Source organism: Agelaius tricolor, unplaced genomic scaffold, assembly GCF_023055355.1.
Source record: "Agelaius tricolor isolate 1412-34295 unplaced genomic scaffold, bAgeTri1.0.p SCAF_7, whole genome shotgun sequence".
NCBI lineage: Eukaryota > Metazoa > Chordata > Aves > Passeriformes > Icteridae > Agelaius > Agelaius tricolor.
Window position 1 is genome coordinate 5831964 of NW_027269267.1, and position 69633 is coordinate 5901596.

At 42.2% G+C, this 69633-nt stretch overlaps 2 protein-coding genes across 6 annotated transcripts; one reads left to right on the plus strand and one right to left on the minus strand.

The window, feature by feature from the left end:
• Window positions 1–2606: 2606 nt before the first annotated feature.
• Window positions 2607–35960, minus strand: HSF2BP (heat shock transcription factor 2 binding protein). 5 transcript variants are annotated; one of them, XM_071430236.1, is made up of 9 exons: window positions 34690–35960; window positions 32447–32597; window positions 29684–29877; window positions 27929–28032; window positions 24059–24208; window positions 20077–20215; window positions 18632–18749; window positions 14078–14181; window positions 2607–3322 (listed from the first exon to the last, which is right to left on the minus strand). In XM_071430236.1, exons 3-9 carry the CDS (start codon window positions 29838–29840, stop codon window positions 3114–3116), a joined length of 981 nt encoding a protein of 326 aa, XP_071286337.1. In that variant the 5' UTR covers window positions 29841–29877; window positions 32447–32597; window positions 34690–35960; the 3' UTR covers window positions 2607–3113. The 5 variants fall into 5 exon arrangements, with proteins under 5 accessions (XP_071286337.1, XP_071286334.1, XP_071286336.1 ...); XM_071430233.1 differs by lacking the exon at window positions 29684–29877 and having other exon boundaries at window positions 34690–35487; window positions 35662–35955; XM_071430235.1 differs by lacking the exon at window positions 29684–29877 and having other exon boundaries at window positions 34690–35955.
• Window positions 35961–35966: 6 nt separating this feature from the next.
• On the plus strand, window positions 35967–59008 carry RRP1B (ribosomal RNA processing 1B). The gene is made up of 16 exons (XM_071430232.1): window positions 35967–36179; window positions 40457–40539; window positions 41422–41479; window positions 42187–42272; window positions 43327–43388; window positions 44735–44864; window positions 46083–46147; window positions 46648–46811; window positions 47042–47136; window positions 47960–48057; window positions 48486–48505; window positions 48926–49054; window positions 49711–50453; window positions 53273–53419; window positions 54134–54200; window positions 55695–59008. Exons 1-16 carry the CDS (start codon window positions 36047–36049, stop codon window positions 55883–55885), a joined length of 2271 nt encoding a protein of 756 aa, XP_071286333.1. The 5' UTR covers window positions 35967–36046; the 3' UTR covers window positions 55886–59008.
• The last annotated feature ends 10625 nt before the right edge of the window (window positions 59009–69633 follow it).

The window sequence follows — 69633 nt, forward strand, 5'->3', positions numbered from 1 at the left end:
GCCTAATTTCTAGCACTAACCACATGAAGATAAATTAGGCCTTCAGACACTCTTCTCTTCCAACAGGGATCTCTGGAGCTTATCAACACACAAGATTATAAAATGCTGTCTGCAAACAGTAGGGCAATCTGAAAACTTGCTCTTATCTGTTATTGCAAAATAGACACCACAGGGTAGGATTCACCTCACCTAATTTTAGCCATCTAAAAAGTTGGCATCTCACCTCAACAAGTCACTGCAGCTTCCTCCATGGCTAATGGCATGAGATTCCCTCCTATTTTAGCATGGAAAAAAGAACAGCAAAGAAGGCATTGATGCTGCTGGTGGGGGAGAACAGATCAATAGTTTATGACAGATGCCAAGGTCTGGGAGAATCCCACCATCACATGTCCAAGAGGATGCAGGGGGTGTAACAGACTCCTGTGAGGAAAGCTGCAGGCCTCACTCCACAGAGATTAGGTTCAACTGATTGTACACAGCCCTAGACCTGTGGGGGAGCAGGAGGGGCTGGTGGCTCCATCAAATGGGGGATCAGGGAAGGAAGGAACCTGAAAAACAGCAGAAGGATCTAACAGCTCATCATGCAATCTGCAACTACTAATGTCCAATTCATTTCATTTCATTTCATTTCATTTCACTAAAACATTTAAATATGAGACACTTTGAACATTTCAAATACTCTGGAATGTTTAAGGGTCAGGCTTATCCCTGGCTTTTATCCACTCACCTTGTTTCAGCATCATTTGACTATTACACTTTTTTTTTTCCAACCAAAAAAGTATTATGAATTTGCTTCCCGGTGATAAGTTTCCCTTAAATGCTGCCTTTTTCTTTTCCATAAATTCAATTAATTGTGAACACCTAGAAAAAGTAGGCTTAGGAAAAACACAAAGACTCTCCTAGAAAACTGCTTGTTTTCTAGGAGAAAAACACAGGTTGTTTTCTAGGAGAAAAACACAGGTTCTTCTCGGATGTTTCTGATACTTTTCCCCTCTTGTATTTTAAAATATACACTGTATTTCACAGATGAGGCGACTTTTTCTTATTTTTCAGTCTTGCATAATGAAACACTTTGTACAGAAAAAAAACTTTCTTGAGGTTGGTGGGTCATTGATGATTTGGCTCTGAATAAACAGTCCTGGCAAGCTACATCTGAAAATAAAGTCATCTGGGAGACACTGAAAGATCATCATCAGATCTGAGCAGCTTGCTGGGGAAAACTGTATCTCAAATCACCACTTTGAGCATGGCTGACCATGCCAGTGGACACACAATTAAGATGAACAGTCCTGACTGCTTTGTTTCCTGATTTCACATGGAAATGAGGTGCAGATGCACTCACTGCCAGTCCCTCTCATAAGGTTGAATTTGGCCCATCACCAGTTTGCTGACCTGATCATGGGCACCTGTGTGACCCCCAGCTTGTGCACACCACACTGACCCTTGCAAGGTCTTGGTTTCAGGTTGGGAAGGGCAGGGAAATTTTCAAGAAATATCTCAAATCCACAGGACTGAGGCTCCATCAGCTTTTCTGCTTGCAGAACTACTTTTTTCTTTTTCTGTTATTTACTGGCTTCCAAGGTTTGATGAAAGACCTTTGTGAGCAGATAATTCAATGCAAAGTGGATGATGCCCTTCAGTGTTTCTTAAAATCAAACACTTTCATGAGCTGATATTCCAGGAAACTACCAATTATCATTTTGATCCCTTTAGGATTAAACTCTAGGAGGATTAACTAGGATAGCAAGATAAGAAAACAAATCCAAAGAAAGCACACTTTACAGAAGATTTAAAGCCTTCCACAAATCTGCACTTGGTAAGTTCAATGTAGTGCTGAATCAGACATGGCAGAACTCTGTGCAACCCACCCGTGTATGTGAGATCTTAATCTTCATTTTACAGCCCCAAACCAGACTGTTACCATCTGCAGCATCTGAGCCAAGTAATTTCAAGCTGATTTATTACATTTCTAACTCTGAACATCCATCATTCTGCAAACAGCCTAAAGGGAGATGCCCTATACCTTAACTCACACTTTTTACAGTGGTCTCCCTCTAAAGCTGTCTGCCAATCATAATATTTAAATTCTATGAAGTTTACTTCATGTTTTCTGTAATTTGAAGTCCACACTGTATTTTGTTAACACACTGGGTTCCCAGATGAGGTGCAATGACTTTGGTATGCAAAAAGGTGCTACCACAGCACTGCACATCTCATTTGCTGTTCCCTTAAATAGCCTCACTTAACTAGCTCTGTTTCTGACATCATAGAAATTAGTGCTATTATTTTCTAAAAACATTATAAATTCTACCAATATCCAGCACCAAGTGTTTGTATTTACCCCTGAGATAAGCAAGCTGTACTCAGAAGCTCCAACAAACCCCAGGGTTGTGAGGGGATGTGATGCTGCTCACGACAGAGCAGCAGCTCATTTCAGCCTCTTCAGCACACAACCGGGTACCACAGACAACAGCAATTTATTTCCCTTCTCAGGGCTTTTCTAGAAACAATAGCCCAGTTTCTAGCATGCCTGGCAGCAACAGATCAGCTTGACTTGCAGTTAAGAGTGAAGCTGAATACAAATTTTGAAAGCAGAATCCGTTACATGCTACAGAATTTCAGTTTTCTTTTATTACAATAGAGAGAGGTGAGAAATAACAATAAAACTGGAACTTGGGGTGCATTCTGACACAGAAGAGTTATGAAAGGCAACAGAGTTTTTCTCACAGTGCAGTAATTCTTGAGGATGCAACAAAAGGATTATTTACCTCTGCAGTGAACTGTTATCAAGGAATGAGAATATTTTATCCCATCTAGACAGTAAATATACAACATAATCACAGACCGCTTTGGAAACCCATTATCAATAAAATTCTGCTCAAAGAAATTAAGCCAGTCCCATCTCTACCAGACCACCCAAGGTTTTATTTGGGTATCTAAAACCCATCAGGCTTTCCCAAGTTGGATTTTAGTCGGGTTCATTCAAATTCCCAAAAAGGATTTTGTCAGAGGAACTCAGGCAGAGGTCTGGGTTTTTTTTCAGTCAAGCCCATCTCCAACAACTCTTGCAGCATAAAAATCTAGGAGAGACGCTTTGGTGTCGTGGGGCTCTTCTACGCTTCGTACTCAAATATTTTCAGGTCCTCGAGGAGCTCTTTGGCGAGCGCCTGCAGCTCGGCGTGGCGGCTCTGGGCCAGGGCCACGATGCGCTGGAAGGGCAGCGTCTCGCGCACCTCGGCGCCCGCCCGCGCCAGCACCTCCGGCTCCAGCAGCACCGACTGCAGCAGCCGCAGGGCGTGCAGGCAAACCTCGCTGTCCGGGTCTGAGAGCAGGGGAGAAAAACAGCCAGGGCTTGTTAGTGCTGGGAGCCAGGACATTCCTCTCTCAGCATCTCTGCTGCTCAGAGTGACTCTGAGATACCTACGAGATTCTTTATTTCAGCCCGGCCTTCGGTCGGGATTCTTTCGTTCTCATTCTCAAAGTTGTTTATTATTTTATGTCTATAACATTTTTTATCTATAATATCCATAGATCACTTTTATCTATAACATTTTATATCTATTATATAAAATATAATATCTATATTTTTATCTATATTCTTTTTTGACCTGCCGCAGGTCGGGTTGAGGCATGCTGCCTGCCTCACAGGCGGTGTTATCTTTTTATACTAAAAACTACATGTACATTATTTACCATAACTTTCCAATACCTATCATTTATGTTAGACAGTGAGCTTCTACTCAAAACTAATCTAAAAGTGCCAACATCACAGCAGAAGATGGAGGCCAACAAGAAGAAGAAGAAGGAGAAAGACTAGACACATCCAAATTCTTCCATCTTGCCTCCTGAACTTCTATTCTAAAAACTATTATTTACCATAAGTTATTTACCATAACTTCCCAATACCTATCACCTATTATTAAACAATTATAAACTATTATTTAAATAATAAATATAGATTTATTAAAATAATATTTAATATTTTTAATAATATTTATTATTTACATTAATTTAAATTATAAATATAAACTATTATTTAAACTAATATAAACTGTTATTTACCATAAGTTATTTACCATAACTTATATAAGTTATTTACCATAACTTCCCAATACCTATCACCTATGTTAGACAGTGAGCTTCTACTCTACACCAATCTAAAAGTGCCAACATCACAGCAGAAGATGGAGGCCAAGAAGAAGAAGAAGGAGAAAGGCTGGACACACCCAGATTCTTCCATCTTGCCCCCTGAATCCCCATTCTAAAAACCTCAACAAATCTATTTTTCACCCTGTGATAAATTCACTATCATTCTACTTAAACTTTTGTGGCTTGCAATTCTTCATACAAGGTTGGTAATTGTTTGTTCCAAGGGCTGAATCAAAGGCACAGGGGTCTTGGGCTCTGTGCCAAGGTCTCTGAGCACCCTGGGCAGGGGCTGCAGCCCTCCAGGGCAGCCAGAGGAATTTCCTGGGTTCCGAGATTCTTCTGGCTGCCCTGGAGGACTTGACACCCTGGCAGGAGGCTGAGAGACCTTGGCATGGAGTCAGAGATACCTGTGCCTTCGATTTTAGGCCATGGAAACAATTACCAACTTTGTGTGAAGATTTACAAGCCACAAGAGTTTGAGTAGAATGATAGTGAATTTGTCACAGGATGAAAAGTAGAATTTTGGGGTTTTAGAATGGGGGTTCAAGAGACAAGATGGAGGAATCTAGGCATGTCCTGTCCTTCTTCTCCTTCTTCTTGTCCTTCATCTTCTGCTGGGATAATGACACTTTGGGATTAGTTTAGAGTAAAGACAAACTATCTAACATAAGTGATAAGTATTATAAAATTATTGTAAATAAAGTACATGTAATTTGTAGTATAAAAAGTTAACACCACCCCAAGAACAGCTGCTGTACCACAACCTGACCTGCTGGACAAACCTCAGCAGGTCAAAAAAAAAAAGTAATAAATAAAAAAAAATTAAACAACCCTAAAAAGCAAAACTGGCAAATCTCAACTTCTTCTTCAGTTGTGGGGCTAAGAAAAAAAAGACTTTCTAATACCTCAAAAGTCATCTCAACCACAAAAACCCAAGAGTTAGAAGTGGGTCTGGAAGGAATAATGGAAGTGTTGTAATTCCCAGGTGCTGTGCTGCTAGCTGGCTGGCTCTAGGAGGTACCTGCAAACCACATTTTTGTCCTCCCTCAGCAGCTTCTGCCCAGCAGTGTTTGTGAGGGAGAGATAATCAGGAAGCTTTCCCTTGTTTTTCAGATGTTGAAACTGCTGTAAAGCAGGGAATTTATCAACCTGAATTTATCCAGTCAGTACCCAGGATGTACTGTTGGATGCAATCCAATTTAAGAGCAGAACAAACTGCATCCCATGATTATTTAGACTTAAAAAAACAAACAGACTAACAATCTGCACTAAATCATCAGGCTTTTCTTTAATTTCTTTTTATATGAGCCTTTGGATTTCCTCAAAGCTCAATAAAATATTAATCTTAATAAAACTTTCTAGCAACCACACATCAACCTTCCAAGTGTTTAATTCAGTCTGCACAAAATTGAAATGGGTATTGAAGCACTGCTGCTCAGGAATGTGCCAGGGAAATGCAGCAAAGACCTTTGACTGACTTAAGCCAGGAAGACATGTAATAACTCCACTGCTAAGAACACAGGATGCATTTTTAATTACTGAAACATTAGGAGCATTACATTTTAATCATTTGCAATGGCCCATTTGCATTTAATGGTTTACAGCTTTATCAAAAGCATGTGGTAGAAAGACTTCCCTATTCTGCATTTTCCAAATGAAAACATCTAATATATTTTTACAGCTGAAGCAGTTATTTGTCCCACGTGCCATGCATTTTTAATGTGTTTTTCATTAGCATACCTAGTCTTCAGCAAGCATTTGATAAAGGATTGTGCAGAAAGGTTGACAAAATTAATTCAGATCACTTTGAGCACAAAATCACCAGAGAGACCAAAATCTCACTGAAGGAGCATAAAACCAGTGCAGTGCTGAACCAGAGTGCACTGAGTTTGGAGGTTGTATTTGGTAGGGTTGAGACAAGTTCTTTCCTTTCCTGGCTTATTTCACATGTAACACTGGTGACCTGAAAAAGGACTGAGAATTATTCATTAAAGCATAAGGATTGAAAGCACCCAGTGGGGCAGAGAACAGGATGTGATGGAGACTGAAGAAGACTCTGGATTTCAGCATGAAACTCACTGCTCAGATGGTGATTTTTAAGTAATTCCCAACAGCACAAGGCTGAATATTAAAGATTGTGACATCTGATCTACACCCAAAAGCCAGGCACTCTCTCTCTCTTCCCCCATTTTCCATCATAAATGGAAATTATCAAGTGTTAACCTCTTAAGAAAGGAGTTCTACTTTCTCCTGAAAACCACCAGAGTGGGGTATAAGCTGAGGACATGGGTACTGTCCAACCCCAAAAAATAATGTGCATTTTCTCCTTTTCTGTGCAATGAGAACCCTAGCTGTTGGGCATGCTGGACAATTTTAAACATGTCAGATCAATAAAGGCCCTGTGATTAGTGCTGCAGACCCATGGCACAGCCACTCTTATTGCTGACACCCAGGCTGAAGGCTCTAGGGAGTCTCTTTCCATCATCACCTCCAGCAGTGCCTGCAGGTGCACCTTTCTGAGTGATGAGCACTTGTAACTCTTGGGGAAATGCTGCAGCTCAGCCTCACAGGCAGCAAGACTTTATGTCCAATTTCCTGGCCAGCAACACTTCAGTGAATCCTTTTGAAAAAACCTAGCTACAACTTTTGGTTTTCAGTCTTATTCTGACCTAATCAAAATATGACTAAAAGCCTTGAATTTGTCTTCTCTTGCCTTCCATTTTTGCCTCCATGACTTCCACCCTGTGTATTTTTTAATGCCTATTTATTTGCCTGATACAATGCTCAAACTCTGCACAGATCACCTCCCCCTCTTTCTGTTCTTAGTATTATTCTTTATTTATTCATTGGAAATAGCAGCCACAAACTACAGCCCAAATAGGTAAGAAGAAAGAAGCTTTGGGGAGTGAAATCTATGTATTTCATTTACAATCTTCCTCTGTGTGACATTATTCCTCCTTGAAATAAAGCCACTAATACTTTTAATGGCTTGCAGTACTGCTGGGAAGCTTCATATATGTAAGATGAAAAGAGCTTTGTTATTAATACTGTTACAGGAATCAATATTAATATTATCTGCAAGTGTTTAAAGGCTGTAGAAATTAAAGAATCGATCAGGGGAGATGCCTTAGCAGGGGAGCCAAGAAAACGAGGATCTGTAGATCAGGAAATGATTTCCAGCTTGACAAACAAGAATGTTTTCCAGTAAGAGCAGAGAGGTTCTAGGAAGAATCCCCAGCAGCAGCCAGGGGAGCTCAACAGCTTGAGTCACTCAAATGAAGAACAGATTAGGCACGCGGGCATCCAGCAAAGGAAGGAAATGATCCTGCACCAGAAGATGACTTAATACACATTTAACCTCAGATTGCCATTGTTTTGAATGTATTCTGAGATGTTCTGAGTTAAATAAATACATATGCCTTAAAATACACTCCCTGAGGATTACATGTGGTTTTGAGACTACTACTTATTGAGGATAATCATGCTTCCTAAGAGGATTTTAAAAAAATACCAGAGAAATCATTCTCTTGTTTCCAATATCATTAAGGACGTTTTCTAAAAGCCCTGTCTACAAAGCACTCAGAGAAATGTAAGGAATCTTCATTATTCAGCATTATATTTATGTCAACAGCTTCCAGATTTAGTCATTTCTACACTAGCTGCGTAACATTTTGTTTGTACAAGATCAAAAAAAACCCTTTAGCTGTAATCAAATCAGTGCATCACATCCTCCCAACCACCAGCACACACATCTCCAACGACAATTTCAAAACTATCACCATTATTTCTGGAGAAGAGGGGGAGAAATCAAGCTGCTTGCCTCAGCCAGGATCACAAACCGTAAGGTGCTGATGTAATTTTACCAAGGTGTTGAAACTGCTGGAGCTGGCTGACGTCCTGCAAGCTGCCAGCTCAGTTTGATGTCACTGGCTTTCAGTCACCAACAAAAGGCAGCTGATAACGTGGATGGATTTTAGTCACATCTGTCATTAGCACCAGCCTCTCAGATGAACTGTCCCCTACAGCAGTGTTTAAGTAATTGCATTACATCAATGCTGAACAGCTTATCCACAATTGGCTCAGAGTTGTGAGAACTCAATTTACACGTGGCCACACCATCCCCTGGCCACCTGAATGCAAGATTTACTGCCAGCACCCTGTTTACAGCTGTGCCTGTGTACAAGAGCACAGAAGTTCTCAAGGCCGAGTGCAAGGTCCTGCACATGGGTCGGGGCAATTCCAAGCACAAGCACAGGCTGGGGGATTGAGAGCAGCCCTGAGGAGAAGCACTCAGGGTGTTGCTGGATGAGAGGCTGGATATGAGCTGGCCATGTGCACTGACAGCCCAGAAAGCCCAAATTGTCCTGGGCTGCATCCAAAGCACCATGGGCAGCAGGGGAGGGGGGGATTCTGCCCCTCTGCCCTGCTCAGGTGAGACCCCACCTGCAGAGCTGCCTCCAGCCCCAGAGCTCACAATATAAGAGGTGGATCTGTTGGAGTGAGTCCAGAGGGGGGACATAAGGATGATCAGAGGGCTGGGGCACCTCTGCTATGGAGACAGGCCGAGAAATTTGGGACTGCTCAGCCTGGAGAAGGCTTTGGAGACACCTTAGAGCCTCTTCCAGTGCCTAAAGGAGCTACAAGAGAGCTGGAGAGGGACTTTGTACAAGGGAATGTAGTGACAGGACAAGGGCCAATGACTTTAAACTGCAAGAGGGGAGGGTTAGATTAAATATTATGAAGAAATTCCTCACTATGTGTGTGATAAGACACTGGCACAGGTTGGCCAGAGAAGCTATGGATATCTCATCCCTGCTGGAAGTGTTCAAATTCAGGTTGGATGGACTTCTGAGCAACTTGGTCTAGTGGAAAGATGTCCCTGCCCAGAGTAAGGGGGTTAGAAGGAGATGCTCTTTAAGATTCCTTCCAATTTAAATCATTCTATGACTTCATAATTTCAAAAGCTTCCCAGCACTGCTGTAGATATGTTTCAATTCAATTCCTGTCTGATTCCAGCAGGAAGGAGCAATCTGCCTCTCAGCCTTTCCTTGTAATGAGCCTGTCAGACTCTCTGTGATCACAGCACATCCAACAGAGACAGCCACAGCCATGGCTTCCCTTGAGTAAAATCTCTTTGCATTTCAGTGCTGGAAGGGCTGAGGCAGCATCTGCAACAGCAGTTTTCCAGACATTTCTATACTATTGATAGGTCTGAGGAGACAAGAAATGTTGTGATGCTCTGAGGGAAAGGAGCAGGGAGAACACCAAAGTAGAAAAAAAAGGCCAAGCTTTGCTGCTGCAATTCTTACAGACACAAATGCACTTTCTCTCTGCAAAGTGTTTGCCCCAGCTCCTGTGTTACAGCTGGGTTTCTGTCAGTCTCCTCCCTGGCTGCGTGGCCTGCTCCCACATGGAGTTCAGCTAAGGAGAATTGCCCACTCTCCTACAGAGACATGTTTGTCATGCTTTTATCAGGGAAATCCTTAAGAGAGACGCCCAGGATCCAAACTGAAGCAGCAATTCAGTCCCAAATTGCCTGGCCTCTACTCAGGGGATGGGAGTGAACAGGAGTTTGCACAGAGCCCTGCAGCTGGTGAGTAACACTGCTCCTCACAGAACATCAATTTGCACGAGCTGTTAGGCAGGGCAAGGACCCTGTCAAGAAGCTCCTGCTCAGATGGCAAGGATGGTCCAGAGCTCCATGTGGGCAAGCAGCTGAGTATGGAAAAGGGCAAGCATTCCATGAGACTTGCCCTGGCCACTCTTCCAGCATCCCAGATAACTGAGGCTCAGGGAATGAGCTGACATCCCTGCATTTACCCAAATGGATGTGCTCTTAAAGGGCAATCCTCTCCTTAAGATTAATTTCATCATCTGAAGAACAACATGAAGATGAATCAGGGGTAGTTTAGGTTGGGTATCAGCCAGAGGGTGGATGGGCACTAGAATAAACTCCACAGGGAAGTTGTCAAAGCCCCAAGCCTGCCAGAGTTCAAGGAGCATTTGGACAACATCCTCAGGCACAAGGTGGGATTCTTGAGATGTTTTGTGGGGTCAGGAGTTGGACTCAATGATCCTGATGGGTCCTTTCCAACTCAGCATATTCTATGGTTCTATGACAAGAGGATGAAATTGTTGAGCACTTGAAAGACTGGGTTTGATTTATGAACCAAAATTTGTTTTAATACAGACATCAGTTTATAAATATGATGGTTCTGTTTGTCCAGATGTATTTAAATAACAGGCTGCCATGCAAATAACCTGAAATTTCAAAAGCTCTCACAGCCATAACAAATTCAGACAGAAAACCTTCAGAGTTAGTAATGAAAAGCAAATATTGAGGGTGCAGGCAGCAGAGTGAGAATATGCTTCATACAAGCATTTCTAATAGAGACCATCATTTGCAAAGAATTTGGATAAACAAGGTTGGATTTCCACATGGAACTGTGGTGGAGGAAACTGAAGGGCAAGATCTAAAATTAGTCCTATTTCTCTTTTTGTGTTTTGTTTAATGAAGTACCTGGAGCAATTTCCCAGCTATAGACAAGAAATGTCACTGACAAAGTGTCTCTGAATTCCACGCTTTCTCAAGTATCCAAAGAGACAAATTTTTTAAACTGCTTGCATTCAAAGAAAAGTGGGAAAAAAACAAAATAAAGAACAAAACCCAACCAACCAGAAAGCAGAGAAGAGCCTAGGAGCCTAGACTCCTTTTCTCCAGCACTCATTTGCTGGCAGATTTTCTGCATGATCAAAACTGAAAAATTTTTAATTTAGTCTTTATTATTAATACCTCAGCTGATTGTTATTTCTTATTCTTCAAGAGATCCTTGGCAGAGTAATGGTCCAATACACTTCTTTGGGAGTTAGAGAATGGAGGTCTTATTGCATCTTTAGATGGAAAACACCAGAAAAAAAATATTGACAAATCTCAAGTGGATTTCTACCCAATATGATACAGGCTTCTTTTTCTGTGGCTGAGGACAGGGCTTCTTTAAATGTGACAGTTATGTGAAACCCTCAGCCAGGACACCAACACAAGGACAGCAGCTGATGGAGGAAACTAAAGCTGCCTGTTTTGTCCAAGATGGGAACAGCTGCTCTGCAACAAATGGTGCTCCACAAGAGGAGAACTCTACTGATCCCACAAGCTGCTCCATGGACAGAAATCTGAGTCATCATTCATGTGCTTTATGCTGGTGCCAGGCTGGGAAGGTGTAGGCAGGCACAGCTGATACCTACACAGAGGAGTCAGTGATCAGTGTTGGTTATTAAAGGGTGTCCATCTTTTAGAAAGTTTTAAAAAGGCAAAGGAAAAAAAGGAAGAAAAAGACAGCCCACTTCATGAAGTGATACAGCTACAGAGACCTGCATTATTTTCAAAAAATGTGTCAAACATTTGGTTTTCTCCTATGATGAGTACTAATTCTTGTTAGTGAACATGAAGTCACACCAGCTCATCCAGGTTTCCCAAAGCCAGCAGGACAGTTTGCTGTTAACATTCTTACTCCACTAGGAACCTTTATTAGATTTTTTCCCTTCTTTCTCTTCCAAGTGGTGTATTCAACATCGAGGCACATTTCTGTCTCTTCAAAAATGCTGTGAGACAACTTGAATCAAATCCCTCTTTGCCTCACATACAACAAAGGGAAATAAAGAGAATAGAGTCAATTCTTTTCCTCTCTTCATTTAATGGGAAAGACATTCTTCTTCAGGGGACAAGGAAAGGCAGAGCTAAGAGCTAAGAGCTCAGAGAAGGAGTTTGAGGGAATTATCAGCTGCATACAATGCAGTGGGAGAAGGATGGACCTGATGTACAGGCTGAGGTCATGGACATTTGGAGATTGACAATGGAAAAGCAAACAGGATGATTCTCTGAAAATAAAAAAAATTAAAATCAGAGGATGATTTCTGGGGCCTCTCTTAGTGGGAATGGTGATAAAAGCATACAAATCTGGAAAGCTGTCATGTCATAAGCCTTAATCAAAACAGGCTTTGAAGAAGCTTCCTGCAGGCAGGCAGCACATCCAGGATACTCTGCCAGCACAGGGTAGTGCTCTACTCTCCTGCATGGAAAAACAGGACCTTATACTGTGGCAGCTCCAGGTATTTGTGAGCTGAATCTTGGCTAGCAGGACCTGAAGATGCTGGTCAGGGAAACAGGAGAGGAGCAAGAGTGGGAGGAAGCTGCTGAATTTTCCAAGTAGAGACATTTAGAAATAGATTAAATGTTGGAAAACTATGGAGATCCCACACAAAATGATGGGAACAAGATCAGGTCTTGGATCTGACCCCTCATCTGATACCCAAACCTGGCAGCTCTCTCTTGACAGAAAGCAGACTTCCTCCAAAGTCAGGAATCTGAACCTGCAGAAGTGCTTCATCGGAGAATCTTCCTCCCTTGCTGTAACTGGAGAAGTTTATTATCAAAAAGTTAAAGAATTAGCCATGATCATCCTTCTTTATACAACCCAGCCATAAGCAATTAGCACTTCCAAATTGCAGAGTAGACTTTCTATTTATTATTTCCATCAGCAGCTGCAAATTAATTATAAATGTTTCCCATTTCATCCTCTTACTTGACCTAGGAGCCTTTTTCAGACAACAAACTGCATCAAATTATTACCTTTTTGTTTTATCACAACAATTGGAAGGGCATATTTGGGAACTCATAGCCAGACAGGATTCTTTGAGGGTGTATTGGGTTGGTATTTTTTGTTAGAACAGCTTATATATATATATTAGCCAACATAAATTAAAAGGAAAACCCGGACTAAGACATGTAAAATTTCAAAGCACAGCTGAACAAAGGACCATGTATTTGATGTTCTCTGAGGATCCCATTTTTACCAAAATATATTAAAAATCCCTATAGAAATGGTGTTTTCCCCTACAAGGATTACTTAATTTCCTGAGACCTTGGAAGAGAGAGCCTGTGGCATTTCACAGCAGGAAATTATTTGATGAAAAGCTTGAGCAGCTACATTTTCTGTAAAACAGTTAAGGGAACCATAAGCTACACAAATAGCTTTCAGTTTACCAACCCTAACCAAAGCTTTTTCAAAAACTCAGCAACAAAATGATGTCTGGAAAAAGCAGATGCAATCTCCCTCATTTCAGCTGCTCTAAGTATTTACCAGTCATACTCCAGCAAGGTTTAAGCAGCACAGAGGGATAATTAACCTCCCCAGTCCTGTCTGCACACCAAAATCTGCTCATAAATCTCAAGAAAGCACAGGCAGGGCAGTGTCACAGCTCTGTCCCCCTGCTGTCCCTCACGAGCTGTGCACAGCTGCCAGCCCAGTCCCACGTCAATCCCTGCTGGCTCCTGCTCAGGGATTTGAAACCTCCCAAAGAGCAGAGCCTTGATGTCACTCATGCACCTGACAGTGACAACACGAGTCCTTGACGTCCTTGGAGTCCTGCACTGGCCAAAGGCACAGCTGGGAATAGCTCTCCAGCCCTGGAGCCCCAAATCCTATTAGAGCACAAAGCCTCTCTTCAGAAAGAGACACTTTTGCAATGGGTCAGTGAAGTTACAGACTTGGCTTCTCCCCCCCAGATGTGTACATTTTCCTGTGCTAATGGTAGTGAACTGATATGTGGATTCCCCTTAAGGTTTATTTTAAAGTTGGTATCAAGAAACAAGTGGCTTTTTTAAAAACTACTTCACCAAATTTCTCCATTCCCTCTTCTTAAATCTCCCACCCTTAAACTTCACATTAATGGAGTATTACAAACAGTGTCAAAATTTTTGTGGGAAATACACATCTTCTCCCTCCAGCAATCTGCCCTTTATGTTTACTTTTATTCTGTCAAAAGCTAAGCAGGTTACAGATATAAATTTCTGGTTTGTTATTTGCAACATCTATTGCAATTCTACAAAGTTCTGAAAGTCACAGTTTACAAGGTTCTCAGAGCAACTTACCATTCAACAGCCACCAAAGCAGCGGAATAAAACCTGGACTTTCACTGATGTACTTCAAGCCTTTCAAGTTGATACTCACATTGTAAAGTGACATTAGCATTAGCCTAGAATTGAAAGAAAGGAGATCTGAGGGCCTTTGATTTCTTTGCATGCTTCAGCACCTTTTGCCATTGTGTCAAGTATGTACCAATGCAGAAGCCTGAGCTAATAGTTTATATTTTGGTAACCGAGATAAATCTCAAATTATATATAAACAATCTTGTGCAAACCTTTGTTTCTACTGTTAAACCACATATTCCAAACACGTGGGAAAGAGTAAGAAGGTCTCAGGGAGGGGCTGGAATGTTCTCTGTTCAGGAGCCAGCTTGGCTACTGCTCTCTCTCATGCCTGAGATAAACCTGTGTGTCACTGCCACCATGTCCAAACAAAAGGGAAATGATAATTCCAAATGGACTTCACACCTCACATCCAATTCTCAAACAAGATCTGATGGCTTAAGCTCCTATGCCACCAGTAGACTTTTGGACACTCTGTGGACACCTCCAGAAAGCAGAAAAGGCAGTGACCCATTGCAGGCTAAACTTTGTTTTAAGAGCTGTCATTTCTGTGCTCTCAGTTTGATTATTAAGGAGGAGAAGGAAGGAAGAGCAGATTTATTAAATCTACTGCACCAGTGGCCACTGCCAAGCAGGGAGAGGTGCTCTGGATCTGAAATTGCAGCTGGTAAAGGCCATACATTGCTTTTCATCCAGCCCCTGCAGCTCTGGCCTTCCAGAACAAGCCCTGACAAAAGAGCACAGCACTACCTATAATCACCCAGAATGGAAATGATCAATAAACCATCATCTTATAATGGCAATGTTAACATTTCTTGAGAATGTCTTTTACCCTTAATCTGTTTGACATTTGCAGTTAGAAATAAAGTGACGTAAAAAGGCGCTGCTCTGTTTGTATTTTTATTTCACTTGTTTGCTTTGTGCAGACAAAAGGGACTGGTGCTGGTGATGCAGGGAAGTGCTGAGGTTTTTGGAGTGCTGGAACACCCCACAAGCCAATGCAGTGGCATATTAATATATAACAGCATATTTACTTAAACACACTCACCTGGGCACAACAGAGAAGCATTTCCAGGCCCTTTATAACCACCTTCACCTCCAGTATCAGCACATTTTAGTAAATATTTTTTGTAATAATAGTTGCAAAAGTGCTTATTGAAGCAAACCTGACACAAATGATTACTGGATAAACAATACTTTCTGGTGTTTTTTGCTAAAATGTGAAGTGAGTCTTGATTATGCATTTCATACTCTTCCTACTTAGACAAGCCAAATTTAATTAACATCTTGTACTACTGTACCTGTCAATGCTTTCTTTAAAATCTAGAACCAAATGCACAGCTAAAGCCCCTTCTTGTCTTGCTAATACATGGGATTAGTATGTAAGATGTACTATTATGTTTAAATATATCTCTTTACTGGCTACTTTCAATTGCCACAAAAGCAAAGTTAAATGTTCTTAACCATTTAATTACAGCTACAATGATGTAAATGTTTATTGACTGTGTAACAATTACAAACATTGAACATACCCTACACTAATGAGAAGAAAAACCTGAAGTCTTTCACATCTGCTATTTCAGAAAGGCAAGGACAGCCTTGAGATTTCAGTCTCAGCACTCAGGTTGATGCCTGGGATATATTTATTCCATACTCACAGACTACAGTGGATATCACAGCAGTTTGGGAGTAAGCAACAGGCTCTCCCTGTAATTTATTTGTTTATATATTCATCCAAACAAAACACAGGATAGGTAGAACAAGAAAAGAGAAGCCCTCTCTTTATCAGCTTACTTTGATACTGCTGTGTGTAGAACTGGACTCATGGTTTCCCCTGATTTGTCACACAGCAATGAAAAATATTTTTGAAAATAAAAGCTAGAAAACAATTGTAAAACCTCAGAACTAAGCAAAAGACAACCACAGCATTTAAAATTAAAAGCCAAATTTTTTCTTCAACTGACTGGATTATGAGTTGATGTCTTCTCATGCAACACCATGGTGATGTTTTAAGAAAAATACATTGCATTTCCAGAATAATGAACAGACATTTTCATCTGTGAGGTGTAGTTTTAAAAATGTGTCTGTCTGTTTGAATATGTATATAAATGTATGTGTAAACATTATTTATGATGACTGCAGAGTCCATCTTCACCTAACTTTGAAATTGCACTAGAATTTATGGCAACCTTCATATCATTGTCTCACAGCTGTCTTTCATTTTGTCCTGGCTTATGCTCCCTATGGGAGGAGAAAAGGGAGTTCATCTGACACATCTGCTTATGAAAATGCTGATTAAGGTTAACCAGCAGCTAAAAAACCTTACATGCAAAGAACAATTTAAAAACAAAACAACCAACCCTCCAAAACCCTTCTTTTCTGGGCTGGGAAACTGTAAAACTCCCCAGAAGGATAAGAAAAAAATATAGTCTTAGTTAGTAACAAGTTTTCAAACTGAACAGGGACAAGGCACATACAGAGCTCTTAAAAATAAAAGGGGTTTTTTTTTTTATTATTATGGACATGAAAGACAAACACAGGGAAACATTTTGCACTAAAACATTTGAGCAAATCAGCCTCCCTCATTCTCTGACAAGACCATGAAGAAATGTCCTTTCTGGCATTTCCTCTAATGTCAGAATACAGCTTTTTTTTTTTTTTTTTTTTTTAATCCAATGGCAAGTTCAGAGTAAGGAAAAAAATGTTGGTTCTGTGGGAATCAGAAAATATAATCACTGCACTGCATTCAAGCTATTGTAACACATGCTTTGTATTTCTCACTCATCAACCACCTAGAGCAACCTCTTTTCCAAGCTTCCCTCCATTTGTTAGCCTACCAAACTGGCCCCTGTTGAATTCCTTGCTACCTCATGGGAGTGTTCTATGCATATTTTACCAGCAGTGCTGTACTGGCAGCCAAGTTTACAGCACCATGGGTAATTCTTCTGCAAAGCAGGCAGATTTTGAAGTGTAATAACAAGCAACCCAAAATATAAACTCAAAAGAAAGGCCCTCAAATCCAATTACATTAATACAATATGAAATGATCAAAAATAGTTTATCTGGACCCATAGACACATATCCACCTGAAATTCAGAGTGTGTGCATAGGAACATCTTCCCTCCTCCTCTCAAAGTCCTCTTTTATTTTTACCCCATTTACAGATGCTGAAACAGCATGGATCCTCTTTTCAGGGTTGTTTTTTGGTTGGTTGGTTTGATTTTTTTTTTATACACATGAAGGCACAAATTACCTTTTTTTCCATAAACTGAGATTCTCATACAATTCTTTCAGTTGGGATGTTCTCAAAAAACCCCTACCATTGACCTTCAAGCCCAGTGCTTGGGAAACAGAGTAAATAACTGATCTCAAATCATCAAGTCACTATCTACAGCACAGGCTGCTCAGCTTTGCCCTCACCACCCAAGAGGGAAAGGCAAACACCTTCAGAGGGCAACCTGCTCCCCCTCACATGAGCCATCACCTGACAGCACCAGTGAGTGTGGGAAGGAGCCCAGGCAGGCAGCAAATGCTTGACATCCCCCTCTCTGACACTGAGGTTAGGCAAGATAAAACCTCTCCAAAGTGAGACCAAGCCTGATTTCATGGCTATCACATCCAACCTGCCTAAATGTGTGCCTGGATGTGGTCAAGTTACTGTAGCTGACAGGGCTGCTGTTTGTCAGCTGAGCTGTGACAGCTGCCTGGGGCATGAATTGGTTGTGTATTTATGAAAAAATCACCACAGTGGCTCAAACCACCTTCATGAACAAATGAACCAGGTGTACAGGACCAGTGCCCACAGTTCAGCAGATGAGCCACTTGTTAAGCCACAGTAATTTGCTCAGCCAAGGCCATATACCCTCAGCTTGTAAGGTCTAGGAGAAAAAGGCAAAGACAATTGTTTATTTAATCTCTCCATCAGCTGAAAAGCACTTTTGCAGTAGCTGAACTGTGCAACAGGGCCTTGACTTTAGAGCTGTATTGCAAGGTCACTTTACAGGCATTGCCTCTTACAAACTGAAGTGTGTGGTGAATCTGGCTGCTAAAGAGCCTAAAATGATTTAATTTCTGCTCTTAGCACCTCCATAACTCACTTTCTTCACTAAGGACATGTGACATTTTACACTTCATATTAGGAGGGAATAAAAATGAGTTCACATCTCCTGTATCTTCTCCTTTGTAAAACTTGACCTCACACCTTCCTTATTTCACACCAAACTCATGACCCCCTCCCAAGCTAGAAGAGGGCACCCCTGCTCACCTTTACAATGTTATGGTGCTGAAGAGACTTCCCAAGAGACACAAAACCTGGATAAAGCTTTGTAGCCAACCCCAGTATATCTGCAAGGAACACTACTGGGAAAAGAGCTTCCAAAAATTATGTTTCCTCTGCAGGAAAGGAATAATGGGAGAGTGGGAAAACTACTGTAATTACTTGAGCTGCACTGCAAGATAATGCATTTCATTTGAAAGGGGCAAGAAAAGTCAACATACACTTTGAATTTGTTACAGAGTCCTGGCTTCATGTCTCCCAGGAGATGAATCATCGTGTCCAGCAACTCCCGACTGGAACTGACCAGGAACTCGCGGCCACACGCCAGAGCAGCCACATCTGGGGGAAAGCCCAAAACATCACCAACAATTATGTTTCAAACAGGAGCTTCTGCTAATTATCAGGACCACTAAAAAGATTGGTCAGCTGTGAAGAATGAACATTTACCTATGAGCATTGATATAAATTTCAGACTACATTCACCCACATAGTAAATACAGAACAACAAACACTGCTCAAGCTCCTTCAAAATTCTGCACTGCTAAACAAAGCATTTATTCAGAATGCCCAGTGTCCCAATAGCAGCACAGTAAATTGTGAAACAAAAGGCTCTATTCTTCCACAGGTAATGTCTGACTGAAACAAAGCTGAACATTACAGGTTCCACTTTGAAGGAACAGGATTGCAGAGTTTTACAGCCACTCAATTCAATACACCTGGCACATCACACAACCAAAACTCTTACGAACATCTACTCAAAAGTTTTTTTTTTCCTACCTCTCTGCAAGTGTGGCATTATTCAAGCACAAACCAAAAGACAAAATTATTTGCAAAGGCTACTGTTCCAAAGCAGACTTTCCTTTATTATTTTCTCTTATATCTGCCCCCTACTCAGTACAGTGGCATAATGCATCAAATCATAATTTAATTATTTTATCTTTATTGATATCTAAAAATCCCACAATCAGAAAAGCTGCTCATTCAAGAATCACTTATCTATACCAATACCCACTGTTTTGTCTATCTTGCATCATGTCTTTAGTGTCATTTTGATAGTTAGTTTCAGAGAAATTCAGATGATATATCAGCCTCCCAAAGCAAGCACAGTCATTCTACAACAAATATGTGGCTTTTTACTTATTTTCTGGACCTAAAAAAATATATTCAGCATGGAAGTCAGATTTACAACCTTCTCTTATACAGTCAAAGTGTGGTGTATCTGACTGGCAACATTTTTAAGCACTTTCAAAATCCTTAGTCCCTGCCTTAAACTGGGGCTGATCTACTTGCACCATCTGCAATCTGTAATCTTGTAGATGTTGGCAGCACTGGTGATTCACAAAGCAAATTGCTCAATGTGTACAAACTAATGTGAGCATACAGGACTGGTACAATGGTCCTTGTTTCATTCCAGACTGAGGGATGCAACAGGGAATTTCAGAACTGAAAAGCTCTTACCCATCTAGTCCTTAACAATGTCACAGAAGTGCCTGTAACAGAAGTGTCAGTAACAAAATTTGCTGGAACTTTAGAAAACCAGAAAGTCACCCAGGATATCAACGGTGACAACTTAACTTTGAAAAGTTGCATTTACTGCAGCTCCTATGAGGCAATACACATTCCCAGCAGGTGTGGAATGCTATTCTGAGACACAACATTAACTTACTTGTTACAATCCCTGCCAAAGCTAATACAAACTGATTTTCCTCAGAATCCAAATCCTGCTGTTTCATGTCTTCACTTAATGACTTCACAAAGCTCTCCATGGTCTGGGCAGTGATTGTGAAAAACTTTACTGCTTTACTCTGCAAGTATGGAGGAGAAGAAAGATTACACACACTACAGCAACTATAATTATTAGATGCTACAGTAAAACTGGTCAATCTTCCAAATTATTAAAACATCCAGTTACTTCAATAAACAACAGAAAATACCATGTATTCACTGAGTGACATGTTTGATCCCCTAATATTTGAAACCATTACCTTAGAAGAAAACAGGAAACTACTCAAGACCACATTTATTCATAAAACTGAACTACTGCATATCTACCTCCTAAGCACACAATAACATAATCAACCAGCAGAATTAAAGCTTATTATCAGAAGTAAGAATGTTATCTCTTTGTTTTGCAGTAATTCCACCAGGTGCTTCACATTCCCCTGGCCTACTGCAGTAGCTTTTGTCAAAATCAGCTGAAGATTGGAGACTTAACACGAAATTCCTAAGAAAACAATGAAGTCCCCAGAACAAAAAGCAGAATTCAAATGGATCCTAATAGGACTTGTTAATTATTGCTCAGTAACAGTAACAGGCTATGCAGAAGTTCCTTGGAAAAGGAAATGGAGGTCTCTCCTGGGTCACAGGCTGAACTTAAGTCAACCATGTCACATGAGAAAAAATAATCACCACAGCAGAGCACATGAGCAGGAGCACAGCTGTAATTTGGGACAGTCTTTTGCCCTCAGCTGCAATCCTGCTCTATTTGGGGGCATCTCAGCTGAGGGAGCACCACCTGGTACAAAGCTCAGGGCAGGTCAAAGAGCCTGGCCTGAGGTGCAGAGTCCACAAAGAAGGATGGAGAGACCTGTTTCTGTTTATTGGTAATTCTGACTAGTAAAACACTGCTGGAAGTCTATTTCACACAGAGGATGAAGGCTTTAATAACCAAAATTGTGTGGCAGAGAGCCCATAATGCTGGGTTTCCCAGTGTCTTTAATAATTTTTCCAATTGTTTCATGAAGCAGATTAAACGTTTAGTCATTCCCAGCAGTGACCCAATGGGAGAGTTCAAGAAATGCCTGAACTTTTATTCATTTTGTAAAGTGACTGAAAATCTTCATACTTTTGCAAAATTACTTCTTTCACAGTATATGCAAAGCTAGTGGCAACATCTATTTATTCCTCCACTGCTGTACATTCACCACATTAAAGATGTACTCTTCACAAATGATGCTGTGGCCCCAGAACAACAGGAGTGAAGGCATCATGGAGGAAGAGGAAGAAGATAAGTGCAATTCTGCATGTGCTGGATGTAGTTTTTATATGGACACCACTCCTCAAAGACAGCAATTTTAACAGAAGCACTGACTATAGCTGAAGAAGCAAGAGGTGTGAGAGAAAATAAAGAGCCCAATAAGTCATGATGAAAATATACATTCACATGGGAACATGAGGGTACTAAGCACTCTGAGTAGTTGGTATGTTGCACAGAAAACAAGAGAGATCTTCTATCTGCCAGCCTCTTGAGGTTTCACTGGTGCCTTCTCTGCTGATCCTCCTTTCCACACAACCACTACTTAACTAGTGCTGAGCTCCAGCAGAGACCCATCAGGTTTATAAATAGCAAACACTGCACACTCTGCACAGTCCCTTATTAACTTGATGGCATTTTCATGGGACTGAAGAATGTCTCACCCACACATGTTGAGATAAGGACAGTTCTGAAAGCAGCCATTAAGGTGCTTGAGCTCACATGGTGCAATGAACCCTCTGTTGTCTGTGAAACTCCTGTGTGAAAGCTCCAGGTAACATGAAAAATTGCTGCCACTAAATATAAAGTCATTTGTCACCATTTGAGACAACTGAAGTAGCAAAACACCTTGTAGGATCCAAAATTTCTCAAGTTGAAGCAAGCCTTGATGCTGTTCTGAAATCAAACCTCCAGGTTATATTTCCACGTGAGAAGCCTGTCATATCTGGCTGAAGCTTTTTGAAAGACATCCAAAACAATCTCGTGGAAATTAATTTACTTTTTTTTTTTGGTACATGCAGGTAGGAAACCTTGAAAACTCTCTCATGGTGCTTCTCTGAATGTCTCTTCAAATTCTCTCTAGGAACATGGGCAAAGCCAGCAGGCATCTCTCCCCCACTGCCTTGAGAACTACCTGTGTCACGTTTCAAATCAAAGCTGCTGAAGTTCTGATTTTCCCAACCCTTATGGACATAAAACATATACTGGTCACTAACATCATTTCAGTCCATTGGCATTACAGGACTGGAAGAAAAATCTACTTCTGTATTGCTTCAAAGGCTGAAAAAAGCTGGGGCATTGTTCTGTAAGGTATGACATGATTCTGAACTGATGCCACCTTCCCCATGTGCTTAAATATCAGCAAGAGTTTCAAAGCACCCTTGATGTTCTCATGCATTTGCGTAGTTCACAGCACCTTCTCAGGGGAGGAGGGAAGAAGCTACAAGCTGTACAACTTGTCCCAAAATAACCCAAACCAAATATGTTGTATGACAAATCTCCATCATCTTTTAATAACCTGTCTCACTGCCAGTTGCAATCTGTGGTTGACACAATGCCACACAATCCATTTATGCTTTTCCTGGGAGTCTTGGTTCAAGCCCAGCCACGTTTCTCACAGTGTTAAATGCACCATCCCAGGAAAATTATGCCCCCAAATGTTGCTCTGATCTTCACCAGAAGTACAGCAGTTCAATAGGATTTAATGACTGCTGGAAATTACTAGTTTGCATTTCAAACCTACCTAACCCCAAAAGTATTGCATCTTCACACTTGGGTTTTTACCTTCAAACAAATCTTCAGGCAACAGTTTTGTTTTTAACTAATTCAACTGAATATTAATACTTAAGACTGCTTTCAACAACCAGCCTTGTTCTTTAAATTTTAGCTGCTTTAAGAGTGTTTTACAGATGTTTTTCCTAGTAACTGCTGCTGCTTGGATTTGGGATTATCAGAAGTTATCATTAATAAGGCATCACTGTACATCTTTCTAATATCCAATATATAAAGTTGTAATTGTGTTTTGGAACACCCAACTAGAACAACTCTTACAAACACATTGGTTTACCACTTACTATAATGAACTAATCCTATTCACTCAGCTGTTCATCATGCTGCTGAAAAATCAAGCCAAAAGAAACTGTGGCATCAGTTCACTCAGATTAAATACAGCAATTCCTTCTCATGTTGGCTGTGTCAAGAATGAAAATCGTATTTTTATCAGGCTTGTTTCCTTAGTCCCTCCTAATTCCATCAGCTCAGCTACTCTTGGCAGTGAAATCATGATAGCTGCAATATTACCATTGTCATTAACTGTTGTTATTCTGGTTTTGTGGTTTGTTATTGTTTGTTGTTTTTTTTTAATAGTCTACTTGCCCATGTTTAATATTGATGATTTAATAAGATCCATGAGCACTGAGGGTCTCAATTTCCAAGAGTCATTCACGTATTAAGGCAGCAGAAAGGTTTAAAGAAGTCAAGAATCAATGGATCTGTCTTTTCTCCATAGAAATAGCTCCTCCAAGCTCTCTACAGGCATGGAAACTCCTCCATGTGCCCAGGAACTATTCTCTCCTTCTGTTAGCTTATGAAGATATTGTGCTAACTGTAGCCTTGCTTCAGTTTAGCTTTGTGTGGTGGAAAACAGATAACCCTCATTTGTTAACAAAAGAAATAATTACTGCATTTGTTCATAACACTTCACAGCTCCAACCTTTCTTAAACGAGAATGGATGGTTCCCAAAGAACATGCAAACCAGAAAACATTTTTGCTGTCCAGACAGTTTCTGAAATACATCCTCAAAGTGTCCTCCACAGCAAGGCCTTTATTTTAAAGGTCCTTGTTTTAAAGGCCTGAGGGCATTCCCAGGAGTCAGTATTCACCTGCCATACTTACTCCTCCTAGAATAGACTTCACAGCCTCCTCATTGCTGGATACCCCCCAGAGCAAGGTGCACACTGCTGCTCCCATCTCTGTGCAATACTCTGCCTGCTGCAGGAGCTGCTGCTTGGCCTCGTTCAGCTGCTGCCGCAGCTCCAGCTTCTCCTGGAACAGCGGAAGGAAATTTTGGTTGCACTTCACGTCTCCCACACCAAGTTTCTGGCTAAGGGACAGAACAAGAAACACAATCATGGCCATCTCTGAAAAGAGAGGGTAACCCAGAGCAGTTGCAGACACATTCCTTCTCTCCTGAGCTGTCTCTAAGTAGTGCAGGCTGACAGGAACCAGGAGCTGTCCACAAGGTCAAACCAAGTGACCCCCTGAGACTGAGTGGCACCTAGAGAAGCCTGGCAGGAGACATCTCCCCCTGAGCAAACAGCTCCATGTCTCTTCAGGAGAGAAGGGATTTCAGCATCAGGAGCCAGCCTTCCCTGATACCTTCCAAAAGATACAGGAAACATCTTACAGGAGGGGAGGGTTGTTTTGTTTTTCAAAACAGGCTTCTGTTTTAGCCAACATGGAAGAGTTGCTGGATATCTAGGATAAATATTGTTGTCTCTTCCAGCTCTTTTCTGTTGGCATAGTCCTGAGCAGCAGTGATAAAGCAAGACAGAGTCCCAAAAAACACACCTAAATTTGGAGGACCTTCCACTGCAAGAAAGCCAAGGCACCACTGTGCATCCCTGAGATTCTGAACAACCTGATCTACTGAAAGTTGTGGGGCTAGAATGAGGTAACACAACTCCAAATCCCTTCCAACCCAAACCATTCCACAGCACAATGATTCTATGATCACTTAAGTGAGCTGCTAAGTGGTTCTTGCCATAAAGCATAAACAGAGAGCAGATCAACCCTACAGAACCAGAGCACAAACTCCATTTGGCAGAATTCTCTCCAATCACATGAGAAGCTGGCTGGAAGGATATCATGGAATTGGGCAGGACTGTAGGTCTCACTGGCTTCCTAATAGCTGCCACAGGAGTGGCAAAGCTGCTGCACTTCTTGGTTTAGAGCCAGCACAGACAGGGAGATCAAGGCAGGGATTCTGCACTCTGTGTCTCTGTGTGGGTGGGGGCTCCCAGCTAACTCCAGGTAGGATGGTATTAAGGAAAAAGGAAAGACCAAAGCCAGTCCAGAAAAATGATGCTAATTCAAGTATTAAGAGAGAATCACAGGTTGCACAATGTCAAAAAACAGAAGGATTTCACTCTGCCCATTTTACAGACATGATATTTTCAAATTCACTGCAGAAAACACCTTCCTCAGCTCAGCCTTCCCAGTGTGTTTGGCTGTCAGGATGAAGTATGGGGAAATGAAAATGAATCTTTTCTATGTCAATTTTGAAAGTAGCTAAACAGACCAAGACTTTCAACCATGTACTGTCATCAAGATTTTAAGTGTCTTGTTGGTTTTGGGGTTCACCTCAATGCTTCATGTTGAGGGTTTGTAAAGAATAGAAATGTAAACTCATCTGAAAATTTACCTAATATGCTGTCAAACAGTACAGAGCTGTGTGTGCTCTGTCACCAACTACCTCCTGATCACACCTACCAGCCTGACTGGCACTGCTGCTGATGGAACACGCAGGTGAGGATTGGTAAAGTTCAAGTTTAATTTCTCAAGCAGACTTTTGTGTGTATTTACTCTATGGAGTCTCTCTCACCTATATAGGCAAAAGACTGACACTTGCTGCTGATTCCATAGGCAGAAACTCCCAGGAAAAGTCTCTTATTTCTTAATACTTTGATCATTTCTAAGCAAATTAGCCAAATTCCATCTTTTACATGACTCACTGCCAGGTCTATCAGCTTTTCTGCCACCATGTGCATCCACAAAATGTCCTCAGGCATCTTCCTGCCTAATCCCTATATTCTCCCTGTCTTTTTCACACTGTCCTAGTCTTAGGGAAATGTATCTTTAATACATTTTATTTGCATTTGGATGCTAATACTGAGTAAGACATAAAACCCAGTAATACCACATCTAGATCCCCCAACAAGCATGCAAAGCCAGCAGAAAAAATGCCAGAATTTTTAATAGATCAAAAGCAACTTCAGAACAAAGAAATGAGGCAAGGAAAACAAAATAGTACATGCAAGAGCCAGGAAAATAAACAGAGCCTGCAAAAGCAAATAACCTGGCTGGAAGCAACACTCCTAAGAGCTCACACCACCCAGTAATCCCTGTGCTATGCAACACCACCACCTTCAGGAAAAGGTCAAGGCACAAGAACACAGCAGTGCCCAAGTATGGAACTGCAAAAAGACAGACAAAGGAGACATCAGCCAAGAATAACATCTGCACTTCAAGTTCTGCTCAGGTTCAGAAAGCACAGCAATTCCCTAACCAGTGATACAGATCTGCACAGAGAATTTGGAATGCAAAATGTTGATTTATGACGGCCTCAGAAAAGGACACTGCTCAACCAGAAATGCATTTATTCCATGTTTGTTTCAGTGAATAATTTTCTTCTCCTTCAGAAGATAAATATGTAGAAAATAATTCAGAAACTCTACACAAGGATGCCTAGAGCAGAACAGCAACCAAATGAAAAACACCAGAAAAGTGATTAACAGGAACAAAAGTCACTCATATACACACACCATCTTGTTGTATCCTGAAAGCTGAAGGCCTTGACAACATCATGAGCCACAATCCACTGAAATACACCTTCCTGGCATTTAACAGAACCCAGTCACACAACTGCCACACACTGCACAACAACAAAGACACGAAGAGAAGAGCTTTGAGCAGAAACACCAAAATAACTGCTCCTAGGAAACTATCCATGCTTTAAGTAAAACTCATCCAAAAGAAATCATAAACTCAAACCACCTGCCCTTTATTTTGTACAATTAACAAGAATCATGGGTGGGACTTGCTTCATGAATATCTAAAGCAACAGCAATCAATTTTACAGGGATTTTTATCCTGCAACTGAAGACCTCAGTGCACAGCAAAATGAACTCTGTACCTACTGCTGAACTGCAACATCTATCCCAGAAGATATTTATTTTGAAATAAGGAATATCCAGATTGACAATTCTATCATACCAAACTTCATTCCAGAGTGTTTTGTCTACACAGATATGCACTGAAAGTGCATTTCTGAACTCTTCATTATTCCTTTTCAAAAATGAAATAAGTTTTGTGGTTCATCAGTCCTTGTGCAATCCCAAGGCTGGCAAATGCCAGCTGTACAACCCCAACTGCTGACTATTGAAAGTGGCTCCAAGGAAATGAACTTTTGCAGCAAATAATCACCACTGATTCTCACAGGGAATCATTTGAACCCAAATGGTTTGACAGGCTGAAAAGCCAGTGTCTTTGCTATTCCTTAATTGTTAAGAATCTCTCCTCTCATAATCACTAAATACAATATTGACAGAGCAAGAGAAGCCCTGAAATTGCTCCTTGACTCTCAGCTGTACATGGCAATTGGATCAATAGGTGCTTTGAGAAAGACTATTAACACTAAACAAAGGTACACAGCTCACAGCAAACCAAGAGAGGCTGCTTTCATTCTGTACATTGCACTGCTGGAACTATCTCCTATTGCCCTCTTTGCAAATATGTAATAGCAATGTTAAATTCACAATAACTGATTCTGTGAAGGACCTTTTGATTCCAGCTATGCCACAATCTTCTCCAATACCCAGTGTTTTCTTTCAACATGTTAATATGGATGTGGATGACTATTTGGATAGAAATCCCAAATTGTTTTTGAGGCTGAGGATTCATTTGATGACATGAAAATTGTATAATTTCTGCTTTTGTAATTAGAACTCAAACACACAGATATCAATATCCTGGCAGCACATCTACCTTCTTCTCTCTCATGCAATCTGCCTGGGCTGTTTCCAAACGGGCTCTGAAGTGTTCACAATCCATTCTCAGCTGCTCTATCTCCTCCTCCTTCTTCTCCAGGCCTGTGACAGGATAAATCAGATAAAAGAAAGAAGGAACACATTATGGTCATCGGGCCTGCTTTAAAGCAAAGAAATCCACCAAGTGAGACTTTACTGAGGTGCCTCAGCCGTTTGCTTGTGCGAGATCACCTCCCTGTGGCCAAAAGGGAACCTCACAATCTGCTGTGTGGTAACAGCTCTGAGAAAGCAAACCAACACTTCTGATTTAAAAGAATCACATCTAGCTGTTAAATACTGAGGGTTGAGAAGATTTTTAAAAATTTACTCAGTTTTTTACTTTGTTTTCCTGTTGGTTTCCATGAAAACTCCCTGAGTGAAATTTCACCTAAGTCAGTGACTATATTATAAACATAAGAAAAATACAAACAGTAGTCAAAAGTGAGTGTTTCAATCTACAATTTACAACTTACAAGGATAGCAAGAATGAAAAGCAACTATTCCAAATATTAAAAACAGTATTTATAAAGTAATATAAGCAACCTGGGCTAGTGAAAGTTGTCTCTGCCCAGGGCAATGAAGTTAGAACTGGATGATCTTTAAGATCCCTTCCAACCCAACACATTCTGTGATTCCATGATTATAAAGTACTTAAACATTATGTCAGTTACAAGCAAATTTTATTATTTCCTTATAAAATTAATTTCTGATGTTATCAGAAATTTCTGATGTTATCAGAAATTTATTCTAATTTAGGCACTTTATTTTAGTGAACAGAAATCAAGTTTAAAGCATTCCATTTCACCAGCATGATGCCTATTTAAAAAATTCTCTTTGAAGGACAGTTTTAATAATAGGTGTGTATTGTATTTTACTTTAAAAAACCACACTCTTGGATGCTTAGTATTTGTACTGAAAAAAGGAAACAAGTTTAAGTAGTTCCAAAAAGTAAAATCCAAACAGCATCTACTGTAACCTTGGTTAGTTAAAAAAAAATAAATTACACCCCACTTCAAACACCATACCCTTGAACATGACAGTTTGGTCTACAGCTTAACATACTTGGAATACTTTCCCCAGCATGTGACAGCATTTTTAAATGTAATTACTTTTTAAATGTAATTACTACAACTACAAAAAAATTGTATCAAATTCTATCATAAAAAGATGTCATTAAAAATTATCCCAATATGTCCTTATTAAAGAAAGGACTTGGCTTCTGGCATTCCATTTAGTAATTCTACATGATTTGAAAATAAATACCTTCCTGTTTTGGTCCTAATTGACAAGTTTATCATCTGAAGTATACACACATTGCTTTGAGTAGCCTGTACAAAAGGAGAAAAGCTGTTTGTGGCTGATTTATCTGAAGAGGCAGAACAATTTCCACTCAGCCCTTGTGTGATTCCAAGCCAACAACGCTTTTTAGCAGAAAGCAAAGAGGCGAGGCAAGGGTTCACTGCTGACAAACATCTCTGGGCCAGGACACACTCTCTGAGCAACTCACTTCTTTACAATCTGCAGTCCAAAGGAAAAGAATGAAGGGAGGAATGGATTAATTGAGGTTTTGAGGATACCTCTGGTCAATGGCAAGAAACTTCCCTTCTGTCAAGTGAAGAAAATTCAGATTCATTCACTTCTGACTACGTGGGTGTGAGTCCTAAGAAGCTGACAGCAAGATGTCTTGAGCAGGAGTAGAACATGCTCTGCTTACCTACAGCAGGCCAAGAGCCTTGCCAGGCAAGTTCATCCAGTGAAAATCTCTGTTCCTGCAAGGAAACAAGCTCTCCAGAAGGAAAAGAATCACTTCCAGCCTTTGAGAGGATAGATCCAACCTGAATCCAGCCAGCAGACACACAAAGATGCCACATCCTTCACCAGCAAACTTCAAAGGTCCCAGAACCAAACCTGAGCCAGAAGGGGAATAATAAAAACTACTGAATGATAACACAATGCAACCTGGAGGTTTTAAAGGGCTTCAGATGAAAGAAGGATGTGTCAACATCCTCTAAGGTGTCACAATGTTTCATGTAGAAGGGGCAAAAAGGAAGCTGCTGAAAAGAGACTTATTTCTATTTGTTCCTCATTTGTGGAAACTCTCCTGCTAGGCCCAGTCAGCTCTCCCAGCTGTGCCTTTGCTCTCAAGAGAAAGAAGCAGCTTTCACTACTACCAACTTGGGTGAGCAACAAAAAAATTGAAATGGCACCTTCACACAAAGAAAAAAACATGTAACTTCACCACTGCTGTAGTAAATCAGACTCTAGGAAGAAGTGGCATTTGCTCCCAAGGTAGAGAGTACAAAGCAGACACTGGGCACAGGAAAGAAGAGAAGAAGGCCCCCATTTCAGATGTGAGGCAGACTGGGTCTCATCCACAGGAAGTTACAGGTCATACAAGGAGACTTTCTGGACCAGAGATCTGATCTCCAGGCTCTGGGAGGTGGAGAACTGAGTACAATAGGGGTGAATGCCAACAAGTGATGGAACTCCAACTCTACTGATCCAAATCCCAGATCAATGTTAAATGTTATTTTTAACACTTCCCAAGTGGAGTGAGTTCCACTAACATATCCATAATAATACCAAAAAATTGCTGCAGCTGTATTCCTAAGACTCCTGGAGCCAAGCACTCTTCCTGAGAAGGGTAATAAGACCAAAACAGAACCCTCTTTTAGAAATTAACAACTACCCTGGCAAAAATCTTAATGAAGACCCTGACAGCAGCCTGAAAAGCAGGTGTTGGCTGCACTGAGCATTGCCAGCTCAGATCTCAGAGATCACCCCTGGGAAGCCACAGAAAATGGGTGTCCCATTGACCTGCACACACCAGGGAAATGTGCAAAGATCTCAAGGTTTCTCAAAGCTGTTCAAGACTTCACCAGTCTCACAACTGAATGGGTCAGAGATGTTGAAAGTCTCTGACTGTAATCTGCACTTTTTGAGGGAAAGGAGACTCTGCTGCAACAGCTGATGAAGTCTGGAGATATACAAATCACACATTAGGCTTCTGTAAGAACAACATGAAAAAAAATATCTCTAGGAGCAGCCAGGACTCCTGTGAGCTTCACATGCCACACCAAGAGGCTGTATGTAGCAAACAGCACCATTCTGAGAGTGAGGGCTGCTTGTGTCCCCATGATGTCCAACCTTTAGTGATTTGTATGCTCCAAAGCCTCCTTTCAGTCTGCCTTATTTCCTGCTGCAGAGGTAGGAGAAGACTGGAGCAGCAAAAGTCTCCACTTGACTTGTCCAGTTGTAGGGGCAGACAATGGCCAGAGCCTGAATAAATGTACAAATGACCTCATCACCTCAAGAGAAATCTCCACAGTGAGGCTCCAGAGAATTCAAAAGCTGTCTCAGCTAGGTCCTGCCCTAGAGGACCCAGAGAATTCTGGGCAGCCAGCAGAACATTTCAAGGAGTCTTAAAATCCCCATGTTGATGCCATGAGCCTGCTCTGGATGGACAGTGTCTCCCTGATGCCTGGCACAAGGAATGTAAGAAGGATCAGTGAGAGGAATCTCAAGACAAAAAGGTAAAAACTAATTGAGGATCTTGAACACTTAATGCAACTGGAAACAGTCCCTGATGCCTTGCAAGAGGGAACACCTCCAGATCCTATCCACTGCTTGAGACATGGAAGGATCTCCCCAAAAAGTGGATCACTGAGGCAGCTGGAAGCTCTGCCCCAATATATGACATTGTCAGACACAGGCCTTGAGGCCCTGCCTTGCTTTTCCTTAGCTGCCTGTTGCAAATTAATTTTCTATTTATCACTTGGTATTCTAGAATAGACACACACTCTGTAATCTGTCTCAGTGTTTGTTCCATGTCAGGAAAACCAAATCCAGGTAAATTGCACAGCTGCAGTAAGCTACAGACCAGGGATGGAGCTGACTCTTATTTAGCCCTGATGGCATGTTGGGAGTGGGGTTATTTTTGAAAAAAATAATGCACAGAGAAACCCAACATTGAAAGAATGGACTTTGGGGACAGCAATAAGAAGACTTTTATTACAGAATCTTCTTTTTATTAGTAAAGCAAACAAGCTAAAAAACAAGACAGGCCAAATAAAGATTAACTCACTCTTCCTTCAAATTTTTACCCACTTGTAGTTTACCATCATTTTGTTGGGTTTTTTTTCTGTGAAAGTCACCTTTTGAAAAACAAAATGTTTTTGCCTTTTCTCAAAAGGAAAACACGTTTTGTTCCTCATGCAGTTTCCCTTACTGCCTGAACTACATATGTTTTTATGCACAGTAAAATATTTTTAAAGATTAATTTGATATGTCTGATTATTCCTAAGGCAGCTTGTAATTTTCTTCACTACAAACACATTAATTTACTGAAGCAGTCACTGAACAACACAGTTGAATCTGGAATAGCTCCACAAACTCTACAGCTATTTCTGGAGCACAACAGTTAGTTCTAAGCAGTTCTGGCAGAAACTGCAAGAGCTTGTAAGATGGTGCTACTCACTTGATTCAATAGCATCCAGCTTCTGGAATGTCCCCAGGATATCTCCATTTACTATTTTGGGTAAGAAATCCCTCAGTTGCATAACTTCAGTTGTCAGCCTTTCCAAATCCCTCCTCCTAACTTTTACAAATTCCTCTTTGGTCTCAGCCTTCTGAAACAAAACAACAAAGCAAAACAAAAACAAACCAACAACCAACCAAAGACATTGTTACAGTCCTGTAGTGCTTTTCTGCTTCAATTTCTTTTCTTGGACAAAAATATTCTTCTCTATGACATAATTTCAGCAATTTGTAACTTTTCAATAAGATCTATCCAGCAATCAAACCCAAAAGTCTCTGAGGTTGACCCTTTGACTGTAATGTTAATTTTTGCCACTGTGGCCTTAAGTAAATAGCATTACCTCTCTTCATGTGTTTCTTCACCCAAAATGTGTGCAATGCATCTGGGAATGCTGCAAAATTTAACACTCCCAATTTAAAGCGTGAGCAGCACACACCAAGCTGTTGTTTCATGACTGTCGTAAAGGATACGATCACTCAGCTTTTTAATTAATTCAAACATTTGCAAGATACTGGTCCTTAATTACAACAACTCTTTTGGAGGAAACTGTACAGTTTTCAAACCAATTTATCTTTTGTGAAGAGCAAAAATTATTTGCAGCCATCTGCAACCCAATCTCAGGGTTTAAACCCAGTTTCATCCCAAGGTAAGACAGAAATGTTTACTATTAGCTTCCTCTTCTGCCAAACTATAGCTACAGAATAATTTTCATTCAACATTCCAACAGAATGTGGTTTAATTTTAAAATTACAGAGCAATTTCTGTGCAAAAAAACCCCATAAAGTGCAATTTCTGATGTACATATATGTGCACTCTGCTGGATGTTAAAAAGGCTGATGCACACACACCAACAAAAAGAAAGTTCTAACATGTTTTGGCTACAACAATCAATCACTTAAAATGCTCTCAGAAAGCAAAGTTATATCTTAGTACTGCTTTGCACTGCACTGAGAACAGTGCTGACAAAATGAGATGTTTTATGGACCACATTTTATTCCAGAGGGAAAAGGTTAACAAACCAAAATCTCTTCTCCAACAGGTTGGAAATGTGCCATCCCCACAGTCCTCTCAAGACAAATGGAAGTCATCCTCTCCACCCATTCCCTACAATTCTTTCTGCTTCCCTACTTCCTCAGATTGAACATTTCCTTTCAGTTTTGCTTCCTACTCTATTTCTTTCCCAGCTGTCTTTCAAATCCAGAGTTTTGGGACAGGTCACTCCTACCTCTGCAGGTTCAGAGATGTAATGAAGGTATGGAAGATTTTGCTTTATTTTGAACTGTAAGCTCTAAGTTGCATCTAGGATATGCTTATGGCAAGGTTCATAAGGGCAAGTAGCACCACATGACATGACTCTAGAAAAATTCCACTCATCTAGGTCTCCAGAAAGCATGGAAGCAACACATGGGAAGAGGAGTCTTTAGAGGAATGCCATCTGTGTGTCAGCAACCATGAATGACAGAGAGAATTCAGCATGCCTCAGAATCACAGAGCAAAATTTGGTACATAAAAATAGCTCTGTTCACTAGCAGAAACTGAACCAGAAGCTGAACCACAGCTGGGAATCATTGGTGCTGAGATATCAAATACACAGCAAGGAGAAGATTCTCCTTTGTAGTTCCCACTGTAAGCACAGGTCTTGGCAGTACTGCTGCTACAGCAGACAAGTTTTATTCTCTCTGTTCAAGCAGCTTCTCCACATCTGTCTGCACTACAGGAGTATGTTAAAGACAGACAGGAGAGAACAGGAATTTTCTGTCCAGTCCTTACAGTAACAGCAGGTGCCTGAAGTAGGAAATTTGACTTCACCGGGTTCTTCCACAGGGCTGAAGTCACCCAGTAACGCACCTGAGCTCATCACGTCCTGCCTGGTGTGAGCCCAGGGACGGGAATCCCCCTTCCCTGCCAGTCGGGGGGCCGAACAGAGCAGAGCCCCCAGCGAGGAACCACTGCCAGCCCTTTCCCCACTCACCCCCCCCCCAGCCCAGGGTGCCTGTACAGCCCCCGCCACGCTCCGCTCGCCCTGCGGCCCCGCCACCGCCCCCTCAGGGCCCCGCAAGGCCCAGGACCACCGCACAACCCCCGCTCCTTCGGCTCCTCGGGGCACCCACGGCCGCATGGACCCCCCGGGCCGGGCCCGGCCTCAGGGCCAGCCCCGAGCGCCCCCGGGCCGCTTGCGATACCTGGGCGTCGCCAGCGAGGCCGGCGCTGCGCCACATCGCGACAGCGGCGACAGCGGCGTCGTGCGGGGCAGGGGGGGGAATAGGACGGCGTGAGGGCGGGAAGGAACACGCGATGGCCACGCCCCCACTGTGACCACACCCGCTCCGATTGGGTAGGTGCATATAGGGGCGTGGTCTGGGTGTGGTACGGTGGTTAAGCTCCGCCCCCAGCCCCGCCCAGAGCGGCCCCAGAATAACATTGCGATAATACCGGGATAACACTTGGATAATACCGCGACAATATCGGGATAACACTGGGGTAGCAGTGAGACAATACCGGGAAAACACCGGGATAACACTAGAATAACACCGGGATAATACTGGGGTAGCAGTGGGATAATACCGGGATAACACTGAAGTAACACCGGGAGAACACCGCAACAACACCGGGATAACACTGGGGTAGCAGTGGGACAATACCGGGAAAACACCGGGGTAACACTGGGCAAACACCTGGAGAATACCGGCACAATATCGGGAAAACACCGGGATAACACTGGGACAACTCCGCGACAACACCGGGACAATACCGGGTTGTGTGGCGGAGCTCCAGCCCGGCACTGCCGCGGTGCCGCTGCTGGGGCTGGAGGCTCCAGGGCTGACCCCAAGCGGGGAGGGAGGATTGATCTGCTGGAGGGCAGGGAGGCTCTGCAGGGGGATCCGGACAGGCTGGATGGGAGGACTGAGTGGTGGCAGGTTCAACCAGGCCAGCTGCTGGGTCCTGCACTTAGGGCACAACAAAACCCCTGCAGCTCCAGCCTGTAAAAGAGAGCCCGGAGGAAAGGACCTGCAGTGCTGCTCAGCAGAGGCTGAACGTGAGCCAGGTGTGCCCAGGTGGCCAAGAAGGCCGATGGCACCGGGCTGGTGTCAGCAATACCAGCAGGACCCAGGACAGTGACTATGCCTCTGTACGGGGCACAGGTGAGGCCGCACCTCAGGTGCTGTGTCCCACTCTGTGTCCCCCTCCATCCAGGCGGACGCGGCACTCAGTGCCACGGGCTGGTCCGCAGCGTGGGGATCAGTCACAGGACCTCTGGAAAGAGGTCAAAGAACCTCTGGCCCCGATGATCTCAGGGTTTTTTTTCCAGCCTTCATGACTCTGTGATCTGTGGGGACCCCGGGCCGGTGGAGATCCCGGGGGAACGCCTCCATTGGGTGAGCCTGCCCCGGTGGTGCCGACGAGCCCTGAGCTCCGCGCTGCCCCCGCGCTCCGCCTCCCCGCGGTGACGGCAGAGCCCAGCGTCGCTGACGGCATCAGGCGGAGCCCGGCGCGGACAGGCCGGGCCAGGAGCGGGGCAGGGACGGGCCAGGCCGGGCCATGGCTCCCGCGGCCATGCAGCCGCCCGAGGTGCAGTTCGCGCAGCGCTTGGCCGCCAACGAGAAGCGCATCCGAGACCGCGCCCTCAAGAAGCTGCGGGGCTACATCGGCGTGCGGACCCAGCGGCCCGGCGGTACGGACCGAGGCGGGCCGGGGGCCGGCGGGGCGGATAGGGACCGGGCTGGGGACAGGGACAGGGATAGGTCCCGGTGCTTGGCGGGGTTAGCGGCGGCCCCGGCGGTCGGACGGCGTGGGGATGGAAGGAAGCACCACGTGTGCGCCCTGAGCCCGGCACGCCTCCTCCGGGCTTCCTCTCGGGATTTTAAAATTTTAAAAATTTTTTTTTCTTTTACTTTACTTTTTTGTTTGTTTATTTTTTGGGGGGTTTTTTGTTTGTTTTTTGTTTGGTTGGTTTTGGTTTTTTGTTGTTGTTTTTTGGGGTGTTTTTTTTTGTTTTACCCCTGTATTTCCCCATGTACACGCACGTGTTGCCCCGGTGCTGCCGCAGGCGCAGCCCCAGCGCCCGGAGCCGAGGCACTCGTGGATCCTCGCTCGGGAAGGGTCTCCGGGCACCGGGGGGGCTCGGGAAGGATCAGCTTGGATCGAGGGAGGGTCTCGCTGGCCTCGAACGAGAGGCCATTAACAAATTATGGCCTATAATTAGTTATTAACGAATGCGAGGTGGGAGCAGGATGGCTCCTGTGCCCTCATTCCCAAGGAACAGGGCGTAAATGCACTGAAATGATCCAGGCTGGAAGCATCCCGGTATATGCTGCATGAAGTTTTATCTTCTGTTATTCCTGTGATGTGATGTCTGTCTGTTTCCATGACTGATGTTCAGGAGAATCGGAAGGAATCGAGGAAAGCTAAGTTATAATTGCAGCTGATTCTATGTAACCCATTTGGGTTACCTGTTACTTTCAATTCATAGTATCAAAAGAATTTCTTCTACGTTTTTCTAAAAATTCTACTTGGGGCTGTATATTGGCACCTTAGAACTAAGAGTTCACTGGTGTCCCGGGAGCCAGTTTGAGGCTGGCAAGGCCAGTCTGAAGCTCCCTGCACCTGAAACTGTGCACATGTGCACAGTTTCCACATGGATGTGTGTTATTCCTATACCTCATATTACATATAATACATCTAATATAATGTATAATCTATATTTTGTGTTTCTTTTATATACAACATATCTTTTTATAAGCTGCTTTCTACACTTTTATTACAATATATTTAAATTATTTATTATTGCGTATTACATCTATATTTTATATATTGGTGTATATTTTATATCTATGTATATAAAAAGCCATATATATATGGCTTTGGGGAACCAGCCTAAAGCTGACCCCAAGAGCTGAACTGCAGCTGGAGTGCTGGTTGGACCTCCCTGAATTCCTTGAAAAGACTGTAGAGTGAATATTGTTTCTTGCCTTTCCAAGTAGTATTTGACCCATTAGCCACGTCTGACAGAGGGAAGGACACCTAGAACAGCCTTACAGGGTCAGGCCAGGGAGCCAAACAGGCATTATCCCATTCCTGGCAGTTGACATAGATTTAGGGATTGCCTGGGGACTAGGATGGTGTACATCATGTACCTCCCAGGTACTTTCTATTTTTTAGCTCTGGAGACTTTCCAAGGGGGGGCTGTGTGTTCAGTGGTGCTCTGTGCATCTCACTGCAAAGTGCAGATTCCTTGCAGTTTGTGGAAACAGCCACAGGAAGGACAGGGGTGCCCATAACTGAGGGAAAAGGCTGCAGGTTCAGACACTGCTTTAAAATATCATGAAACCATCACAGGGGAATGGCTCAGCTGGGCTGTGAACCTTTTGCATGTTAAAATCAGCACACCACGGAATGCAAATGAGTAGGAAACAAGGGTGACTAATTTCCAGAGCTCTCAGATTTACTTGCTGTTAGGTACTATCCAAACTGGTAGTATTGAAACAAAGATTAACTTCTTTGGGCTTGGAGAAAAAGCATGTTCAGAAGAGAGGGGTTTTTTTAAGTTATTAATAAATTAGCAGTTAAATATATAAAGTTGTTTTACAGATATATATATATATATATATAAAGTTATTTATTTTAGCAGTTATTTATTAATTAGCAATTATATTATAATAGATATGCTTATACCCATCCAGTGTTCTGAAGGGATTCACACATCAGGCAAGCCAGGTAAGGTGCCCTGACCTGAGGAGTTGGGAATGTGCTGAATTTTGGCAGAAGTGCTGGAGTTCACCTGATGTTCAGGGCTGTCAGGTGTTTATTATATAGACAGGACTGCTCTGTGTGGTCTGTGCTAAGGCTGAGGGAGCTTCTTAATTTTCAGCAAGAAGTTAAACTCTGTAGAAGGCATTGAACTAGCAAATTAATGGATGAAGGAATAGTAAACAGAAATAACTTCTAGCAAAAGAGGGCAGATTGCTGGGGGGGTTTCCTGTCTGACAGAGCTGCACTTACTTGGGCCTGGATCTGTAAAGGATTTCTATAATCTCCACTGAAATGTGCCTGTGTGGATGTGGTCCATTGCAATTATCTAGAATAGGAGAAATTGTAACATATTCAATGATAGCTGTAGCAAAACAGCCCAACTCCCCAAGGCTTGCATTAAAGTAGCTCTGAGTGGTTGTAACACCTTAATCCCAGCTGCCACAATACACAGAACAGAGTTACTGTGCACAGGGACAGTTACAATTCAAGCCCTAAAGCCAAAATCTTTCTCAGGATAGGTTCAAGGTATAGAAGGCCTTCAGTTCTGGGCACTGGGATTGCTAATAAAATGCATTCAGGTTTTAAAATAACCTTAATTTAGTGGGTTTTTATGTGCCAGCTGTGGCTGGGGGCAGCACATAAAGGTGAAGAACAGAAAACACAATCTTGAAACTAGGCTTTTGAGGCATGAGGATAAGAGAATTGCTCTAATTTTTGGTCTGAATCTTATGTCAAATGGACACAGGACTGCCTAGGACACTTTAAAAAGCCCTGTGTGTATGAAAAGCAAAAAAACCCCATGAAAGTCTGTGTTTTCCTTCCTCAGAGCACAAGAACAGGCTGTCCAGGGCAGTGGTGGAGTTTATGTCCCTGTAGGGATTTAAAAGATGTGGAGATGTGGCACTTGGGACGTGGTTTAGTGCTGGCCTTGCAGTGATTATCTGAGAGGTCTTTTCCAACCTGAATAATTCTGTGAACTCCTGAGCCACATTTATAGGTAGCAGGCTCTGTAGGGTTAATGCTGCCTGTGAGGTTAAAACTACTTCATACCACTCAGTATGTCACATATAATTCCCTTAAGACATGTTATTAATTTTAATTTTTCAATGAATATTAAATCAGTTAATCAAGTTGTTTCATGTTTTATCATAACAGTACTGTCAAATCTGAGTGAAATTTACAATTAATGCTTAATATTACTGGACATATTGCTTCCTACATAGCATTTTGCATATTTCCTGACTTTCTTTTCAAGCAAGCAGGGCTAATGTGTCTGCAGGTGTTTTTGTCTGAGTGAATTTTGCTTTCAAATTACTTGGTTCAAGGGGAAGGTGCACAATTTAGATCTTGCATTGTGTCTCAGGCTTTTTGACTGGCAGACCCCTGACACAGTGATCTTTTTGGAGCAAATTTGAGCTTGCTGAAGATGATGACCTTTTCAAAGTGATTTTTCATGAGATTGCGTGGGAGTATTTAATAGGCCATAGTTTGAAAATAGCTGTAGTGTAGGTCATTGTAGCTGCCTTGTAACAATGTACTGTTATAATTTTATTTCACATAAATTTACCTGATGTAATGAAAAATCCAATTTTTGAGCAGGTATTAATGGCTTTCTATGCAGTACTTTACTTCTGGAATGTGAAAATATTTTTTTACTGTTAAAATTCAGGTGTTAGCACATCCCAAGACTACTGTATCAAAAAACTTTCATTATAGTTACTCAAGTTCTTTGACTGTAAAGTTTAATGTAGAAATAAATGTGTTAATTGCTATAAGTTTATTTTATCAAAACAAACCCCTAGTAAGGAGTAAAACTATTGGTAGAGTGCAATACTTTCATTAAAAATAACAACAAAAAATCGTATTTCTTGTAAAACTATTTCTGATACTCTCATTAAAAATTTCTTTCAGACTTAGTGTTAAAAATATGCCAGAGGCATTTATCAGAATTATCTTGGTATTCCTCTTACCTGTGATTGCTTTGAAATCTTTGTAATCTTTGTTTTAGTACAAGGTAGAAGCTCACAGTTTCTATCACTGTTCTATGCCAGATTGCCTTCCAGTTAATGTGCTTACAGTAGCAACCCAGAGAAAATAACAAAAACAAAGAAGAAAGCAGGGAGCAGAGTGAACTGCATGAAAATATTTTGGTGGAAAGTGTGGTTTTTTCCTTTCATTCAGACTTGTTCTGTACTGTAGGTGGCTTCAGTCAGGAAGAACTGCTGAAAATATGGAAAGGCCTTTTCTATTGTATGTGGATGCAGGATAAACCTCTGCTTCAGGTATAGTAGCTGGGTCTGTATTTGCTTGAGGGGGCCCCTCCAAAATACACTCTAGTGACATTTAATAATTTAGAATGGAGAAAATGATCTTTTTTTTCCCTTCCCCTGCAGCCCATCTGTGGCATGTGCAGGAGAAGACGTGACTGTAACTCAGTGATCTGAATTTGAACAGATCATATTTGGAGTCACCTTCTGAAGGGCAGGTGTAGCTGTTTACCTTTCAGAAGGAGAGCTAAAATAGATGCCTCATGGAATGTTGATTTTGTGTAACTAAAACAGTAAAAGCAGGTTGCCCTTAGCTGCAGCTACAACATTTGTGTAGATTTTAGTGTGAGGGTTCCACACTTCCTTTTCCTTTGTTAGTTCAGTAGCACTTCCTCTACTGCCAAATTTGTCCCTACTGCATATTTTTGTCAACTTCTACTAGTTTGTCTCCCTGCTTTCCAAAGATACTGGTTTTGGAGTACCAGCTCTCAGTAACCTCAATTTTCCGATCACTTGTCTGCATGAACAAGGTTTATGTCACACATAGCTCACAGCCCTCCACAGAGACCTGTATGAGAGAGCAGTGCTCCATAAGTTTTGCATCATTTATTTATTCAAATACTTGGGGTTCTTCTCCTAATTTTATTTTGTCTGCTGTCAGAAAGATGGTTTGATCTGGTGAAATGAACAGGTTTTGATACCCTTGAAACCTCTCTTCCAGCTGACCTAGTCCCAGTGCAAGGATAACTGCAGTACTATAGCAGATGTTGAGAGAATGTTTTTCATTCTGAGAGCTGTTTAATGAAATTCATACTTCTTGCTGGTTGCTGGTCATATGTTTAATGAGGAGACCAAACTCTAAAACATGCTACACTAACTATATTTATTTACTTTTAGGAGGAACTTGCAGCCAATATCTCCCAGCTTATCCACGTGTTTCAGAATACAGAGACTCGTAAGTACTATTTAATTACCAAATGCTTTGTAGGGTGCTCCCCTCTTTGGTGATTCCACTATCACAGTGCCAGAATAAAGACAGACAGACAGACAGAGGGGCTGTTTTGGTGGCTTTTTCTTTCCTTTTTGTCCAGCTGGTCAGTGTGATTCCATTAAGGGATGCAGGAGCTGCAGGTTTTTTCTGGCTGTTGCAGAAGAGTTGTGTCTTGAGTGGGTAACAGGTGAGATTTTTGAGGACAGGTAGCAAAACAAACTTGTCCCCTTACTTCTCCATTCTGCATAGGCTGTTCTGTGTATTTCCTGCTCCAAACCAGCCTTATTTCATGAACTGTTAAGCCCCTGGTATTCAGAATGCTTATGAAATGGAGTGCTCAGTCAATGCCAAAAATGCCTGGGTAGAAGTGGGTGCAGAAGAGATATTTTTCTCAAATATGTGCATATAACACATTGTGTGTATATAACACAAAATAGATACAAATCTGTCCCTGTAACTAAACTTGCTTTTAAAAGTAGCTGTGTGCCTTTTCTTGTATTGCTCTCGAGTTTAATTGATTATTGTAGCAGTGTCAGGCCTGTCTTCCCACAGCTCTGTCCCTGTCACTAGGAGAATCCTAGGGCAGTGCATCCCTTTCTTGAGACCCTGTCAGATCAGCAGAAGAGCCCAGTGTGCCAGACATGCAGGTGTTTCTGCTTGCTCCCTTGCAGGACACCTGTTCATCCAGACGTTTTGGCAGACGATGAACCGGGAGTGGAACGGGATTGACAATCTGCGGCTGGACAAGTACTACATGGTAATTGTACCTCTCTGGTGGTGTCATTAGTGATAGGTAATTAATAAGAGGTAATTATGCCTCTCTGGGTGGTGTTTTTTCCTGGAAAATGTGTGGTGCTGGTGTGCTGGAAGGCAGCTCTGTCTGCAGATGCATTGGTGTGTATTGTAAGAGAAGGGAAGATATCATCTTCTTGACACGTTGCAAGAGATGTTTGTTTTAAAGGCTTGCTCTCACCACTGCATGAACCTCAAAGCCAGCACAGTTTATGTTGTGCTCAAGTGCCTTTCCTTCTAACATAGTGATTTTTCTCATTGATTTCTATACTGGAATATAAATACTGTCTCAAGTGACACAGTATCAGCATCAATTTTTTAGATCAGACTGTTTAAAGACTCTTTTATGACTCTGCAGTAGAACCCAAACTTTCCACCAGTAAGGTATCCACTGTAGTATATTCAGTAGTCAGAATTCTTTCTATAGGAAACAGAATATTTAAACAGGAACTAGAATCTTAAAAAGCATACCTTTGTAAAGAACAAAATCCCATTATCTTCTTCTTTGAAAGAAGTTAATTGCAGCACATTCACTGGTGTTTTTTCTTTCCCAATATTAGCAGATAGAAGTTATTTCAGTAAGTCAAGTGTTTTGAGCCAGTTGAATGTGGCTGTTTTACATATGACTGTCTCTTAGTGCAATTTTCAAGTAAATTAAACTATTATTGTTATCATCTGACCCATATTATTGTGTCCAGTTTAAGCTGTGGCTTTTCTTAGATTAAGGCAGTACTTAATGAAGAAATCAGGGGTGTGAATCAAGAGGAAGCTGTATAGAAATGATAATGAATTTTTGTGCTTAGCATATGAAAATAGTTTGTTGTCCTTTTTTGCTTCACAGCCCCCTTCTGTTGCATTACATGATAGACATGTTTTGACATTCTGTCAAAACATTCATGTGAGGCAGCTTCCACTTTGTGCTGTAGAGGTTGACCAAGAAATCTGTTCATATTGCAGCCACAGTGGCTCCTTTACCTGATGTCATAAACAACATGCTTAACAGATTCTGTGCTTTGCAGCTGATGCGTCTGATTTTGAGGCAATCCTTTGAAGTGCTGAAAAGAAATGAATGGGATGAGGGGTAAGCAGATTTCTGAATGTTGTTGCATCATAAACAAGTCACCCAATATACCTGCATTCAAATATATTTTTATTTAATAGATTCTTCTTTTCCATAGATGCCACTGTCATGAAATCTTAACATTAAGGCTTATTTGTTCTTCATATCACTTTGTTCAGTAACATAGTAATGAGTTACATGTCATTAAATTAAATACAGTATTTAATGTATTTTATTTTCTGATGTAGCCAGAAGAGCTATCAATGAAATATCAGCTACAGAGAGACTAGACAGGGAATCTGAATCCTAGAAAACACAGAAAAGGATTTTTTGTGTTTTTATGGCTTTCTGATTGGCTCTGATTTTTTTAAAGTATTTATTTTATTGTGGTCAATCATGGTGACTTCTCTTCTGATAGGACAAACCCCTTAATTGAAAACTAGCCTCCTGTATGTTGTAAACCTCAGTGGTTTTGGTTGTATTTCTTCTATATTCTATTAAAAGGAAAATAATTGCAGTCATTTGCTCTGTCTAGAGCTCTTGTGCCACTTTTAAGTTTGTTGTCTTTAAATTGATGAAGAGATTTAAATCTTTTAATTGAAAGTGCTTGATAACCCAGTGTTAAGGTTATCCTTTCTCTCATCATCTGAAGTGTGGGATGCACACAGGCATGTTTTTGTGGAAACAGAAAAGAATGCAGAGCTAAAGGACACCCCATCCCTGCTGTTTCATGTTAATTTTGCACTGGGTAAATGCCCTCAAGTTGAAGAGATGAAAATGTTCCTTGACAGGAGCAGAAGGTGTGGGAGGAGGTTTGATAAAGCTGAAGCCCTTCTTCCCACACACATGGTCACCCAAACTGATTTCTGACAAGGTTTCTTATGGCTTTGGCCTCCATCTCTCACTGGAAGGAGGCAGTGTGGGAAGAGAGGATCATGATTCCTTTCTTTGCAGAGAGAGGGAGCTCAAGAACTGCCTTTCCCTCCTGAGTGGAGCCAAGAAGCTGCCTAGCATGACTTTCTTCCCTCTTAAAGTCTTTTAAAATGGATTTGAAGAAACATGTATTAAAGTAAAATTGAAAGAATGCTTATGGTTTTTCAGTGTTCTTTGGGACTGGAAATGTTTGTTCTGGGCAAAATTGCAGCAGGTGCCAAAGAATGCCAGGGGACAAAGCTTGGAATATACAAAACTTTATTTTCCTGAAAGATAGCAATGATAGGCCTCAGAGTTAAAAAAGAAGGGAAAAAATTCAAATTGGGTAGCTGTCCATAACTGTGAAGAAGTGGAGTTTGTTTTTAAGGCAAATAAGACATGAGCAATTGAATATTAATCCCTTATTTTTTTTCCCTCTTTATTTTTTTTTTCAGTCTAGTTGAACCATTGCTGCAGCTATTAATGAAAGAAGTTATGGACCCGGACAGCAATTCTCCCACTGGGATAAAGTTCCATTTCATTGATATCTATCTGGATGAATTGGCTAAAGTTGGTGCAAAGGAGGTTAGAAAATACTTTGTGATTTTATTTCTGATTGATGTTAACTGTGGCATGAAGCATCTTAGAGGAAATTTAATTTTTAGGTTATGTAATTTTTAATGGTTTTAAATATAACAACACTGAGTAAGCATGAAGAAAGTGACTTATTACACATTATGCTTTTGCTTTTGTTCATGTCTTTGACAGTGGGAATATGGTAGTTTCTCCCAAGTTCCTGAGTACTGCTATGCTGCTCCAAATTGAGGTTGGAAAAATAGTGATGAAATAGTTAGACTATTCTCATCTCTTTGTTTCAGAGGGGACTCAGTGTAATTTCCCTTGTGTGAGCATGTTTTCCAGTCTTTGCTTTTGCAAAGGCTGACATAAAGCCTGCTCTTGGATCGTTGTGTAGCACCTAAATAGAGGAGGAAAGTGAGCTTTCACAGTTGTCTCATATTTGCCTATTGCTGTCTGTGCATTGTGCAGTTCACCCCCACATCCAGATGTTTGTTTTGCTGGTGACATCTGTCTTGCTCTGCTGTGTGTTACTGTGACAGTTCATTGATGGCCCTTAATTTTGGCTGCTGTTCCAGTGTTCCTTGCAGTCAGTCCATTCAAACCAGTCCTGCCTGCAGGTTTTGAGGTTCTGGATTGTGGATCAAGAGAGAGATAAAGTCTGCAGCAGAGAATTGGAGCCCAAATCATTTCTGCTGCTGTCACACACTGTAGCTAAGCCACTGACTGGGAGCCTGGAGAGGGGAGTGAGTCCCCCAGACTGTATGAAATCACAGATGATGCTCATATATTGGATTTTGAAGGGAAGAGTCTTTATCTTTAGCTCTGCTGTAGCTGAGAGGGTCCAAGCAGCCCAGTTAAGAGAAACACAAATCCTGTTCTTGTCTGCTACAGACCTTTGGGAAAGTACACAAAATTATTTAAGCTTTCTCTGCCTCATGGTTCCTTATCTGAAGTAAGAAGTTTTGTTGTATTTCTGTACTCAGCAGAATAAATCTGCAAGGCAATCAGTGTTTTGATAATATTTCCAGGGAATATCTGGAAGTTAGTGGTAGCAAAAAGGCCCTGGATACCTCTACCAGCTGGAATTAGATAATATGCTGAAAGACTGTTAAAGAAGATCCCCCAACAGCAATTCCTGTACAAGCACCAATACTCAAGGAATTTCAGTGTTATACACATGCAGTATTTTCTGTACTCACATTTTTTTTCTTTCCAATCAAACAGCTCACAGCAGACCAGAATCTCAAGTTCATTGAACCTTTCTGCAAAATTGCTGCCAAATCAAAGGAGTAAGTTTGATGAAAGAATAAATATTTTTAAGAATTAAGAAACTCTGAATATGGTAATAAATGGATCAAAAAATCATAATTTCATAATGTAGAGAAAGAAGGGTATTTTACCAGCAATGTGCACAGTCATATGAAAATAACTTGTGTTTATCAAAGCTATAGATAGTCTCCATGGATTTATAAGAACTCTATCAACCTTTGTTGGTTAATTTGCCCAGTTATTTTAATTTTTTTAATGCATAGAGCAGCTGAGCTGCTTCTTTGCAGTGTAATATAGGTCAGCATATAAAGAGTGACATTTAAGAGGGGCACATTAGCAGGACACTGCTTGGATTAAAGGATTTCTGTTTAGGGAGTAACAGGTTGACTTTCATAATCTGAAGAGTTTGGTGTTCTTCCACATTCTTTGTCATCCATTTTCCCTCAAATTCCCACTTTTTTAACCTGGGAGGGAGGGTGTTTATGGTCTGCCTTTGGGCTCACCCTGCTCTCTGTGACAGTCGGCGTGTGCTCCACGCTGTGGCCACCGGTGTCTTCGAGATGATCGTGGACCAGTCCCCCTTCGCCATCGAGGACCTGATGAAAGAGCTGGGTACCAACAGTGATGAGGAGAATGCTTCTGAAGAAGGCAGACAGGAAAATGAAGAGATGCTTAAAACCAAAGGTAAGGAGGAAACTCTAAATTTCCCTGGTAAGAGTTGCTAGGAAACAGGTTTCAGGAAACCCGTTTCCTGAAAATACATTTCTGTTCTAAACCAATCAAACACATGTTCAGGATGTTGTAAGGGTAATTGTGTTTTCCTGTCTTCCCTTCAGATGTGCTTAGTAAAGCTTGTTCTTTGGAGTCACTTATCTCAGACAAAATATTAATATTCAGTCTTTTTTCTATAATAGCAGACAGATCTCTGTCAAGAAAATCAGCACAGAATGCTGAAAACACAGAGGGTATTAATGAAAATGCTGATGATGGGATCGGGACTGTTCTTCAGGTTAGTGGCTCTTTTGCTCTGTTAATGATATTTCTGCTCTCTTTTTTCCCCCATTCCTTTCAAGAGATGAAGAAGTAAAGGGTGTTAATGGATAAACACGTTAGAAAATTTTAATCTCCTGATTTATTATAAGGTGGTATTTATGTAATGTGTATTCTAGCAGTGGTAGTAAAATAAATCCATGTCTAAATTCCTCTTTCCTCTCTCCCATATCTTCTGTTGTCTGCTCCTCCCTTCCTGTTCCAAGATTTAAAAAATGTGTATGCTAAAAGTCAAGTCAGTGAGGGTGGGGAAGCAATCAGCCTAATTTTCATTGAACATGGATGATGGGATACATTGAGGAGAGAGAGTAATATGTTACAATTTGGGCTTTTAAACCCAGGGCAAGTGAAGTGTAGTGATTCTGACAGATCCTCCCATCAAACACACTTGCAGGTGGATACACTTCATGTATTTGTGGCTTTTAAACAAGAATTAGGACATGGCACACTTTAAATCTGATATTTAGCTAAATATTTATGGGAGTTTTGAAGTGGGTTGGCTTTTCTCTTGAGTAAGAAATCAGGTTAGGAACATTTGAGAACATGATACCAAGTTCAGCTGTTCTGTTAATGAAGCAGCCATCTGTACAAGTCAGTGTGTGAAGAGGGCGTAAATTTCAACAGGAAAACATTTTGGGTTTAAAGGAGGTGTCTGCTTCAAGATGTGTATCTTTACAAGTTACCTATTGAACTTAATACTTGATATATTTGTAACACGAGTTGCACTGGGTTGTCTTGCATGGATAAACTAAGAACAGCTGTGTTGTACTTTCCTCCAACAGTTTGATTACAAGGCTGTTGCTGACAAAATCTTCGAATTTGCCAGCAAGAAAAACACACCTTCCCTGAACAGAAAGCGGCTGTACAAGCTGGTCAAAAAGTGAGTTCTGCTGAAATACACCTTGTCCTAAGCTACTTTGGTTTTCTTTCTGCCCAACCTGTCTTGTCCTGACACCATTGTCATGCTGTTCCTCATTGGTACCAGCCAGCTGCAGCCAGCTGGGGTTTATCTGCACAGTGTGGGTTTGATCTGCAGGATGTGACATCAGCTTGGGTGTGATGCAAGGAACAGATGCAGCAAAAGTGTTAAATTGTTGTTTTCTCAATACTTTCAGTGATTTGGTTTGAGTAGGGGGGTTACTGAGGCAGATCTCTTCTGGAGTTTGTAACTTCCTATGCAAAAATATGTTGTTCCTGTTTTGACAAAACCATAGTAAGTGCAGTGATGCTGTTCTGCTAGTGTTATTATTGGTACTGATTGTGCAATAATGTTTTGGTTTTTCTTTTCTCCCTTCCTCTCACCTGCAGGTTCCAGGACTTGGCAGAAGGTAAGGACTGAGCAGCAGATAGAAACAGTAGTCTCTGTCTTTATTTTCCATTAAATTACATATCATGTTCCCATACAATGTGTATTGGAATTATTTTTTCCTCATTTTTTAATGTGCATTTCAGAAATATTATATTGGGGGTTTTGTGGGTTTTAAAAATCTCATTAAGACACATTACACATATTTTGGAGATGGCCAAATTCCTTTCACAATTTGAGCAACCCTGTACTTTTTTCTTAAATGAAAGATGATTATTTTTGCTTAAGCAAATAGGAGTGGGTCATATGTTTTTCTTTAAGGTTGGGTGGGGGAAAAGGAGTTGTTTTTTTCTTTCTGTGAGAGTTATGCTGTTTATGAGCAGCATAACTCTTCATAGAAGTAGGACTCTCAGTTTCCTCATACCTTATCCTTCCTCAACAGGAATCTTCCCCCAAGATATTCCTGAAGAAGTTTCTACAGATGAAGATGATGATGATGAATCCGGTAGGCGAAAGCGAAAGAAAAAAGCTGTGAAGCCTTGGCAGCAAAATGAGCTGGAAAAAATAGAAGGTAAGGGAAGATCAATATTTGGGAGAGAGACAATCTGCAATGACTTGAGCAGTTTGGCAAAGTGTCAGATAAAAGCTGTTCTGAGGAAGGCAACACTATTGTTCAGGATGTGCTGATTTGTATCCTGTTGTGATGAAGGTTAAATGTGAAATTCAGTTCTCTTGGGTGGGTGGATTTCTCTTGCTAATTCTGGGGCAAGCATCACCTCAAAAAATTCAGTCAAAAGCAGAATTGAAAGCAGCTGTTTGCATTGCTCCTGTAGGAAAGCAGAAACATGTCTTAAAACAGGAGGAGTGTTAGAATATAAGAATTTGGGATGTTGAAATACTTAACCCCTGAGCTGCCCTTCTGATGGGCTTAACAGGTGGGTAATAATAACTCTTTTTAGGGATGTTCCTATGAAAAATAGGGTTGCCACAGGGAATGGTTTAGATCTTACCTGTGACAAGGCAAAATTAGAAAAATATTAATTAGGCTAGATGTCATCAGGCTGCAGTGTCCTGAGCAGCTGTAACAGTAAAACTGTGCAGGCTGATAACAGGAAAATGATGCACCTATTTTAAAATAAAAGAACAAAAATAGAATAGAATTCAGTTGTTGTGAGTACCTTTGTGTTTCACATGTATGTTATGGCATTGTTTTTGGGATGGATTTAGAGGATAAAGAAGATCTGTCAAGTGGGAAGGTGCCATCAGTTCCCCAGAGGAAGAGGAAAAAAAGGAAGAAGAGGGACAACCCAAGTGCTGATTCTGGAACAGCTGATGGAAATTGTGAGGAGGGAAAAGCTGAAACATCTGGATCCAATGCTTCTAGCCAGGAAAAGGTGCCAGAAAATAAAAAGGAGAGGAAGAGAAAAAAAATTGTAGTAAATGAGGCCAGTGAGACCACAGATGTAGCAACTGACACCAGAGAAAATCACAGTATCTGTGTGCAGAACAGCCTGAGTGATGCAGAACAGAGTAAAAAGAGTCAGCTGAAGAAAATGAATCCTAAAGTGCAGAATGTTCCTGCAAAACCAGCGTGTCAGAATAGACCAGCCACTGCCAGTGCAGCAGAGGATGTCAGCCCTTCTGTCACTCTGTTACCCCCCAAGGCTGTGAAAAAGAAGCAGAAAGGAGGGGCTGTCCTGGTGAATGGGGATCCCCCTGTGCAGCAAACTGACCTGAAACCCAGCAAGGAAGGCTTGCTAGGGACCCTGCCAAGAAAGGCAGGGGCTGAATCTGCACCCTCCACAAAGGACACACTGAAGACAAAGACAAAGTTAGTTGGTTTGGAAGGGATGAAAGTCTCCAGTCAGAATGGAGCAACTCTGAAAAAGAAGAGAAAAGTGAAAGAGGTGCTAAACTCTGTCGAAGCCAATGGAGTTCTGGAGACTGTATGCAAGAAAAACAGGAAGGTGGTATGTACATCTCATTCTTTTCTCTGCCTGCTTCAGGAACTGCCAGGCTCATTTTCTGATCTGGCTTGAGCTTTCTGAGCATGGGGCTGCTTGGGCTGCGTGCTGATGTCATCATGCATTGTCACCAGAAAAGAACTTGATTCCCCAGAAATCCACACACTGCTACAGTGTCACACCCTCCTGTACAATGACACTAAATCCTGTGCCAGCCACTCAGCTGGAAGAACCTATCTAGCTGAAAAATGGGATGTTAGGGGCAAGATGGGGTTGTCTTTTTTTTTGTCCTTTTTTTTTCTTTGGTCCCTGGGTTAATGATTCTTTTGCACTGGGTCTCTGTTTGAGCTTTACAGCATGCTCACAAAGGGCATCATATTTTGGCAAAACAGTGAGAAATGGGAAGATGGGACATCCCTTCTGCAGCAGCAGCAGCACACTAGATTAGGATCAGCTCCTTGTGAAACTGCTCACAGCAATTCCAGGAGTGGCTTCTGCTTGCTCACTGCTCCATCTTAAAAAAACTGATAGGACTGTCTGGGGAAATGATTTGGGAAAGAGAATATTGGAATATACACTGGAACATTGGAATAGAGAATATGACACTGTGACCTTTAATGGCTGTGTGATCACATGTATGAATGGTCCAGTTTTTATAAACACAACACTGTGCTTGTTCACTAGGGAGGTCTGATGTCTTCTTGTTCAAAAATGTATGCCTTGCAGTTTGGGAATAACCAATTTTTTTGACCTCTCTACCTTCACCCCCATTTTCTCCCTTGTAATAGGTAGAATAGTGTTGATTTTTCTCAATGATTTGAAAGTCAGAAAGCATTTTGCACTGTATAATTTTGATAGTGGTTAAGAAAGAGAGTGCAGGTGTTCTTCCCTCTCCTGCTACTGAAATTCTTTTTAACTGCTCATTTCCCATGTGCATATTCACCCTAACACATTCAGGAGTTTAGTTACATTCTTGGAAGTCTTGCTGACAGTCTTACTTTGGTGGAAAAAAATTCATGAAGCACAGATGAGATTATGAGTACAAAAAAGAGTTAAAGCTTCATGTTTTGAACCTATGAACTCACTTCTGTTTGATTTATGTTTAAACCTGTAGGATTAGTTAAGTAGTGCAGCCTTGTATATGGAAATAGAACTACTCAGTCCTTCAGGAGAAAAAATTCATATTGAAACTTTGCTTAAATAGGAATAAAATAACTGACATTTTCTGGTTTTTGATGATGAAGTGCTGAGAGGGAGGAGCCAAAAGGTTTCTCTCTCCCCACTATTCAAACTGCATTTCTCTCACTGTGGGGCTTCCAAAGTAAGGAACCATTGCCTTTGTCTCCTACCTCAATATTCCATGTTTCACACCTGGTTTTTCTTTGCCTATAAAAGTTTAATTTCCAAGAAAATATGATTATGACACCCCCATGTCTTTCTGTGAGAGTTTGCTGCAGGTGACCAATAGGTTCCAAAACCTGTGAGAGACTCAAGACAAGAAGTTCCTGTAGACTTCGTGGGAGTGAGTTGTTGGCATAACTTAGTGTAGGCACTGAGGGAAAGGCAGCAGCACAACCCAGCACTGGCCTGTTGGCTGGCAGGGCATGGGCTACTGGGTCACTCTTCATGTGGAATTCCAAAGAAATTATGGCATTTGCTTTTTCTTGCTCAGTCCACACAGTTGTGTGAGTGTGTGTGTTAAAAGGGATGGAGACAAGGAAAGGCACTTTGAAGTTGAGTCAGGAGGAGAGGGAGAATACTGATGGAAGAAAGAAGAGGTCAGGGGAAAGTTTAAATTGTACAAATGAGGAGGAAATTAAGCTTTGCTAATTTTGTTTTCATTGCTTGAGAAATAACATGTTGTTTTCTTTCCTTGTTTTAGTTATGCAATCCTGGCCTTGTGCCCAGAAATGAGGGACATGTTTTGATTCTTGATTTCAAGGACAACACACACCTCCAGAGAGTTAGCTTCAAATATTCAGAGGAAAGAGGAGGAGACGAAGGGGAAAAAAAAAACAGATGAGATCAGCATTATTTCAGAGTTGTCTCCACAATTCAGAAAAGGAGAAGTCTTGTGGTTTTTCCTTTTATTTGAAGCAGAAGTGATTTTCAAATCAAAAGAGGCCATATCTGCTGTGCATTTCCCAGTTTGTCAGTGACTATCTTTGGAATTCCATGTCTGTAGGTTGATGAGAAGCATAACTGAACTTTCCCTCACCACAGTCCACAGACAGCAGGTTAGAAAGCTCTGCCAGTGCAAGTCCTAAGAATTGCCTGGTACTGGAGACAAGAATTGCTTTAAATACCATAAAAGTATGGATTTTAGGCAGCAAACCACCAGCATTACACAATACTGAATTTCTGAAAGTGTAGTCAGATTTCATACTCCATTTTTTCCTTCAAAGTCTTCATCTTAGCCCAAAGCTGTGTTTGTTCATTAGTTATTTATCTAATTCATCCAGGGGTACCACAGAAGAGTTTTGGCTTATGGTGAAGGAAAAAAAATGATCACTTGTGTGCAGGAGAGATGGATCAATTGCAAAGTATCCTCATGCACATGGAGAAAACATGTTTGTTTGCACTCTGCTGGGCTTGGCAGATATATTACAAATTCTTCCTTTTGTGCTGTGCAATGACTTTCCTATTTCTGCACAGAGCTTGCCTTCAACTTATGCTTTCAGTCATGCTAATTGCAAAATTACCTTCTGGGAGCTAAACATGGTGATTTAACTGATGTGAGTGTGTGGTCAGCACTGGTCACAGCACCAGGTATTATTTAATACAGAACTTTGTACTGAAGCATTTTCCCTTTCCTTCCTTGACAGGAAAGCAGTGCTGCTCTGCCACCATTAAAGAAAAAGAAAGCAAAACCAGGAAGTGATTTTGTAAAATTTGAAAAATCAACTGTACCAAAGGCAGTGTTCTTCAGGAAAGCCAGAAGCACCATCTCTTCCCCCAGGACACCCATGCAGGTGAGGTGATCTCACAAAGGGCAGCTGAGTCTGGGAACAAATGTCTTCCCAAGCAAGCTCCTCATCACTCATGATGTCTTTTCCACTCTCTGTTAGTCTCCTAACATGAGCTGATATAACTGGAAATGCTGCTGCTGTAGACAGAGTCACACATGGCTCCAGAGTTTCAGAAAATGAGTTAGAGATGTCTCTGAAATCTCTTCTTCCCTCCCATCTGCTTTCAGTCTTCTTGTTGAACATGCACCATTCTGAACCTGCTTATTTCACAAGAAAGCAAAAACAAACTGATTTCAGTCTCACAAAGGGACTTTAAGCCTCCATTTCTTGTTTGTGGAAAGTAGCAAGAGTGCAGGGCTTCAAAAGTCTGACCTCTTCTCTAGACCTTTTTAACATTTAAAGCTTTCCAAGTCCTCTTAGTTTGAGGCCTGAGTGCAGTAGGGCCAGTCTGTTTAACACACAAATATCCTCTTGTTTGTTGATGACTTACATAATGACACTAAGGAGACTATGTGATTTCTGCACAAATGCAATATGTTTGCTTTTGGCTAGGAAAACAGTGCTGTCTTAGCTGCAGTCAGTGCCAGAGGAGTGGGGCAATTCTAAGCAAAATGAAGGAAGAAGTAGGCTGTTTTACATCAATGGGTGCAAATGAAAGAACTCAAAGCATTGCCTCAAAAATCCCCTTTTATTTTATGTCTTTATTTTGCTTTATAGCTGAACAAACTGCAGACACCCAGCTCCAAAAGAGTCACGTTTGGCTTGAATAAAAACATGACTGCAGGTGAGTCTGATACGTGTGTGTGTCCACAGTGTCTCTGGTAACTGAGGAATGGGGAAGTGATACACACTCACACACCTGTGAGACACCTCTAAAACAGGATGGTTCTGTTCCTGTCTCAGTATTTGTGTTTAGTTTACAAACCCTGCTCAAGTTCCTTCCCAGAGGAGATGGTAAAGTTTAGGACATTCAGCCCTGCAGCTAGACCTGAGCAATTCCAGGGTGCTGCATTAGTGACCTGCAGAAGGAGCCTCATGGGTGGAAAACTGCAGCAGGGTGCTGAACTTACCTTCCTGAGCTGCCTGTGTGCAGAGCTCCTCTGGAAACACCTGCACTTCACAGTCTTCATTGCTCACTTCTGTTTCCCAAGGCAAAGATGCTGACATGCTGATAAAATCAGACTTAGTAGCAAAGTTTGCTTTTTATTTTGGCTGCTTGTGGCTTATGAATGATCATGAGTAGATAAAGGTCACTTCCCTTCTGTAAGCAGGGGGTATTTTCCCTGTTAAATAAATGTCTTGCTCCATAGCATACAATTATATTCCATGTATTCATTTAGCTACTTTTTAACTCTCTGAAGTGTGCAAAAGGTCAAGTTCAAACTGAGAACAGTGTATTTAGGTAAATGTCTTCATGTCAATATAACACAGCTGAACAAAATGAAAAATAAGTGTCTCCCTGCTGGCTGAGGGGATGGCCAGGAGTCTCTAGAACTGTTCAGCAGTCAGAGTAGAGACACTGCTTACCCACTGTCATCTTTTAAAGCTGGGTGGGGTATTTTCCAGGATAGCTGGAACACTCGTGTCTGAGGAAAAGGCCCAGGGTCTCTGGTGCTCTGTGGAACCACGGGGAGGGTTCACAGTGGATTGCAGCAGACCCTGTTCCCCAAGGGCTGTTACTGTCATATTTTCTGAAAAATCCCTTTGCTCAGGATTTTTCTCATTGGAAGCTGAGAAGCATCAGAGAAAAATGAAAATAATAATTATCTGATTGCTTCTCCTGTGTTTGCTGCTTTGGAATGTGGTCTGGACATTGTTTACCCCAACTGGTCATTCTTTGATTGGTTTCATGTGAATTGTTTTGACTTAATAACCAATCACCTCCAGCTTTGTCGGGACTCTGGAAGCAGTCACGAGTTTTCATTGTCATTCTTTGTAGCCTTCTGTCTGTATCCTTTCTCTATTCTTTAGTATACTTTTAGTATACCTTTCTTGAATATAATATAATACCATAAAATAATAAATTAGCCTTCTAAGAACATAGAGTCAGATTCATCAATTCCTCCTTCATCCTGGCAATCCCAAAAATACCACAGAGGGGCTCTGCTGAGAGATGTGCTTCACTACCATCTCTTTTCTCTGCCAAGGCTTCTGAGCCTTGCTGGGCTTGAGGATCCAACTCAGGCTTCTAGGGCTGGGAAGTTACACAATTGACTGACAGGCCCAGTTATTCCAGGGGTTGAACTTCATTTTAATTTGTTGACTTGTTTTTCAACAGAATTCAAAAAGACTGACAAAAGTATATTGGTGAGCCCAGAAGGACCCTCCCGCGTGGCTTTCAATCCTGAACAGAAACCTCGTCATGGGGTGCTGAAGTCACCCACAGTGACCCCAGCAAAAGAACCCCAAATGAAGAGACCATTTACTATGTCAGCTAAGAAGAGATCAACTGCTGTGGACTTCTTTTAAACCAACAAATGTGGCCTACTTTTGTACAGGACATTTTGCTAACCTAGAATGTTCTCTGGAGGTATTTTGAACTTCTTTATTTTTTTAAGTTAATACAAATTGTATATACAAAATTCTGATTATGACCTGGGTCATTGCTATTTTGAAACCACTTCAGCTCTACCTTCAAATACTTGTTTTGTCTTTTTACAGAAAAGAAACAAAACCCAATCTCTGCTCAGGTTTGGTCTACAAAAAGTATGGTCTCCGCCCATATCATTCCCAAGAGACTTGTCCATTTAATGAAGGAATGTTCAGGGTTTGATTGTTCCAGAGATTTTTTTTTTTTTTTGAGCCAGTGTAAGACAACTTGCACTTCATGCTGTTAAACTGTCTTTCATTAGACAGAGCTTAAATTGCAAAAAGGCAATGCAAATTTTAAGCCTACTTGATCATGTATTTTAAAATTCTACTCTGTCATTTATCATGTGTCACCCCTGGCATTCTGTTAATTCTTCTGGAAATAATGATTACCTTGTGTGTCTGTTTAATAACAGCTGGACTTGGGTAGCTTTGCAGCTAGCAAGAGAGCTTTCCCTGGGATAAGAAACCCTTAGCTGTTGCTCAAGTGGTCACTGGTGCAAATAAACCTTCACAGCTGGTTGCCTGCTGAGCTGGGGACAAGTCACCCCATTATTTTCAGTCATGCAAGTGCCAAAGCTGGCTTGAGCCTGTCACACTGTGAGCTGGCTCCTTCTCTTCACTGAACTGAAATTCATGCAGGAGAAATCTTTGATATTTCCAGGTCTTCCCCCAGCCCCCTCTGCTGCCTTTCCTGAAGGTCTGCCAGGACTCCTGGGTTTCTGCTTTAGCAGCTGGTGCTACGACACTGAGCCACAACTCAGCCCTGCTTCAGTGCATGAACCTCACTGAAGTGAGCTAGATGGCTGTGGTGCATCTTTGGGTAGGACACATCTCTCTGAAAGCTTTGTGCCTCTCACTACAGGGTGAAACTTTACAGCCCATGCAGCTTGGTTTTAGTTTTGATGTAGAATCAGATGTCCACTTGGCATTTCTTGGAGTTCAGTTTTTATTTGGATATTTTATTACTACTCTGCGTGTTTTGTTTTTAATTTGCTTCTTTGGTAAAGATTGAGGTGCATTGCTGCAAGAGATCATTTATGTCATCTGAATGGGAACAGTGAGGAGGGGAAGAGTAGATTAAAATAAAAGTTTTTTGATACAATTGAAAGATTTGAAATCTTTCTTTGGAAATTTTCCTTATGTGAATGAGGCAAAAGCTTTGCAGCAGATCTCTACATTAGAGCTCAGCTTGGAAGCACAGCCTGGTGCCAGAGCAAAGTTGTTTATGAAGCTTCACACCAGTTATTGCTGTGATCCTGTAAGAGAGAGGGTGAACCTGCTTCATTACCTTGTCTTAGGATAACTGGATTATCAGTTAAATAAACTGATAAATGCTTATTTAGCTACTTCACCCAGCAGAAGTAGATTTTGTGACATATTTGCATACTTCAGTGTGGATTTTACCAGTCCTCTGCCAGATAACTCCTCGTAAGCAACGGTATTGAAACTGTTCTTTTGTACCTCATCTACAATTGCTTCACAATGCTGGGGTACTCCCAGATGGCTGTTTGGTCTCAGCTGCTCAATTCTAATCTGTCCCAGCTCTCTCACTATGTTTGTGACAGTCCATGGTTTGTGGTACTGCCAGAAATTAATTTTGCTCTTGTCTTTTCCCATTTACAGTGAAGAACTGAATTTCATTTGGTTTTGGTATTGGTCTAGGCTGTAGCTCTTTCTGTGATCAATAAAGAACTCTGGAGAATACATTGATAAATTAATGATATTCATTTATGCAAGTATTGTTCATTTATGTTTTAAAAAACTCATTGTAAATTAGCATAATGGATTTTATTGACAAGATGATGGTAAGTAGGGTGTAACAGCCTGTTCAATATGTTGTACTGTTACTTTGTCCTGTGGGTGAAAAGTCTCTTGTGGAATATGCATAAAACCATTTGTATGTGCATGGTTGTGAATGCCTCAGGTTGGAGATGCCACATTCCTCCATGGATAGAGATGCAAACAATCACTTGGTGGATCTGGTGTGCACAGAAAAATCCAGGATCCAGACACATTAGGGTTTGGTTTGGTTTGAATACATATAACTTATTATGGAAATGTGTTGATTGTCTGGGTGTTTCTCTGTTGATTGTAGATCCACTGAACCTGTTGTTTGCCCAACTATTTTGTTGCCCACAGTGTTAAACAGGGCAGAAATGGCAGTCAGGTTTTTATCTAAAATTTTAGTGATGTGGTTGCTTGTTGCAATGCATCCATAATCCATCTGTGCCATGAAACTGGTGCAGTGTTTTGTAAATATACCTGTGAGGTGGGTATTGTCTTCAGTGGTGTCTGGAATTTCATTCAGGACAACTTTACAAAACAAAACCCAACCACTGTCAATGCAGTTTGTTCAGGATTGTTGGGTTAAATTTGAATACATTACCCAAATTATTTGGATAGTGACAATGCCAATAAGCATTGAAGACAAAAAAGAAAAAGAAAAAAGAAATGTAACTCGCAATATCCGCTGCATAGACACAATGGTACTCTGAGGAGAGATGTAGTGGTAAGAAAAGACAAAGGAAAACTCATCTGACCTGTTTGATGTCACTTCATGGGGTTTTTTTCAGTGTTCTTCCAGCTCCCTAGCTGCCACCCATGCTCTGAGTCAAAAATAATGTGGCCTAACTTTCAAAGGACAGTGGTTTTTAATGATTGTCTCTGTATTTTTGTTACAAATTTGATCAACTTTGTCAAGCTCTAATAGTTTATAATTCTTCATAGCTTCAAGAGAACTCAAAAGCACAGAATTAATTCAGCAAGGCAAAAAGTTGAAATTCTATTTCAATTATTGGATGCAAGATCTCTTATAGTCAGTCTGTCAAAGCTGTGTGACTTGGAAAGTGCCCTTTGTCATGAATTACCTGCTCTGAGATTTCATTAGAGACAGGAAAAAAGTATCATTTTATGTTCCTCTGCAAGAGCATTGTTAATACAAATACAATGTCTAAGCATTACATCATTTAATCTAGTCCAATAAACCATATTTTTTGTGGATGTTGTATTTTGGGTAAATCTGTGTATTTGGGAGGTTGGAGAGGGTAACATCTTAAAAGGGGGGCCACTTAAAAGCACAAAGTTGTTCTTGCTGGTGTGCACCTGCTTTCTGTCTTTTCCTTTTATTTGATAGTATAAAGAGCCCAAACTGAAGAAGACTCAGACACTTTTGCAGTAGGCTGGGGACAGGACATAGCTGTTCATACACCTTGAACTCATACCTTTGGAACTTTGGGTTCCAAAGGTATGAGGTTCAAGATGTATGAACTTAGGATAAGAGATAGCAGCACCTAAAAGACTGCTCCAGAGAAATTAGTAGATCACACCCTGTCACTGCTTGATGAAAATTGAAAACTGAAGTGATAATGTGGCAGTATGTGCACTGCAGAGTGCCAGGATAGGTGGGAGATGGACACTTGAAAAGCTCTTGGCCTGTTTGTTACCAGCAGCACATCTGAAAGAATTCGTGTACAGTCAAATCCTGCACAGGGTGCTGCAACCCCACCTCAGGTAGTGGCAGGCCCTGCACCTGCTTGGGATCAATTAAAATTAATCACAGTGTTTTGCAGGCTCATAATTTTCAGGAATGCTAAAGTAATTATTCAGGCAAAGAAAATTGATCTATCCCTGCCAGTGTCACTAGTAAAGTTAAACCATGAGTCCTCAGGTAAAACAGGAACAGAGTTCCTTCAGAGAAAAGTTGTGTAAAAGAGGCTGGCCCAGAGCCTGTGCACCATCCCAAGGGAATGACACAGGGTGGCTTCAATATGGACACATGATCAAAAGATGCTGCTTTTCCAAAGGTGCTTGCTTGTGCCTGGTCCATCGTGGGAGCCAGAGGGGCCAGGGAAAGCAGCAGAGATCTGAAATTCTAAAACTGAAACAGCTGCAGTCTGTGGCCAAGTCTGTGCCATTGGAGAAGCCATGCAAGAGCCCTGGGGCCAAGGCAGAGCCCTGAGGGACACCCCTCATCCCAGCCCTGCAGCTGGACATGGAGCCACTGCCCACAGCTCCCTGGCTGTGTCCATCTGGCCAGTGGCTGTGCCCTGAGGAGCCTCCAGAGCCAGGGCTCTGCAGGGTGGGGCTGGGGCTGTCGTGTGGGACTGTGTCCAAAGCCTCACAGGGGCCTGGGCACATCACGGGCGACAAGTGTCCAAGGCCAGGGCTGCTCCATGCCAGTTCCAGTGGGGTCAGCAGTTGAAGGGATGTGGGGTGTGGCCCTTTGTGACACAGGTGTGTGGTGCCAGGGCCTGTGGCTATGCAGGACACGGTGGCACCCAGAGGCCCTTGTGACATGGCAGACCCTGCCCTGCCAGAGGGGTGTCTGGGGTGTCTGAGGGTGTCTGAGGGGCGCAGAGCCCTGGGGTGCCCAGTCCCAGCAGAGCCGCTCTGCCAGGAGGAAGCAGCTCCCCTGAGAGCCTCTGTGGCAGAGCACGATGGAGCCGCTCACAGAGGAGGTGAACCCCAACTCCTCCCCTGCCACGGAGCAGCCAGGCCCGTGCATAAAACCCCAGGTGACGGCCAGCCATGGAGGGAGAGGGGATGGAGGGAGCTGGCATGGGGCTGGAGAGCAGCTGCCTGGAGGACAGGGTCCTGTAGCCTCTGATGTGCCTCCTTCTCCCATAGCCAGAGCACAGAGCCAGGGCCCTGCCCCGCACAGCCCCAGGTTCTCCCCCAGCCCCTGCTGCTCCCCCAGCCCCGGGTGCCCCCTCAGCCCCCACCCGGGGTGGCTGGAAGGCCTCAGGGAGCAGGGGCAGGGGGCAGTAGGGGGGACAGATCTGCCAGGGCCACAGACTGTGGAGTGGGATTTGGCCAGGCAGGAGAGAGAGAGGGAACTCTGTGTGGGTCGGGAACTGGCCCAGTGGGGAAAGGAGAGTGTCCAAGAGCTGTCCCAAAGGGAAGATAAATACCAAGATCTGTCTCAACTGGAATTTGAGAGGGACCAAGAGTTGTCCCATGTGGAAGTTGTGACATGCCAGGAGCCTTCCCAAAAGCAAGATGTGAATGTCCAAGAGCTGTACAAGCAGGATGACAAAAGAGACCAGGAGCTCTCAGAGGGTGAGATACACCCAGAGCTGTGCCACCAGGAATTTGAGAGACACCAAGAGCTATCCAAATGGCTGGACATGGGAATCCAAGAGTTGTTCCAAGAAGAAAACAACAGCAACAAAATGTTTCCCCAATGGGAACACTCCATTGACCAAGAGCTGTCCGAAGGAGAAGTCAGACAATACCCAAAGTTGTCCCGAGAGAGAGGCGACAGTGACAAAAAGGAGTCACAGAAGGACTTGGAATGCATCACCATCCACACTATTTGGATCAACCCCAAATACCCAGAGCTCCTACAGGACCCCGACGCTGCTCCCCAGGACTCGGCCAAGGCAGCAGCTTCTCCTGCCTTGGCTGAGCAGGTGAAGGCAGCAGGGGCACAGAGCCAGGGCCCTGCCCTGCACAGCCCCAGCAGCCCCCCAGACCCCTCAGCTCCCCAGGCGGGAGCCCAGGCCCTCAGGGAGCAGCCGGCTCCCCCCAAGAAACGCCCGTCCCGCTTCAGGCGGGCGCTGCGGGCGCTGCTCCGCTGGCCCTGCCTGAGGGCACAGCCGGACAATCAGTGCCCGTTGCCAGCGCCAGGCCCGGCCCCACAGGCCCAGAGCCTGCCCGGTGTCACACGGGCTGCCTGTGATGTCCAGGGCTCAGGGACATCAGCTCCTTGTCCGGAGAATGGCCTGGCTGAGGCTTAGGGCTTGAGAGGCACCAGCCATGTCAGAGCCAAGGGCAGGTGCACAAAGCCCGGGGAGAAGGAGCTCCTGCTCAGAGGGGACACCAAGGATGCAGAGTGACAGCCACAAGGACATTTGGCACAACCTCCCAGATAAGGACAAAACTCATAAACCCAACTCAGCAACTGTGCTGAAATCAGCTCCAGCTGGGGAAAAGATACTTCTGGCACAGGGAGACAGCGACCACCAACTCCTGGCCCAGTGACCCGAGAAACCCAGCAAGAAAAAAGTATTGTACAAACAGGCGATCCCCCAGCCAGGGAATTATGTGGTCTGACTCCATGATTCAGAAGGCTGAACAATTCCTTTATTAAGCTATACTATATTACACTAATACTATACTAAATTACATACTAGAAAGATACTACACTAAAGAGATACTAAAGAAAAACCTCTGACTGTCTCAGACAGTCGACACAGCTTTGACCCAATAGGCCAAGGAATCAAAACAACCTTCACTGGTATCTAATTAAAAAATCACTTTGGGTAAACAATCTCCATAACACATTCCCCATGTGCAAAACAACAGGAGAGTGAATAGAGATAAGAATTGTTTTCTTCTATGAGGTTCTCACTGCCTTCCCCAGGAAAAATCCTGGGAGAGAGAATTATGTCTCTCTCTGTTCAGAGAATGTGAATACAACAAAAAGGAACCTCTTCAAAAGAAAAGAAAGACTGAGCATAGAGAAAGATTGGTTAGAATTAAGAAGCAAAGGAATCTTGTATCCAATAGAATATTAGATAATTATAAATTACAGTTAATAATATTAGCTAACAGAATAACAGAAACTATTATATTAATATTTAATAAATAGCAAAAACATAATAGTATTATAACACATAAATTAAGTATTCCATATTATTTAATATTTACAGTATCTCCACATAGATTTTTTCATAATTAATATATTTTGAATATTGTAATATATATCATGTATATACGATATAGAACATTATATATTGCATACATATGAATGTAATATATAAGTATTTAGTAATTATACTATAACAATATTAAAATAATTTTAAAAGGAAATAATATGTGAAATCAGTGAGAGAACCATATAACTGGTAGCCAATGAACATGAATGCCTTTGTTCACTAAAATGAATAAATAGTGAAAAGTTTTGATAGTCACTGTGCTGCCTTTGTGGATTTGCCACCCAGCACCTCCTTCTGTGCAGAACTGTAAATAAAGGAAATAGCTGAACTCTGTGTGGGGATTGGCTTCTTGCACACAGGGTGAAAGGATCCCTTTTGGGACAGCAGCTTTGCCATGGCCACATGGATAAAAGATGCTGCTTTTCCAGCCAGGCTCAGCTGTGCCTGGCCCATCTCGGAGCCAGACGGGTGCAGGCAGAGCAGCAGAGATCTGAAACTCGGCGGCTGCGCGGTCGCTGTGGCCCAGACAATCCCACAGCAGCCTCGAGAGCCCCTCTGGGAACGAGCACCCAATCCCAGAGGGCACCTCTGCCAGCTGCTCCCGAGTCCCTGCACCGAGGAGTTGCTGTCCAGGTGTCTGGGGAACCTCCTGGGGCTGCTTGGCCCAGCTGTGTGGTGTTCCCAGTGAGCACCTGGCAAGCTGAGTTCCCCCACAGGGACAAGGGCAGCTGGTTTGGAGGTGTCCCTTGGTTCCTTCAAGAATCATTTGTTGGTGCCACCCTCCTGGTTGGGTGGCCAAGAGCAGCCTCCCACAGTGACACCCTCTCCCTTGGTTTGTCCCCCAGTTCTTCCCCAGAGGCTTTCAGGTGGCCTTGCCAACTGCAGCTCTGGACATTCCAGTACCTCCAAAGCTCAGGGCAGTGCCCTGCACGCTCCCAGTGGTGCCCTGCACACTCCCATGCTGCAGTGCTGCTTCCTTCAGCTGTCTGCAACAGGGCCTTGCCTGTTTGTGCCCACCATGGTGCCCTGCTTGCACACCCCACTTGTGCTCACACTCCTGCTCTGCACACACCCTCTGCACTCTCACACTTGTGCCCAGCACACCCATCCCATGCACACATCCCTGCAACACCAACCCCTGTGCCTGGCCATCTGGATGGATGTGGCACTTTGGGGTGTGCTTTAGGGGTGGTAATGGTGCTGCTGGGATGATGATGGAACTGGATGGTCTTGCTTGTCTTTTCCAATCTTGGTGATTCTGTGACTCAGGGACTGCCCCAGGTGCAGCACCTTGCACTTGGCCTTGTTGAACCTCATGAGGTTCTTGTGGTTTCACTTCCCAAGCTTGCTCAGGTCCCTCTGCATGGTCCCATCCTTCCATAGTGTCACCTGCCCCTCTCAGCTCCCCATCCCCTGCAAACATGCTGAGGGTGAGCTGGATCCCCTGTCTGTGCCATTGGGGAAGCCATGCAAGAGCCCTGGGGCCATGGCAGAGCCCTGAGGGACGCCCCTCATCCCTGCAGCTGGACATGGAGCCACTGCCCATGACTCTGGTGTCCATCCAGCCAATTCCTCATCCCCAGAATAGCTCACCCTCCAAACCCACAGCTCTCCTGTGGGCATAGCAGCACAAAAACATGTATCCTAGGTCAGTGAGATAAAGAATTAAACTGAACAAAAAAAGGTTGAAATAATTGCTCAAGATCTTCTTAATAACAAGAAAGCCAGACTTCTCTAAGTCCAGTAAGATTTGTGAGTGTGTCATTCCTTAGAGTTCCCTTCTGCTGTTGAATGCTTTTAGTTAATGAAGATTTGGTGAGGTTCCAGCGTGGACCCTCTCAGTGATCATGCTCAAAGGAGGATACAATATTAAAATAGCTCTCTACGAGGAAATTTTGCTCTTTAGTGAGGAATGGGGATGAGGAGAGAGTCCCTGACTAAATCCTTCCTCACTGAGACAAGTCTGTGAAAAAACTTGGAAGTGCCAAGATAGGCCCTTCAGGGAAATGAATTCCAGTCTCAGTTTAGGGAGCAGATCTCCTTCCAGTGCTGCCCCATGTTTTTATAGGCTTTGCCACTATGACAAACATCTGGGAGACATCTACTATAAAATTAAGGCTTGAACTGTAAACACTTGTCTAATCCAATAATGTGTACTTGCCTTTGCAGAATATTGTCATGGAATAATTTTATTTCTGAAAATAAAGCCTTCAACTCTTTAATTAGCCCCTTTGAAAAGGAGGACAGGAATCACTCACATGGTCTGCACTGCCTTCCAGCAGACCATCAGAGAGCAGACTGTGCTGACTCTTTCTCCCCTAGAAATCTACTTGGGAACCTGTTCTGGCAAGAGGATAAGAAATTGCTTTGTTGTTCCCAAGCTGCAAAATTGGCCACTGAGGGCCTGAGCTGTACAGAGTTGCTTGCCAAGAGTAGGAAGTATTGTGTTGCATTGTAATGCCAGGCACAGGAATTTGCAGTTGGCCACTGGCATGTTCAGGGCTTGCACACACATTTTTGCTGATTATCTCTAACTGGCTGTGGACAATGGTGTTATCTGCCCAAGGAACCTGCTACTGCTGCTGATAATGTTAACTCAAATATCTGCCAAAACCAGATGACAACTCTTCGTTTTTGCCCATTTATCTCGTGCAATTTTTGTATCTTTTTTATCAGTTTAGTTTATTTAATTGTAGAGGTTGATGGTTGTCCTGGGGAAAAATCATTGAGAATGCAAGTTTCAAAGTTTAGTATTAAATCCTAATAATGTCTGCTGATTTAATTCTACCATTTTATTTTTGTTCTAAGGAGAAGAACCCAGGAAACTTTCAAAACTACATAGGTTAGACTTTGCTACTAATTACAATGGTCAAAGGGACAGGAGTAGGTAGGGTTGTCCCCTAATAACACAGACAAAAACAAGAGCAAATCAGAAGGAATTTCCAGCCTGGGACAGAACCAGCATCTCTTAGACTCCTGAAACATGTCCTCTATTACTACTATTTTGCTAATTAGTGAAATTACAACAGCTGAAAAAATTATGTATCTCATGTCCTGAACTTAATGTATTTCATTCAGATTTTTAAAGGTTAATTTAAAATAGAAAATCTCTTTGTAACCACTGAAGGAAAAGAACAAAATGAAATTACCATTACCCAGGTAACAGGACTAGAAATAGATGTGGTATTAGTCAACTTAGCATGTACACCCTGCAGCTTGAAAACTCAAATGCAAATCTGTTCTGTTTCCAGCACTGCAGTGGTCTGGCTCCCCGCTGCTTTGTGTGCACATTTCCCCAGGGAATAATCTGTGCAGCTTTGCCAAGCCGATATCCTGAGCACTGGGAGCTGAAGCAAGTGACTCATGACTGCAAGACGACAGCATGTGATGCAAGACACACACAGGACAAACTGCTGAGAGATGCAGTTCATGACCAAGAGGTTTATTCCCATTGCCAGGAAAGGCCTTGGTCTTATCCAGCTGTTATCGGGTTCCATAGAACAAATATGCAGTGTGTGCAGAATTTCTGACCCAAATTCTAAGGCAAACCATTTTCAAGGTTAAATAGTAAAAACCAGGTAGAGAAGAGTCTGTGAAATCAAAGAATTAAAGGCAATGAAATATCACTAATTTCTTCACATTTTCCCTGAAAGTGCCTTAAAAATGAAGCAGAAAACATTTGTATGCATGTCTCTAAAGCTGGTGTCCTGACACATGTTGTACTGTGTCACCCCATAACTGCTTGCATCTCCTACTTCTTTGCTTTCCAGAGCAGGGTTCTGCTCTGCTGCTGGAAATACACTTGTTGACAAAGGGGTATTTCCACTTACTCAGCTACCCCTTAAATTATGTGAATTGTAGTTATTACAATTCAAGGACAAAAAGAGACAACTGGAATTAAACTCCTGGCAATGAGTTATTTTTCCCCAGTATTAGGCAGTGGATACTGAGTGTAATAGAACTGGCTCCTGAGGCTGCAAGCATGAGCATTCAGGACAAAACTGCAAGCTAATACAAAGAACCTTAGCTCCTTTAGCCAAGCAAAGGAGGCCTCCTGGTTTTCATTAATTTCAACTATTTTATTACATGGACACAAGAACCAATAAGTGCAGACATCAGCACCAGCCAAAATATTTTGTGTATAATTATGGGGAGTTGTACCAGAGTAAGGAGTGCTTTAGCTTAGAATTGTCCAGCATAGTGGTGTTGCATGCTTTTATAAAAAGCTGTATTTTCAGTTTCTGAAGGAGATAGGGATCAAGAATGCCATACTAGACAGTGCTGTTCAGCTGTGGCAACTTGTTACAGCAATACAGCATTTTAAACAGAACTTTTTTATCACTGGCCTGTCTCTCACCTGGATGTTGAGTTTGCTGGGGTGCCCAGGACGAGGTGAGAGATGAGAATCTGACTCCATGTTCTCAGAAGGCTGATTTATTGTTGTGTTATGTTATGTTACGTTATGTTATGTTATGCTATACTAAAACTATACTATAGAAAGAGAAGGATACAGACAGAAGGTTTAACAAGAATGATAATAAAAACTCGTGACTGACTCTTTAGAGTCTGACACAGCTGATGGTGATTGGTCATTAAGCAAAAACAATTCACATGAAACCAATCAACATGCACATTTGGTAAACAATGTCCAGACCACATTCCAAAGCAGCAAACACAGGAGAAGCTAATCAGATAATTATTATTTACATTCTTTTCTGAGGCTTCTCAGCTTCCCAGGAGAAGAAATCCTGGGGAAGGGATTTTTCAGAAAATATGACAGTGACACCTGGGTACCCAGCCCCTTGGATGCTATCCCACAAGCAGTTCCATTTACCTCAGTAAAACAATGGATGTGAGGATTGCCAGACTGGGCCTGACATTTGGAGGCAAGAATGCTCAGAGCACACGGAGCTTTGGCAAGTCAGTGACAGAGAACAGGTTTGAGTCAAAGTGTAAGTGAATACACAGCCCACTTGATCTTATGATCGTGTTTTCCTTTAATATTGACAATTCCTGACAAAGTTAACCACTTTAATGAGGCCAAGGGAAAATTTGGCATGAAACAAGCATAACAGTGCCCTCCTACATCAAATGTTGCTAATACTTTATGGCAATTATCACAATCATAAATTGGTACTTTACAATCTGTCTTAGCAAACATTCAACTGACAAGCAAACATTAGTATCTTAAATCCAGCTGACTCAGGAATGCACAACTAGATGTTGTCTAGATGTGAGCAAAGCCTTTGACACCACTTCCCACAGGATTCTTCTGGAAAAAACCTGGCTTGGACTGGTACACTCTTCACTGGAGCTGGGAAAGGGTCTGGAACGCAAACCCTGAAAGGAGCAGCTGGGGAAACTGAGGGTGGTCAGCCTGAAGAAAAGGAAGCTCAGGGGTGACCTTATCACTCTCTGCAACTACCTAAAAGGAAATTGTAGGGGAGGTTGGTCTCTTCTCCCAAATAACAAGCAATAGGACAACAGGAAAAGGCATCAAGTTGCAACAGTGGAGGTTTAGACTGGTATCAGTCTAAAATTTCTTCACTGGAAGAGTTGTTAAGCACTGAAACTGGCTAGTTGTGGCTGAGTTACCATTCCTGGAGGTATTTAAGAGATATGATGTGGTGCTTAGGGACATGATTTAGTGGTGGACTTGATGATCTTAATGGTCTTTTCCAACCTAAAAGATTATAAGATTCTAATTGTTAATCTCTGATGGTTCAATTCTGCCACATTCAAGACTTATTGAGGAAAGGAGTGGGTATTGATACTGTTTTCACATAACCATGATTATTTTATTTTCTGTCACATCTATGATGATTTACAAAATCCATACACAATGCACAAAATCTGATTTAAGGCCCTCTCTCTATGCATCTTCTATCAAGCTCAGTGGATCATAATCTTGGCACTCCCATATCTTTCCCATTGTGCTTATATCAAAAATCTGGGCTTCAGGAGACCTTGTCAGATAAAGTCAATTGTTGCAAAACAAATTTACACATAGCTATCAATATTTATAAAATATTTCTTCCAGTAGTTATGAAAAACAAACAAACTGAAAGTGAAACCTCTTCAATCTTTTAAAGCAATCTCTTCCTGTGTTTTTCATAATCCCTTTCATAATGGCAGCAAGCCCTCCATTTTGGGAATTGGTTTATTCCCTTCTGCTCCCTCCCAGCTCTGTGTTGTATGTACTTGTAGCCTGTGATTAGAGCTGAGCTTTCATTAAGCTAAAGAAACCTTTTCCTCCTAGGCTGTGTGTCCTGAGCCTTGGACCCTTCTTACAGCCTCTTGCACTGTGCCATTGTTCCATTTTGAGTAAAACACCACTCCAAAAACTTGGCAGCACTTCCCCAGAGACCCAACCAGTGCTGAGTATGAGTGGAGGAGTCCAGGATGGCTTCTCATTTCTGGCAGACTCTGCTGTTGTTTATGCAATCGAAAAGGTGATGACCTTTATTGCAATATTGCGACATTGCAGACCCATGTTAAGCCTGTTAATCACTGCAATCTCACAATTTCTTCATGCATAGTGAGCTGGAATTCTACAGGGTAACAACAGAGATATAGGAAGGCAGCAGCCTGTGCAACGACTGGCCCAGAAGGATGTTTGTCCTGTCTGCCCAGGAGCAAGGAGGGCAGGGAAAGATGTCCATCTTGCAGAACTGCTGGCTGGACAACTCTCATGTGTATTCTTGCCTCAGGTCTGCCACAGGGTGAGTTTGTGGTGCACTGCCAGGCTGAGCAGAGAGAGAGGGAGATGTGAGAAACATTCAGGTGAGTTGTACAAGGAGAGCATAAGAGGAATATTTGTGGAAGAAAGATTGCCAGTTGTTGATAACTGTGGTCTTTTTGACTATACTCTTCCTTGATCAAATTCTGATAAACTTCTCCTCAAATTTCATTATTTCCAACAAATGTTCTGCTCTAACCAAGGGGATCTGGTTAAGAGGTCAGGTT

Excerpts from the sequence above, each read along its gene's own strand:
- RRP1B (XM_071430232.1), top strand. The coding sequence starts at position 36,047 with ATGGCTCCCGCGGCCATGCAGCCGCCCGAGGTGCAGTTCGCGCAGCGC. Across the intron at positions 47,137-47,959 it reads GGATCGGGACTGTTCTTCAG|TTTGATTACAAGGCTGTTGC; the intron begins GTTAGTGGCTCT and ends TTCCTCCAACAG. Across the intron at positions 54,201-55,694 it reads GAATAAAAACATGACTGCAG|AATTCAAAAAGACTGACAAA; the intron begins GTGAGTCTGATA and ends GTTTTTCAACAG.
- HSF2BP (XM_071430233.1), bottom strand. The coding sequence starts at position 35,697 with ATGGAGGGGGACACAGAGTGGGACACAGCACCTGAG. Across the intron at positions 35,488-35,661 it reads AGTGGGACACAGCACCTGAG|GCTGGAGCTGCAGGGGTTTT; the intron begins GTGCGGCCTCAC and ends TCTCTTTTACAG. Across the intron at positions 24,209-27,928 it reads ATTGCATGAGAGAGAAGAAG|GAGAAGCTGGAGCTGCGGCA; the intron begins GTAGATGTGCTG and ends CCGCTGTTCCAG.